Source organism: Ochotona curzoniae, unplaced genomic scaffold (assembly GCF_017591425.1).
Source record: "Ochotona curzoniae isolate NIBS_2020 unplaced genomic scaffold, NIBS_Ocur_1.0 contig_883, whole genome shotgun sequence".
NCBI classification, from domain to species: domain Eukaryota; kingdom Metazoa; phylum Chordata; class Mammalia; order Lagomorpha; family Ochotonidae; genus Ochotona; species Ochotona curzoniae.
In genome coordinates this window covers 52315296-52387183 of record NW_024466599.1, presented here as the reverse complement: position 1 = coordinate 52387183, position 71888 = coordinate 52315296, and the positions used below count along the sequence as shown (strand labels likewise).

Sequence of the window (71888 nt, the reverse complement as noted above, 5' to 3'; positions counted from 1 at the left end):
TCCAGAGCTAATACAGGCAGCACACAAAGGAGACGGCAATGAACATGTGGTCACACTTGAGCAATGAATTGGAGCTCTATTCACACAAGAGGTGGAAAAAGAAAGTAAGGAAAAAGATGTGAATTTGTTATAGGTGAGAAGTGGTTCCATTCAGGAAATAGTTCAGAAATATTCACAATAATAGGCTTTTATGCTGAGTTGGAAGTTGGTGGATCAAAGGGACAAGTACTGGGAAAAACACCTAGGCTCAGGCCACCCAAAGTATTAGGTAAAGAATTAAACAAATAGCTTGAATTTCTAAGCCACAGATCTCCTTACCAAGCCACAACTGTGACAGCTACTATGTTCAAGGACCAATTGCCCAACATGTGAGAAGGGTCAACACCATGAAAAAGACATAAGAAGATCTAATCATCATGGAATTATTCACCAAGGAACAAAGCAAATGGGGCAATCAGAAAATAGCTTCTATATGTTTTACAAATGACGTCAGATATAATATAGAAAGTAGGATATTATATAAAGTTAGATTCAGATTATATAATCACATAGTCTTTATCTCACTAAAAAGCTGTCTTATTTTAACACTATTTTTCTTGGTTACTCACTTTTAGCTGTAACGTGGGTTGTCCTCCAGTGTCCTCACAGAACAGACACATTTTTGGATTCTGGATTCCAAAATAAACGGGAACCCCTTTGTCTTTCTGAAGAGCCTCTGGATACTTGCACGGGATAATATTGATGGTAACTGTTAAGATAAAAGGGGATATGTGTCCTTTTCCATTTGAAATCAGAAAAGACTCCTTGATCTAACAGGGTAACATCTTCTCGGCAATGTTGAGAGAGACGTTAAGATTATAATCCTCATGATTCTTGACCTGTTAAATAGCCAACCATCACATCCATTCAGTCATTGATCCATCCATTCATTCCATGTGCCATTCACCACTCTAGCACATGGAAAAAAAAAAACTGTGATTGATGGGAAGCGCCCAACCCTAGCAGGCCCTTGGATCCTTGTAAACTCTGGCCTCTAGTGAGTTTTACCCTAATTTAATGTCAAAATCTTCTTTCCTGTGATAGTCTTCTTAGTCCTTTAAGGGTAACATGAGGTAACTCAAGCTACTCCTCTTCTGTAGGACAAAGTAGTGGCTCCTTTTGTCCTGGCGATTCCTCTATCATTCTGACTTCTTTACCTCTCCCTGTTTTCCTTTCCCAGGCAGGTATGAAATCCCCCCGTCCATGTGAACCCCATGATAAAATCATAGAATTTAGGACACATAATAAGTGTACATATTTATGGGACACAATGTGATGAGTCAATGTATGTATATATTACATAATGACTACAGCAGGGTAATTAGCATATCCATCAGCCCACACATTTATCATTCCTTTGTGGTAGAAGGCATCGAACATCTTTCTTCTAGTTATTCTGGAATACACAATACATCATTATTATTATTACTACAATCAGTCTACACTAGCACTTAAGCTTTAGCTTTCACAAAAGGCCACACCCACGTAAGGAGCACAGCAGCCAGAGGATGACAACTCACCTGCTGCCACTTTGTCACTTCGTGGAACTGTCACCAGGGTCTGGCCCTGAAGGATCCACACCTGCTGATCCAAATCGGAGACCTCCCCATGGTGAGGCCTACTCATTGCTGTTGGATGAAAAAAAAAAAAAGCCATAAAGAGACATGTCGATCAAGGCTGCCTGGTTAGCCACAAGGAGAAAGAGCATCAGATCCAAGCCCTTCAGGAAGCAAAGTCAGGACTTACACACCAAAACCAGCAGTGCTCACGTGTCCAGGCTCAGGTAAGAAGTGTGAGGGCTCCCAAAAGTGAGAAGTGGCCTAAAAGGCCAAACTGTCAAGATCAAGGTAATAAGCAGTCCCAAACACACTGTGTCAAGGCCCAGCTACTTTGTTGTGTGCGGCTCTGTGCTTGGCCCACATCGGGGACTAAAGGTGGAGCTGTGAATGAGCAACAGTCCCCAGGCCCCAGAAGCTCCCAGCTCAGCAGCAGAACAGCACCAGCTGTGAAGGCCATACACAGAGAAGGACAGAAAATAGCGGGGCTCCAGAGGATCAGGTATGAGCACAGGTGGCCATGGCCTTCATGGTCACATCTCAAAATCACCTTCATGGATCATCTTTCCAGTGTCCATCATACTGCAGTTGTCTCAGTAACCTATGGGGACAGATACAGGACAGATTAACTTTAGGAGAGGTTTCCAGATCTTTCCAGGATGCTGGTGCCTTAGGGCCTCATTCTAGATAGGCAGCCAGAAAGCCTGACCTGACATGAAGCTTTTGGCAGAAGATCTGAGCTACCTTCCAGGGAAAAATCTTCAAGATAGCCTCAAAGAAGGCAGATTAGAAGAATTTTCTTCCACCCAGAGACTCAACCAATAACAGTATCTCCATAGAATTTCCAAGGCCAGGCAGGGATCTGCCTCTAATACCTCCATGGGTCCTGATGCCAATATCACCTCCTCCCCAAAGAATACTTCTTTTCACCAGCCTCAGTTTCTGCTGAGGGAAAGGACCTGCCAAGATTCCAGGGAAATTCCTGGTGAGACCAGCAAGCCCCACCCAGGATAAGACCTAGTGCCCACCTGGTGTGGAACCCAGCCTCTTGTTGGACCCAAGAGTACAGAAGACTTCAGAGACAGATAACTTTCCAGCTGTCAGTGCACCTAGCAAAGAAGGGTTTTCCTCAAAAGTCCACGAGACTGAATCACGGCCAGCTACCACAGCCTCCTGAAGCACTGATGGATTGTGCCAGAACCTGGACCATTTATCTGGAGGATAAATGGCTTGAGGCTCCTTGGAGGGTGTGACGGATACATGACACAGAAGCAATCCAGTTCCTCCTGCCAGGAGATTCCATGAGCCATAAGTGGGGGGAAAAAAAATCAGCACATATATGACCTGCCTAGCCTCCCTGAGAAATCACTGTTGAGTCAAGCCTTACGAGATCCACCACAATGAAAGAGAGTTGATGACTGATCCCAGATTTCTCAAAAAGGGGAGACTAAGGGACTTCCCCAGAGCCCAGCTTTCCCTCTGGGTCACAATGGGGTTAGGACTGGAAAGGTTAGGCACATTTCCATAGACTGCTGGGGCTAAGAGTCCAGTCTTTGACAATCAGGCTAAGCAGATTCTGCAGGAGTAAAAGTACTTGTGTGCTTTAAGCAAGATAAATATGGCATTTCTGGCCAACCAATTTCCTCACATTAGGTCAATATGAATGGGGGGACCAGGCCAAAGAGCCCCCTTACCTAACACTCTTTCAACTTCCCAAAGACACACCCCTCCACTTGGTGAGCCACAGGATGGAGGCGGCGATCTGATTTTAGTTTCCCTCCTCTCCCAAAAAGAGTTCACTCCAGACTTCCTAGACACTACAGAAATAGGCAGTGATCCCTCCTTGAAAACAGCCCCAGAACCCAGCTCATCCCCCACCTCCTTAAACAGTACATGTGGATGTTCCCAGGGAGAAGGAATGCTTCTTTGTCTAGCATGCACAGTCCTGTCCCATCCCAAGCCATGAGTGAAATGAATTTCAGGAGAGAGACTAGAAGCACCTTTGCTTCCATATTTACCTGCCTATCTTAGAGAAAAGATGCCGAGACATAACTTTCTAGATTTGCCTCTGTATCAGCCCCTCTTCCAAATCCTCAAGATTTACCTTATTTAAGCCCAATCTCTTCTCTAACCTTGAGAAGTTTGGTCCTTTTCCATAAAAGCCCCAATCCAATTGCTGTAGATCCAGTTTCTCTATTACCCTAGTAGAGAACCTGATAGTGAATTTGGGGTCAAATGACAATAAAATGCACTTTGAGTCAAACCTGAGCAGTGTTTCCTCTTCTGAGTCCTCACTGTCCGGATGAAAAGCCATCATATATCAGTTAACATACTAGCATCTGAAATGCCCATCATTTCAATGCCAATTCTCTTTGGTTTCTCTTTGGATTCAGTTAGGACCCAGAGAGGAAAGCAGACTCCATACTGGGAACTGGAACCAAAGCAAATCAAATATAAAGTATTAGGTGTGTTTATGTTGCAAAGAACAAAAGGAATTACAAGAAAACAAAAGAGAATCTAAGAACCAAGGAATTCAGAGGAGGTATCATGCAAGACTAATACGCAGAGGGGTAGACTCTACTACCTACACAGCTGGCATCCTTACAGATGTTGATTCAAGTCCCAAGATGCTCCACTTCTAATCCAGCTTCCTGCTGACATGCCTGGGAAGGCAGGAGAGGATGGCCCAACTCCTTGGGCACCTGTACCCACACGGGACATCCAAAAGAAGCTCTTGGCTTGCAGGTTGAGACCACTACAGCTCTGGTCATTGCAACCATTTGAGAGTTAGCCTGTGGATGAAAGCTATCTCTGTCTCTCCTCACTATGTAACTCTGCCTTTCCAGTGAAAATAAATAAAGCCTTTGAGTAAAGCCTGAATATGTCTTGCCACACATGTTGCCCAAACCTCTGTGGTAATATGACACATGTTCTTAATATCAGCTCATTCATTTGGTTCCGACTCCTCACTAGCTTTCCGGTACTCAGAAAATCAGCCCTTTTCCCAGATTTCCAATCTTTAGCATCCATTCTGAAATTCCCTGCTCAAACTTTGGTGTGAATGACTAACAGAAATTAGAGGAAGTGGGAGTTCATGAGTTTGTTTTGCATCACTATAACTAAACACCTGAAGCTACAAGGCAGAGACTTATTGATTTGAGAGACTTATTGTGTTGAAAGCCAAAAGTCTGAAACTAGGTGTTCCCATCAACTTTGCCTCTGGTGAGGGTCACATGGCAGGAACACGACAATGATGTGGGCATGCACAAGAGTGATCACATGGTGAAACAAGAAGCCAGAGAGTGGGAGAGAATCCATCTTGCTCTCTTACAACAGCTCTCCCTCAATAACTGACTAGGATACCATAAATGCTATGATAATCTCTTGTAAGGGCAAAAACCCCAATAACCTAACCTCCTTTCATTAGGCTCCACCTTTTAAGGACCTCATCACCCCTCAAAACTGCTACATTAACTTGTAACACATGACCCCTCGTGAAACATATTAACATCATCCATGATCATAACACAGAGTGGTGGTGATAGAAAGGGAAGCCATGAACAATTAGCATTGGTAACTGAAGCAGAGAGCCCATCTACTGAAGAAATGATGCAGTTTTTATCTGAAAATAGAAGGATTAGGTAGTATGATTATGGGATATCCTAATTGTATTTGAGAAACTATCAATATTGATGGGGATTATGAAAAACTGAACACCTAGTTTTGCTATGCTAATATAACCCAGTTGCCAGATTCTTTCATTCATGTTTTATAACCGTGCAGAATAATGACAATGATACACAACATCAAAGGTGGCGTCAGCCAAAATCCAGTAAGTACTCACAAGGTCAATGTCCTAGATATGGAAATGATTGTAAGGAAAAACAGTCCAGATTCCAGTTTTCAAGTTATAGGATTATGTCCTCCACATTAATTTGGTAATCAGTCCTACTAGTTTGCTTACTTAACGTGCTTGTAACTTTATTAAGTGAAAGAGACATCACAGGAACCAAGTAGGGTAAAAGAATTTGCTCATTCACCACCACACAATCTCCAGAGTCTTTTCATACATGTCCAGTCTGTAACATCTTATTCACATAACCAGACTGACAATCATGAATGATAAAGTTGGTGATATCATTAAGCAACAATACTTGCCAATTCTTCCCAATAGAAGTAAACTTAAGATTTACAACTCCCAACACCAAACCCATGGCTCTTTGCTCAAGTGCTGACCAATTCCCTTGGGGCTCCAAAGAGAACCAGATCAACTGAAACTTAGGCTCAACTACAGGCTGCCTCCTGGCACCGATGGTGTGGCATAATAAAGTTGTACACTTATGTGCAATAACAATGCTAGACAAAAAGTGCCTAACTTTGGACAGCACACCGTTCACTGCTTAAGGAAGTATGAAGGTTAAATGTCTAACATTTTTAATTCTTGGACAATGAACCAAATGACAGAGAATCTCTTTCCCTTACCCAGAAGTCCACGTTATGTTAGCTGCAAACTCCTTGAAAAAAGAGATGACATGTTGAGTGTCAAAATTTAACATTTGGAACAACATTTGGGCTAAATACACCATGAAAAAAAGTTAAAAGATCAAGCCACCAGTGAGAAAATATTTGAAATACACTCAACAAAGGATTATTATCCGAAGTTTTAAAACAATTCCTACTAATCAATACAAAAATACAAAAAAAAAAAACTCTATAGAAAAGATAGTGGATGTAAAAATGTATTCCACGTTGTAAATGGTTGTTGATGTTATGTTGGGGCTTTTAATTGATTGGGATGATACTCTGCCGGCTTTACCTTCAGACCAGAGATGGTCTCACCAAGAAATCGTTGGACCCACTAGGATAATAAGACGCTGGACTTTATGCTTGGTAAATACTTCCAATGAAAGAACCTCAACTGAATTTGAACTGTGGTAATGCAGCAAGGTGGAGAAATCCACCATGGGGAGAGGGTTCGGGGAGGGTTCGGAAAGGGGTGGGGGGAATCCCTTTGCCCATAACACTGTGTCACATAATGCAATGCAATTAATAAAAAAAAATATATTCCACGGAGTAGAAAATAAATGTTAGCAATTACAGTGAACAATTATAATTAACTACACTGGTAATCAAAAAAATGCAAATCAAACTAATAACTGAAATTCGGTTTCCACCCATCAGGAAAGCACAAATTAAAAAGATGGCAAGCAATAGTGTGATGAAATGGATCCTGTCACAATGCAAATGAATATACTAATCAGCATAGCCTTTTCAGAAGGCATCAGCTATCACAATTTTTAAAAATATTCGTTTGTATCTAAAAGGCATATTTACAGAAAGAGAGAGAGAGAAAGAGAGTTCCTTGTGGTTCATTCCCCTAATGGCCACAATGGCCCCAGCTGGGCTGGACCAAAGCCAGAAACATGGAGCTTCTCCCATTTCTCCCATGTGGGTCTACTGTTTTTCAGGCTCACTGCCTGGGAATTGGATCAGAATTGGAGCTGCAGGGACCCAAAGTGGCACCCACATTTAATGCTGTTACTGCAGGTGAAGGCTTAAGCTACTATGCCACGGTGCCGGCCCCTCTAGCATAAATTTAAATGCATGCATCCTCAATCCAATAATTCTACTCACAAGAATATAAGTTACTTACAGCTTTCAATCCTACTCAAAGTAGCTGAAATAATTAAGAAAAAGCTTCTTAGATTTTTACTGAGAAACTTGCTTCTGAGAGCATGTTTATCTCAAATCAGATTTTATGTTTGAAATAGCTACAGACAATTCCTTATCAAAGTCTTTTAAACAAATTCTTGACTGCTACCATCAATGAGAAAATGTTCTCACAAGTGATAGCAAACAGTAAAATGTCTAACACCTTTTACCTGACTAACATATTCTGATGATGACTCAATATGTTTAAGTTGCACCTCAAGGAGCAAGAATCCATCTATACTCGTTTCTCTGCTCTTCTGGACATATGTAAGTCACACCTATTGGTCACTGCAGCCACACCCTCAGTATACAGGCACTCCACAGGGCTTCAACACTGTGTTAGTTTTGAAGTGTTGACTTGCCACTTTGAATATTTTGTGGTCAGATGGAGTGAAAGGCTCTAGTCCAGCCTTGGCTAGTATTGGCCATGTGAGGAACGAACCAGAGTATGGAAAAGATATCCCTTTCCCTGGCTACCCCTCCCTTCCATCTCTGTAAATCAGCCTTGAAAATACACACACACACACACACACACACACACACACACACACACACACACACACACAAAACTTAGAAAAGAAAAAGGAAAATGGCAAGTCAAACCAATGTTGGTCGAGACCAAGTATATTATAGCTTCTTATTACTGATAGCAATGCTGTTAGCTTTGCTCCCTTGCTTCTAACAATCTTGCTCAACTGTCTTACTAGTTACAACTTTTTAACCAATCTTTCTTTATTATCATCATCCACAGACAATGGTCATTTTGGATTTTTCTTTGCGATGTTTCTATTTCTCAATTATTATTTTTACTTCAAATATAGCGCAAGAACTCTACTATAACATTAAGTAGTAATGCACACTTATGTCTTATTATTCATCTCATGGAGAATACGTTTAACATTTCTCAATTAGATTTTATTTGACATACAATTGTGATATATAGATTTTCTTGGAATAAAAAAAATTATAAGGGTTTTTTTTAGCCAGAAATACATCTGTTGAAAAATCACATAAAATTTTTACTGTTAATGTAGTGACCTTGATGGACATTTTCAATGCTTACTGAACCCCTCTTGTATCTGTAGGACACACCCTGCATGATGATAAAAAAAAAGTTTCACACACTGTTATATACAGCTGCTATTTTATTCAGAATAGATTGGCAATTGAGGCTAAATGGTTCTATGGTAGTTATTGGTATTACCATTATCCTTTTTACAGCTTTGAAGAAAAAATTTTATTCTCCTCAAACAGTAAGCTGAGAAAAATTTATGAATAATAATACTTAATTGTTCCTTGATGGTTTGATAGAATTCATTCCTAAATTTATTCTAAAATTATCCTTGTTTTGGACTCTCAGGAAGAGGATATCCTAGCTTGCCATTAATTTTTTTATTGCATATTGGCCTCTTTCATTTGCAAGTTTTTGAGAATAGCTTTTCTGGAGACTTTTTTTTTCTTCTAAATCTTTATTTTTGGTCATGCCAGTACCCTGATACCAAGTATAAAAGTTGAATAAATGACTTTTCACTCTAACAGCAAAAGAGTCTTCACTGGATGATTCCAACAAGAGTTGGTCCAGACATAAAGCTAAGTGAACAAACTCCATTTGTCTGAAATCACTTCTGTTCAGAAACATTGCTACTGAGTTAACTTCCCTAAACCAGTCTGCTTCTCCCTTTTGAAGTACTGCTCTCCTGGAAAAAGGGCATCTAATGCAACCTAGTTTACTTCCACATTTTTGCCCCAAAGTGTCTGAGTCTCAGGTTAGATTTAAATTGAGATCTCCAACATAGAGCATAGAAGTTTCTGTGCCTTGACCAGGAGACCAAAGACAGCATCTCCAGATAAAATCTGAATGATTACCCCAGCCATGTATAGTGAGGAATGGAGAGCAGGTATCTGTATATGGGTCAGGAAGGGAAGTAATAAGAATGTGCAACATTTAAATAATATGCACAGATTACAAGGTAATAAAATGGGAAGCTAACATGCAACTCAGAAATATGAAAGATCATCCCAGGAGGAAATTAAAACATTTTTCTTGGACAATTTTTTAGTTGAAGTGGTTACATTGCAAACTAAAGTGGCAATATTTCTTGAAAACAAATATAATGATAAGTTAAAGTTATGTTTTTGAGAAATTTCAAGCCTTAGGTAATTGAAGAAAAGATATAAAGAAACTAATGTTATCTCCCCAATGTGAAACATAGAAAATCTATCAAAATAACCCAAATGGGGAAAACATGACACCATACTCCCCTCCCCCCAAAAAAGAAAAGTGAAAGTGGCCCAACACATTAGCTTGATTGACTAATCCTCCCCTTGCACACGCTAGGATCCCATATGGGCACTGGTTCATATCTCGGCTGCTCCACTTCCAGTCCCAGCCTGTGGCCTGGGAAAGTAGTGGAACATGGCCCAAAGTCTTGGAACCTTGCAACCACGTGGGAGACCTGTAAGAAACTCTTGACCTTTGACTCCTGGCTTCGGATCGACTCAACTCTGGGCATTGCAGCCATGTGTGGAATGAACCATAGGATGGAAAATCTTACCCTCTCTGTCTCTCCTTCTCTTTATAAATCTGCCTTTCCAATAAAAATAATAAATAAAACTTCCAAAAAAAAGGAAGAAAACAAAGAATCAGAAAATACTATCATTTACATATCTGGGTGAGACATAAATAAAATGAATAATTTTCTATGAGAATATAATTCATCAAAATAACTCAGGAGTTTGTTTGATTGATTGATTGATTTTAATCCTTGTACTCTGTTTCTCAAGAATTGGTAAAGAATTCTGAACTCCCTAGAAAGAACAGACTCAAGGAGATTCACAGCAATTCTCCCAGGATTCAATGAGCAAATTTCAGTTGCTAATTAGTTATTTTGCAGCATAAGGAAAAAAAGTCAACGCTTTCAAATTCTTATTACAAAGTAATAATAAATATTAGTGCTGAAGACAAGCAAAGAGTACACATGCAGAGAAGGCAAAAATAGAACAACTCTCACATTTAAAAAATGCATCATGTCCCAAGGTGAGATTCATTTCACAAATGGTTCAGTACAAGGATACTTAGAATTTATCCCATTACCATAAGGACTTCTTATTGTCAGACTAGATTTTCCTCTCTTTCTAGTCACTGACCCCTCCAACCCAGAAAATGTTCTGAGGAGATGTAAATGAGGCAGCAGGTCCGCACAGAACCTGAAAGATGAACTTCAAGGAGCCACTGCTTGAAGAATTAGAAGTGTTACTAATGATGCAACCACTTCCAAACCCAACTGTCACCTTTTAAATTTATATCTAAAACATCCCAAATGAACAGTCTTGGGACAGTACAAGCATGACATCCTTATTTCAGATGTGATCCACTTCAACTTAATAGTTTTATATCAGATCTTCATTACCTGACCTTGATATGGAATGCCATTGCATTCCATCATTTACATGTTATTCCATTGGAATGTAATATATCGTTAATCAAAATGTGGTCCGTGCATCAAAAATTAGAGGCTGGGGCGATGTCCTGTCTGCCTGCATTAAAATCTGCCTGTATTTTCCCAAGGCCCCTAGATGGTCCACACTTGGAGGTTATACCTTTTCACCCAGTAATCACTGCAAAGGATACTTAGTCTGGTTGCCAGATTGCACTGTGTGCAAAGGGCAAGGTCACCTTTGCTAGTGAGTCACCTGCAGACATCTCCTTGATGATGGAGACAGCCTCAGGGATGGAAACCAGTGTTGACACTGAGCTTGTCACCCTGTTCTCCTTCACCACTGCTGATCTGTCTGCAAGATTTCCCAACATCCCTACTGTAACTGATGAGACTAGAAAAGCTGGAGACGTGAAACTCATTCTTCAGCTCTGCTTTTGCACTAAAGATCAATGAACCTCTCTCACAGTCACTTTCCCTTTCTGTGCCTTGGTTTCTTTACCTGTAACTGAGGAACTAGAGTCACTCATCTGGAGTTCCCAATGCCAGTGATTCTAAGCAGACAGGGTTAAATATTCCACAATGCTTGTTTCTCCGTGACTACTCCTTCGGTTTTAGTCTTCATCAACAGAGATAAGGGTTTTCCACAGGCTTATGGAAAATACATATTATGGAAAAACTATGCATGTAGTTTGACTTTTTTTGAACCAAAACAAACACATTTTTTAAACTTCATTTACCACACACGTTTTAGAAATATTCTAAGTGTCCATCACTGCACCAGTACATCATTTTAGCTCTTCTAAGAGTTTAAAGTTTCTGCTAATACGTTACATAACAATCTTAAGGATTTTTGCATTCCACTTTCAGGTCTGCAAGTCAGCTGATCTCATCGAAGTTCAGCTCCCCTCCTGGCTTTTAATCAAATTCATTACGTTCCACATTTGTCTTTCAGGACTTGAGCTGAAGGTACAAACTGGGGGATTCTCTTGTGATCAAAGGACAGGAGTCTTAAAGGGATTGGCAAAGTTTTGTCATACCTCCTATGACCTTAGCTCAGAACTGTTCAGTCTATTAGCCAAAGAAGTCAAAGGGACATGGAACTAGACCTCATACATAGGGAATGGAAGCCATGACAAGAGCAAGAAGAGGAAGAATCATCACAAGCAAATAATACCATCTACTCATTTGTACACCACTTACATACACACATACACACACCACAGTAATGAAGCTCAGTGAGATTCATCAGGAATCTTTTGGTACCCTTGAGCTCTTGAATAATTTGTGTAGATACAAAATAATTGAGGGATGTAATTGGAGAGCCTAGATAAATCAAACCAAATAACTCAGATAATTCTGGCTATCTGTCCTTTGACATCACTTAAAGCCTACTCTAGAAAAAACTGAGTAGCCTTCTAGAAGAGAAATCAGAAGATAGAACTAGGCTTGATGGTGTCAGCATTGTGGTGTAATTGATGAAACCACCATCTGTGACCCTGACAACCCATATGGGCTGTAGTTTATGACCCAGATGCTCCACTTCTGATCCAGCTCCCTGCTAATGACTGGAGAAAAGCAACAGAAACGTCCCAAGTATTAGGGCTCCTGCACATATGTGGGAGACTCGGCTGGAGCTCTCAGCTCTTGGCTTCAATTTGGCCTACTTCTGGACAGTGTAGCCATTCAAGGAGTGAACCAGTGGATGGAAGAGTCATCTATCTTCTATCTATCTATTCCATCTAGCTAGCTATAATCCATTTATAGCTTGGACAATCAAATGTTTAAAAAAAATTTTTTTTTAACTAGGCTTGATGAGTTTAACCCAGAAGCTGGATCTTACTCACTGAGTTGGAGGAGAGAGTTCAAGGTTAATATGTTTCTAACTCAGATTTGTCTCCTGGAATAATTCCCACAGGGTTCCCATCTGAGTATCCCTCTTTAAATGTCTGCATGTGTCCCTACTACTCAGACTATAGCAGATATCAAAGTTCCAAGGGGTGAGAGGAACTACTCTACTCAATGCCTGTGAAAACTACCAGAGTTTTATGCAGGATTTGTCACTTCAACTTAAACTACAGACAAGAGGGTGATCCCAGGACATCACAAAGCCCAGCAAGGAACAGAAAGAGCTAACCATTCAGAGGTGGTAACATCTTTTGTTTCATTTCTTGAGAAAATGATAAAACTAGAGGGTAACCAGTCAGGAAGTTTCAGCCACCTCCTAGATTAGATTTGAGCTCTTGGGGATGCCACTTAGCCTCTCTGAGGTCTTGGACTAACTTAGACCCACAGCATGGTCCACAAGTGCTGTGCAGGTCAGCTGGTTCTACATTTGTTGGAGAGCCTGATATCAGATTCCCCCATGAACTGTTTATTCCATGTTTTGTACTCATCTATCTCACAAGTTTTTGCCTCTTTTAAAATTGGAGACAATAACAGCTGTCCCACCTCCTCCACTACTGTGTACACCAGTGACATGGTGATGATACATATATCACAGCATTTTAAGAAGCAAAGGGTCCGAAAGCCTGTTTCATTTCTATGACCTCAAATATGTCACCCCAATTAGAGCCATTGCTCATCGTGGTCCCCATTTTTGACATCTGGTAGGCAGGCTGGCCTCCATTGGAAGGGATCAAACTGACCAAGCTGGGGAGGTTACAGACTCACAGAAAGGGGCTCTGCCCACCTCCTTAGTTCTTCATGCTCCCTCTCATAAGTCACTTTCTACACCCAGCTGCTGTTATCTCTTCACATTCAAATCCGAACCTCTATTCCCACATCCTCTGTGTGGTGCCAAAGTAGCATAAAGGCTCTGTAGGAAATGAATACTCAGCAGAATCTCCACACAACCACTGACCTGATGGGCTAAGGAGTCAAGGAAAGAGCTGGGCCTTAGAGGCAAGCATGCCTCTAGATTGGAATTCTGGCCCTGTGACATTGGATGGGAAATGAAACCTGAGTTACACTTTTCCTATCTGTGAAATGGGGACGAGCCTGTCTCAATGCATTATGACTGATGGAACTTGTTGGTATACAGTAAATAGCAGCAGGATCCTTGGCTCACGGCAGGGGCCCAGTCTTCATTTTCACCCTACAAAATGTGCTGGTGAGGAGTGCCTCACCTGGGTGCCTCACCTGTCCCTCCCACTGCCCTCTGGAGGCTCTTGGTGTCATGTAGGGAGGAGGCAAGGTCCCTGCTTGTCTTCACCTAATTGGCACCTGTGTAGACAGAAGCATTGACTGGCCACAGGAGAAGCTTTCAGTCCCTAAAACTCAGGTGGGTGGAGCTGGGGACAGGGAGGTTCCATGCCACACACCACTGGCACGCTTTCTCCTGTTAGCACACGTGCCTGTCTCTTCCCACAGAGCCCAATATATGGTGATTGCGCCCAAAACTCAAAAGATTCCAAGTCAGGCAGAAAATGACCCATCTACTGGCATTGTCACTGTCAGGATCATGCATAATCTCTAAAGAGTTGTTCAGAGAATCCTACAGCCCAAAGCCCTTGAAGTAGATAACCAGAACACAAATAGTCCCTTGATGGCAGATAGAGATGGTCCCTGACAGCTCAACTTAGGAGTGCTTAACTTCACAATGATGCAAAAGTGATATGTATTCAGTAGAAATTGTTCTACAAAGTCTGACTTTGGACCTTTTGCTGAACAAATGGCGTGTGCTCCAATCCTGTATTGTGATGCTGGGAGCTGCAGCAAGCATAACCTCTATTTAGCCCTGTGACTGTGAGGGGAAGCACTTGACACCCTGCAGTGGACTCTGTGGCCAGCATTTATTGGATTCACTACATTTACATGAGATATTTGCCCTTCATTGCTTCATTGTAAAGTGGACTTAGTGTTAAGTGATTTTGCCCAATTATTAGGTGATAGAAGTGAGCACTTTCAAAGGAGGCTGGCCTAAGCTATAGTGCATGATAGATTAGCACTATTTTCTTTCTTCTTTTAATAGTCTTTGTTTAAGATTTATTCATTTTTATTGGAAAGTCAGATATACAGAGAGGAAGAGAGACAGGAAGATCTTCCATCCATTAATTCATTCCCTAAGTGGCCACAATAGCTGCAGCTGAACTGACCCAAAGCCAGGAGCCCAGAACCTCATCCAGGTCTCCCACACCAGTGCAGGTCCCAAGCTTTGGGTCATCCTCAACTGCTTTCCCAGGCCACAAGCAGGGAACTGGATGGGAAGCAAGACTCCCGGAATTAGAACCAGCCCCCATATGGGATTCCAGTGTGTGCAAGGCAAGGACTTTAGCCACTAGACTACTATGCTGGGCCCCAACAATATTTTCTACTTAGAATAATTTTAGCTTACAATGAGTTTATTAAGACATATCCTCATAGTCAATCTAGGAGCATGTGCACCTTTGAATAGATACTATGTGCCAAATATTGCTATGAGTGCCAGAAATAACAGCACACACACAAAAAAAACACTCTTTTTCAGAGATTAAATGACTGTGAGTTTAAGGAGACAAAAATATCAAAAGTAGAAAGCAAAATTTAAGATAACAAATGCTTTTGGAAGAAAGCAGTGGAGAGAGCTAGGAAGGTTAAGGGCAGGTAGTACAGACACTCAAATTTCAAAAGGTATTGTGTAGAGAGAGGCCTCTCCAGAATGGGGATACTTTTTTAAATTTTTGTTTAAAAATTTGAATTTTATGGTATAATTCTGTAGAGTCTTGGATTCCCCCCTCAATTCCCCACCCAGACTGATTTTTCCCATATCATCACAATAGAATAGTTCTTCATAAGGAGTTATAATTCCATAAGTCTGTTATAAGTGTGCCCTGACATTGCTGTTAGAGACAATGTCAGATAGTCCATCATCCAGAAAGGAGATGCTTAAGCAAGAACCAGGAGAAAGGAAGAACAACTATGTGAACCATTGGAGCAGAGCATTTTGGGCAGAGGGAGCAGAGCAGGCACAGAAATCTGGTGGCAGTTGCTTACTTGGATGAACAATATGCGGAAACATCCAGTGTCTAGAGTCTCTTTCCAGGAAGGGCTCCCCACCCAGCCACCAGAGCATTAAGCATCTGTCCCTCACCTGTCAGCTCTAGTTTGCTTCCTGGCACCGCCTCCAACCTGTGCCTCATCAAGGTAGGAGTACCAAAGCTCAACCATTTCAGCCTCAAGTACACCATTCTGATGGACAGTAATCCCCTCATTCTCTAGAGCACCTACAGGGTTTACAGGCTTTTTGAGAATGTGAATGGCAATACAGCTTCTTCCTTCATTTGCTGCAATCATTTATCTGAAGGACTTGACCTTTAATATACACTGGGTGCCTCAACTGCAACATCTGCATTTGACCTAAGAGTGGAGATTGGTTATAAGAGAGAAGTGGAAGATTTCAAGAGCTTTGACCCAAGCAGCTGTGAGGATCAAGCTGCCATCTGAAATGATGGGGGAGACAGCAGGTAGCACAGTTTGGGAGGGGAAGGAAGAGGTGAGGTTTGGGACAGGTATGGTTTGCAGCATCTGTTGGGCATTAAAAAAGAGCCAGTGATAGTGAGAAAATCCTTGGCTGTGCAGATCAGGAATTCGGGATGGAGATTCTTCAGCATCAAAGTGATACCAACTGTTTGTTAGCTTCAGGTCCACACTGACCACTGACCCTCCTCTTCACAGCCTTACCAACACAATGGAAATCTCCAACCTTTTCCCAAGGTAGCCTGCCAGCTGACCCCTCCCAGGACCTGCCAGGAAGCTCAAGCACACGGAGAAAGGGCAACCTTGCAGGAATACCCACCAGATAAGGGAAAAACTATCATTAGACATTCAGCCAGGAGACACTTCAGGCAGCTTCGCCATAGCTTCCATTTAACTTCAGGTAATAGGAGTCCAAGGTGGAGCCAAAAACTAAGCCAAAGGAAAACACAGAACCAAGGAAACTCATCATGAAAGTTGTGTTTGCAGCCACTAAGGTCTGAGATGCTCTGTTGGAACAGAACATGTCTCAGGACATGGATGTGTGGATCAGGGTAGGGATGTTTCCATCTCCAACATCCCATGGTCTCATTCCTTGATGCTCGTTGATGAAACAAAGGAAAACCACTGGAGATTAAAGGTAGTAGTGGAAATTAACAGGAAGACCAGCTGTCAGTTGCATCCTCAGACATATTGCCTGAGAAAAAACTCTGCCACAAGGTGGTGCCAAACACCAAAAGAGCAGACAATTAGGATCAAGAAAGTCACCCCAGCACTGACCAGGGGTCCTAATAACACAACCCTGAACCTTATACAAATGAAGTTTGTGACCCAATTTATTGCCTAATCTTGGATTTTCTTTATGAAGCAATACATGACTAGGAAAGATCTATAACGAAGTAGAACTGGAAAAATAAGACAGAAGGGTTAGGCCATTAACCCAAGGTAATATTTTTGAACAGGGTTCCTTAATGTTGGCAATATTTGCCTATTGATCCAGAGGCTTCTTTTTATGTGGACTTCCTTAAGCATCCAAAGCACCCATAGCCCCATCTATTAGATCCTACTTAGCTACACTCTAACCTCCAACCCAAGTTAGAACAATCAGAAATAGCTGCAGAGATTGCTGAATGTGCCCTAGGTAAGGAGTAAAATTGCACCTGATTCAGAAGCAATGATTTAGAGGATAGAGGGTAAGTCAAAATCTAAGAGGAGATCAAGAAAAGCAGCAAGGTAGGAAGGAAAATCATGAGAATACAGATTGTGGAGCCAAGTGGGGAGCGAGTCCATGGCAGAGATCAAACCACAGTTAAACAGAAGTCATTTCTAGTAGTCCACAATACAGTGGAATGACTGCTGCTTGCAATAAATTTTGTCTTTGAGCAGACAGAGGAACTCAAAACCTGTAAACACAAAGTAATAAGAGAGAGGGAAACATTCATTATCCACACATGTTGTGGTATTAAAATATTTCACTGTCCCCAAAAGCAAGTGCAATTACTGTTTAAAATTTAATCTTCGAGGAAATAGAAATGCTACTTACATTACATGTATATATCAACTTACTATGCTGTACTCCAAAATACATATAATCAAAATAATAATTAAAGCAATGCACAGATTCTCGGTCAATGGACTTCCAACCTGGGAATAATCATTAAATGAAATTGCCTGTCTCGGCATCAAATCTCCTTGGGCCCGTCTTCCTTTCTCTGTTCCTGATGCCCTGGTACCAGAGTGATTCCTTCACCTCTCAGAGGATTGCCCCAGCTGGGGTCAAGTTGGCACTGGATGCCCCACCTGTGCTCCTAGATCAGGGTCCCAACCCCAGATGTTCAAACCAAGACTTCAGCTTGCCTAAATGGGGTTAGTGAGGTATCAGGATAAAGAATAGATGAATCTTAGGCATGAAGCTGACCCAACAGCGGCTGAAGAGGATCTATGTGGGAGCCTACCAGGAATGCTGCAAAAGTGGAGCAGGATCCAACCACAATGGCCAACAGGGAAATCTGGGGAATCTCACAAGCTGAGTTTCAGGGAGGGAGCAGATTTCCACATTCTCTGGTTAACAGAGCTGAGTTCATTAGCTGGAGCCCTGTTCCCTTGGGCTAAGATGTGTCAGCGCATGTTCAGCTGAAGAATTTGGGTAAGTAGCTTCACATGAACCTCTGGCTTTTGCCCTGGAAATTGGGGCTCAATATGGGCTTCCTGCAGGCTTGACTTCAGGATCAATGGAGAAGACTAAGGTGAACTCTGAAATTCTACAGCAGCGATCCTCAGAGTGTGTTCCACCAGCACATCAGTGATCACCAGGAGTTTTCTGACATGCAAATTCTCAAGTCAGATAATTCGGAGAGTTGTATCAGAAAATCTGGGAATGGGATCCTGAAATTTAGTTGAACAAGTCTTTCAAGTGATTGTGTTGCACATTAAAGTTGGAAGACCTACGCTCTGCAGAATAGATGTCACCCCAAGGTGCTCCACAGCACCTGTAGGTAGCACTTGTTTGTCTGAATCCTTGAGGATGAACCTTAATGTAGGTGATTCTAGGTTGGAGAAGGGAGACCAGGAGCTTTTCTCCAGGGGTAAGGCATTGTTAGCAAGCAGGCAAACCTGGCTTCATGAGAGAATCACCTAACATGTTTTAAAGATGCAGATTGAGTAGCGGACAGTTCAGCTTCAGACAACTGAATTACACTCTCCTGGGAGGGGCCAGGCACATGTCCCTGGGTGATTCTGACATGCAGCCTGGGAATTGGGATCCCCAGAAGATAATCTTCCATGGAGTAGATGAACCAAAGCTTTCTTATCCAATCTTCTGCTGATGGGCATTTCGGTTGCTTCCATGTTTTCGCAATTACTGATTGTGCTGCAATGAACATAGGGATGCATGTTGGTTTGTCGTAAAACAGGTGTTTTGGATATATTCCTAGGAGTGCTATTGCTGGGTCATATGGTATGCAGATTTTGAGTTGTTTGAGTGTTCTCCAGACTGATTTCCATAAAGGCTGTACCAATTTGCAGCTCCACCAGCAGTGGAGTAGGGTTCCCTTTTCCCCGCATCCTCGCCAGCAAGCGTCGTTGGTGTTCTTGTTTATGTGGGCCAATCTTACTGGTGTTAGGTGGTACCTCATCGATGTTTTAATTTGGATTTCCCTTATTGCTAGGGAGCTGGAACATTTTTTCATATGTTTGTTTGCCATTTGGACTTGTTCCTTTGTGAAATGTTTGCCCATTTCCCGTGCCCATTTCTTGAGTGGCTTGTTTGTTTTGGTTTTTTGGTTGTTTTGAAGTTCTTTGTATATCCTGGAAATTAGCCCCCTATCGCCTATATCGTGTGCAAAGATCTTCTCCCACTCTGTGGGTTGCTTTTTTACTTTGTTGATTGTTTCCCTTGCTGTACAGAAGCTTCTTAGTTTGATGGGGTCCCATTTGTTTATTCTGTTCTCAACTGCTATTGCTTTTGGTGTCCTTCTTAGAAAGTCGGTACCTACTCCTAGGTCTTGCAGGGTATTTCCTACATTTTCTTGCAAGAGTTTGAAGGTTTCTGGATGTAGGTTTAGGTCTTTTATCCATGTAGATTGGATCTTAGTGTATGGTGATAGATGTGGGTCTATCTTTTTGTTTCTACAGGCTATCAGCCAGTTGTCCCAACAACATTTACTAAAGAGTCCTTCCCACTTGCTTAAGCTGTCATTAGTCTTTTTGTCAAAGATTAATTGGCTGTATCTGTGTGGATTCCCTTTTGGTGCTTCTATTCTATTCCATTGATCTACTCCATGGAATACTACTCAGCTATTAAAAAAAACAAAATGCAGTTCTTTGTGGCTAAATGGGCACAACTGGAAACTATAATGCTAAGGGAAATGAGCGAATCCCAAAAGATTAGATACCACATGTTTGCCTTGATTTAACCTGTAATTTTTTGTTTGGTGGTTTGTTATTTTTTGAACCTGTCATTGATACTGTCTCAACCCAGATGTTTCGAAGAATGGAACTTGCATTATTTTTAACATATTGTTTACCCAATACTATGTCAATTAATTCCATAATGTTGTATAATGATACTGAGGCCTTGTTGGGGCTTTTAACTGACTGGATCTTTACTCTGTTAGACCTATCTTCAGACCAGAGAAGGTCTCCCCAAGAGGCCACTGAACTTATCTGGACAATAAGACGCTGAACTTTATGCTAGGCAGGTGTTTGCAAGCAATGAATCTCAACTGAACTTGAACTATGGTTATGCAACAAGGTGGAGGAATCCACCATGGGGGGAGGGGTATGGGAGGGGTGGGGGGGATCCCCAGCGCCTATAAAACTGTACTACATAATATAATGTAAGCAACAATAAAAAAAAAAAAGAAAAAAAAAAAGAAATAAAGAACATTCATAAGTTAGAAAGAAAAAAAAAAAAAAAAAAAAAAAAGAAGATAATCTTCCAAGAAGCTGCTTGGCTTGATCAACTCACTCTGAGTGTCACATTTCATTTTCCAGTCTTTGTCCTTAGATAAAGCATCTATTTCTTCCACTGCAATCCAGGAGTACAGTCAGGAGGAGCCCTAATCCAGTCCTCCTGCTTGGCACGAAGTACCACATGGAAAAATGGCAAGAGATCTGAGGAGCTTCCTGTCATCTTGCCTGCAGATTTTAAAAGCCCAAAGGTAATAAAAGTCAAAAAACATTAAAATTAGCATTGACCCAGTAATGGCATTTTAGGAATTCAGCCAAATTATTAAGAAACTTTTTGAAAAAAATACCCAGAGGAGTTGGGTAGTAGTGCTTTGTTAAGAGAGCTATGGACCTGGGTCTGGGCTAATCGTGTTTTCAGGTGTTAAATCATATGCTTCTTGTCATAGCCCTATGAAAAGGCATAATTATTAGCTCCATATTACAGATTAAGAAGAGGTCACATAAATAAATAATGGTGATACTAGGATAAGAGCACAGTTTCTGGCTACTAAAACACTGTGCTATTATTATTTGTGAACTCTTAAATAAACCTGATAGCTAAAGTCAGAGCTTAGATTGGCTTCTCTCCACTTTAAACCAAGATAAAGTACAATCATCAGACATGCCCTCCCACATCAAACAACTTAGAAACAAGAGGAAGTATATACAACAACACCTTCATACACTGGCTGACAGGCAGAACAAGACAATAATGCCTGAGGAAGGAGGAAGATGAGGTGACCTCAACAATTGCCCCCAGCCTACTAAATAGGGCATAGTAAATGGCATGAAAAAGGGAACTTAAAGACTGGCAGTTTGAGCTGAAAATTTGGGGACATAAAGACAGTAAGATATGTAGTGCTGAAAAGGGAATTCCTCTGTCAGCCCCAGAAGGGGGTGAGTGCAGCTCAGATCAGGCTGCCCAGTACACCAACGGTTCTAGATGAAGCCCCCAGGCTGCCCAGTGGCACGTCTGTGGAGGCCTAGCGGTGTGTGTTTACAGGGACCTGGGGGTTAACACTCAGGTGAGCAATGACCTCTGAGGGACTTGTTCTTGCAGATCTGAGCCTCCTCCATGGTTTAGGTGGAGCAGTTGATGGCATAGCCAGATGCACATGGAGGATATAGCAGTCCACTGGAGCCTGCAGAGGACATCTGATATCATAGCAGAGGATGGAGGGAAGATTGCCAAGGAACGGGATGAGGGGATGGGACCACGATCCTGCATTTATTTATTTATTTACTTACTTACTTATTTATTTCTCTCTCTCTTTCTCTCTCTCTCTCCCTTTCTTTCTTTCTTTCGTTTCTTTCTTCCTTCCTTCCTTCCTTCCTTCTTCCTTTCTTTCTTTCTTTCTTTCTTTCCTTCTTTCCTTCCTTCCTTCCTTCCTACCTTCCTTCCTTCCTTCCTTCCTTCCTTCCTTCCTTCCTTCCTTCCTTCCTTCCTTCTTTCTTTCTTTCTTTCTTTCTTTCTTTCTTTCTTTCTTTCTTTCTTTCTTTCTTTCCTTCTTTCTTTCTTTCTTTCTTTCTTTCTTTCTTTCTTTCTTTCTTTCTTTCTTTCTTCTGGTATAATTCCATAGCAGAGCCTGCATTTCTAACAAGCTTACCAGTGATGCCAATGCTGATAACCTCCAGACTAAACCTTGAGTGGCAAGGAGCAAGCAGACATGGAAAATACCATTGGCCCAGCAAATACCCTACCATGAGACTTAGACAAGCCTATTGCCAGCAGCCCTTAGTGATGTTACTATCTATAACCCAAGAGGTCATTCTGCACATCCAGTTCCAGCTCCAAGCCTTTTTCTCCCCTCTTACTTAGCCCTCTTTCCCTGGACTTCCATAGTTACTTCTTTGTAGAGCATCTCAGTTCAATCCTCTATTTCCAAGTGTATTTCAGTCTTTTGTCAAAAGGATTTAGTAATTCCACAGCAATATTCTTCCCAAAGAATCTTAACTGCCAGTTCTCAGACTTTCCAGTCCCAGTTAATATCTGGGGAATTTCTTCACAGAGCCTTTCAGCTGAATGAAGTGCTTGGCATTTCTATTGGTTAGGCAGTCTGGTGGTTTTCACAGGTTGGCAGACACCTCTGGTTCCCTCACAGTATTCCTGTGAGTGTGCTGAGGCACCCTAGGGCTCCAACTTGGGGACTATGGCTCTAAACCAATATGGCATCCAAGTCACAGTAAATGAAACTGATGATGGTGTCTGATCCAGATGGGAGACTGAATTGGTTTGGAGAGGACAGGGCTTCAAGACAGTACAGATCTCCCACCCTCAGACACCATCAACACCTCCCAGAACCTGAGGCAGAGAAGCCAACTACCCACTTTATCCTGGCTGAGAGCAATTTACAAGTTCATCTCCCAGTGACTTCCAAAGGGCTATGGGGTTAGAGTAGCACAGGGGAAAAAATATATAAAATGAGAGCAGGAAAGCAGTTCCTTCCTTGGTAAAAACCTTATAAATATGACTCATTAGTATCAGAAAATCTAAGGATGGGATCTCAACAAGTATCAAAAGCTGTGTAATCTGATGATGCAAATGGTTTCCAGTAAGGAGCCCAACCCCACAGCATGGAGATTCTCAACCGTGGCAGCAGACTAAAATTTGCTTAGCCAACTTTCAAAAACACAAGTGGCCAGGCCCCACCCACCTGGAGTCAGTCCCTGGAGATGCAACAAAGAACTCGCTAATTTTTAAAGCTCCTCAGGTGATTGCAAGATAACACCAAGATTAAGTGCTTGGTTCTAGGTCCACTGCCTCTACCTCATCTAGAGCCTTCTAGAAATACATCCTTGATATGGTGAATCAGTTCTCCATATTTTTACAGAGATCCTAAGTCATCTGTGTGCACTTTAAAATTTGGGATGTCCATCTAGCCCACACAGAATCAGAAAATATCAGTTCCTTCTGAGCCATCACCAAGCTCCTCCTGTGTCTTTGGGAGCCCTGGACATGTGTGGCCTGGCCTTGGCACCCTATGGGTTGGCCGTGGGCTATGGTGAGCCTTTTGAGTCTTGCACCCTCTGCCAAAGGGACTGAATATGATACGTAGAGCTTGGGAAAGTCTGGATTGAAACACCAGGAACACTGCTGTTTGTTCCTAGCTCAGTTCCCTTCATCCACTTCAGTTTCTTCCTAGGTGAAAAGGAAATAAAAATGCTCACATGCAATGCTTCAAAGTTGCATGGTGAACATCAACTGTCCTGTGTATGTGAAGAGCTCTTATTCTGAAAGTGCTGCTGTATGGCTCCGGAGGAGGATTGAAATAGAGGTTGTGCCCTCCTTTCTGCCCACCCTCCCTGCTCCCTACACAAGCAGAGGAAGCATGATGGTGAGCTCACCCTGCTCCCAGGCTTTGCTGTTCAGTGTAGTCAGTTTGCTAGCACAATTACTGCCTGAGACCTGGGTAGTCAGGTAGATCCTCAGGCCCCACAAGGCCTACAGAGTCAGAACCTGCCTTTCAGAAAGATCTCCAAGTGGCTCTTGCAGGGGAAACAATTCACACAGGAAATAAAATATGGCAAGTGTCAAAAACAAATGTTTATTTGATAAGCAAACCATCAAATCGCCTTGGTGGGTAACATCAAAATAAAATTGCATTACAAACTGCAATAAACAAACCCTGTGATGTTAAGACAGTGTCATCAGTTATATTGAATCTAGTCTCTTTAACATGACAAAAACAAAGAACAAAAAAGACGACAATGCTGAGTAGAAATCATTTAATGGCCTGCAGGTAGTAGGGGCATAGATGACGTTTCTCTAATGGACCCTATGCTATCTTGTAAGTCTTACCTTCCCTTTCCTCTCCAACTCACTCTCAGCCTGGATGATGTCCTCCTTGGGTAGCAGCTCAGACATGCAAACGAGAATACATCTTAGCTAGAGTTAGAGTGTAAGAAACCTCTACAAATCCATCTTCAGTTTCAAAAAGTGGTTCCAAAACAGGACAACTATTCTAAATACCACCTAAAGAAATCAGCTGTTCTTGTCCAACTGTCCAAGCATCTCAGCTCCAGGAACTTCTCCACAATGCTAAGTTGACAGGCACAGCTGGGGAGAATGCTGGTGATGGAGACAGTAGCACTATGGGAGCCCAGTGGCATCATGGGAGGACATACCTTTTCTTTTAAGATATATTTATTTTTATTTGCTTGGAAAGGCAGATTTTTCAGAGAGAAGGAGAGACAGAGAATAAGATCTTCCATCTGCTGGTTCACTCCCCAAATGGTTGCAACAGCCAGACCTGAACCAATCTGAAGCCAGAAATTTCCAGGTCTCCCATGTGGATACAGAAATTTCCAGGTCTCCAAAGGCTTTGAGCTATCCTCTACTGCTCTCTCAGACCATAAGCAAGGAGCTGGCTGGGAGGTGGAACAGTGGAATCGTGGTTGCTTGCAAGGGGTGGTTTAGCTGCAAGGTTGCTTGCAACTGAGCCATTACACCAGCCCAAGGACATAGCTTTGATGCATGCCTTGGATGAATGGTTTTAAAGCACTGCTTCCTCAATGACTGTTTGCAGCTTCTCAGACTCCCCTTCCTCCAAGAGAAAAGCACAAGTGAAATTTTCTGTGATTTCCTGAGATGAACAGAAAGGATGTGAACAGCTCAGCTTCCCCAAGAAAAAGGGGACTCTCTCCTGAGGACTCTCAAGGGAGTTGTAGGAGGAAGTGACACCTGGCCCTTGCCCTGTCAGCTTTGGGGGAAGCAGCCATCCAGGAAGTCAACACAAGACATGGCACTCTGGTGACAGAACAGAGCAAGTTCACAGCAGATGTAAGGTTGAGCACGTTCCACAAGGGCTGCGGTGTGGTTCTCATGACAATCTACCAGCAAGTATTGCATACCCGCTTTTTGTTTTTTTTCCAACGAAGATTGAGAATTATAGGGTGATTCTCACAGGCGAGTTAGTGGTCTGAAATCTTCAACTGGCAAAGTAGCAGAAGAGGGGGCCTCTCAAAGGGTCTGCCTGACTCAAGGGTTAAGGGTCTTCAGCCATTGAAAGACCACAATTTGTGTCTCAGTGATTCTTCATCTGTAGAAATGCTGGGAAGATATATAATGGAAACACCTCAGGGATGCAAAATAAACTGTTGGCCCACTCCCATTTAGGAGAGCAGCCACTCCCATTTCTGTGGTTTGACTGGTGTTGATGGAGTAAATTTCTAGGCAGGACAATGACTGGCCCCAGTACAACTGGGCTCTGTTCACTCTTACTGTTTCACATCCCATCACAGGTGGCTAGTGTCAGAGGAGTCATCAGAGAACAAGCAGGTCACTTCCTCCTGACCCAGAGAGGTCATTTCAGTGAACACTGACCTAACACCGGCTACAGTAAACCCCATAGAAAACACAGAATAAGTCATAGGTTAATCCTACACAAAGACACAAAAATTGTACTACAAGGAACTGCACTACAGCTGCCTTCACCCAAGCACAGGCCAAGGATGGGGACCACTCAGAGAGGAAAATGTCACTCTTGGCAAGGCTTTGAGGAAGGACTACTGGGTGGGAGGAGAACATAAGCCAGAATTAAGAATGAGGAAGGCTTGAACAGCAGGTGACAGAGAGTGCAAGTTAGTCCCAGCTAAAGGTATCACTTGTGAAGAGTGAGGATGACACTATATATGTGTTTATATTTATGTCTATATAATTATTTAACATAGCCACTAATCTGTAAGATAATTAACTACATCATAACATTTAAAGACTCTAAATAGATTGATCAGTCCCATATGGGGGCTCTTAACCTTCCCCACGCAAAATCTGAGCCTAGTCATTGATGAACGAGCTGTCTGCTGTATCAGACATGGTGGTAGAGGCAAGTTCCAGTTTAGGATTTCTCCTTCTAACCACAGCTGCATCACCTGCATGCCTAAGCCCCCCCTGACCAGTGTGGCAGTTGATCTCCCTCACTCAGGGAAGCTCCACTTGAGCAAACGGGGCCCCTCTGGCTTGTCCTCCACACCTCCTGCCATCTCCATCCTGTTCCTGAAACAAAGCTGTTACTCCTGAATGCTTCCTGCCTTACCTGTCATCCCTATCCCCCCACTGTCTTCAGCACCACCACAGCCAGGGCCTGAAGTGACTGAGATCCGTGTCACCTTATTTTTCATGGCAATGTGGCCCACTGGGAGAAGTTCATAAAAAAGGCTTATCCATATAATTATAACCAGTGATGATGGGGACAGTGCTGTGGCAGAGCAAGTTGGCATGCATCCCATATTGGAGAGCCATTTTGAATCCCAGCTACTCTGCTATCAATCCAGCTCCCTACTAATGCACCTGGAAAGGCATTGAAAGACTGCTCAAGTACTTGGGCCACTGGAACCTGTGTGGGAGACCTGGATGGAGTTCAGGCTCCTGGCTTCAACCTGGCCCAGACCTGGTTGCTGCAGTCATTTGGGGAAACGAACCAGTAGGTGAAAGATCTCTCCCACTCTCACTCTTTCCCTCTTTCTCTTTGTCTTTCAAATAGGTAAATATCTTTTTCAAATGTCACTGGTCATCATTAAGTGATTTTTTTTAAGATTTATTTTTATTAGAAAGTCAGATATACAGAGAGGAGGAAAGACAGAGAGGAAGATCTTCTGTCCGATGATTCACTCTCCAAGTGACCGCCAACGGCTAGTGCTATGCCAATCTGAAGTCAGGAGCCAGGAACTTCCTCCAGGTCCCCAACACGGGTTCAGGGTCCCAAGGCTTCAGGCTGTCCTCGATTGCTTTCCCAGGCCATGAGCAGGGAGCTGGATGGAAAGTGGGGCTGTCGGGATTAGAACTGGCACCCATATGGGATTCCAGCACGTCCAAGGCAAGGACTCGAGTTACTAAGCCACTGTGCCAGACCCCAAATAAGTAAATATTTTGATGGGTATGAATAAATAAATGATGGGTATGAATTTTCACTACTACACACAAATAGTGAACATTCATGCAATCTCTTCTTACTTGTCCTATCAATCTTACCTATATAAGATAGGTCTCACCCAGATGTTACTAGTGCACAAAATGAGATTTGGAGAAGTGCAGAAACTTGTTCAGCTTGTAAAGAACTGATCATAAGATTTAACTCCAAGTCAGGGTGACCCCATAGTACAAGTGGTTTATCACTAGAGAGACGAAGGATCTCCATTAGTGGAGTGAACATCTGACAAGAGGGAGACAACTTGCTCAAACCCATGGCTCCAAAAGGAATCTATTTGAGTCTGGGGAACTGAAACAATAAGTATTCACAGACTTTGGTGCTGTTTTCCATATCCAAAATGCAAACCAATAACTGGACACAAACTGACAGGTTCTGAAGCTGGAAGATGGAGTTCTCCAAGCGCTTCTTCCAAACAATGACCACTCAAACCAGTGATGACCCTCAAGCTTGCTTGATACAGTGGAAGTAGTCTCTCCCTATTCCCTAGCCTCTGAAGAAAGGCCCTTCCCACCGGGGCTAAGCGGAGCCACTCTGCTCCCATGAAGGGTCAAGCCCCACTGTCCAGGGAGCAGTGCAAAGGCCAGCCAGTGGCAGGGAGGGTAGAGACAGGGGGCCCAGGGGTTACCCCATTGCGAAAGGAATCTCCCTGAACAGTTGGGTGGAAATCAGAGATAGAGTTCAAGGGAGAGGAAGAACCCAGGGTGAGGGTGTTCCTGACTCCTGGACTGGGATGGGGTGAAGATTTGATTGCTTGGCAAAGGGATTGTTGAACCTGGAACTTCTACAGAAAAAAAAAAAAAAAAAACATTAAAGAAAGGGTTTGTTTTGCTTGTTTGTTTTCCTGCTCTAGAACTAATCCCACTTAAATAAAGCTAATACCACAAAATCAAATCCTGTATTTTGGCTGTCACTAAAGAGGAGCTATGTCTGCATAGCGATGGAGTCACAGAACCAACGCAGCCTTCACTGCAGTGAAAGGCATGAGAGCCTGGAAAGACATTTCACAGGTCTACCCAGTCCAGAGAGGAAGTCCAGGGATAAACAAGTCATAAATTTTAAATAGTGCGCTATTCCAAGCAATACAAGATGAAATTTCACACTGCCCCTCTCTGGCCTGCCCAGTGTGTTCCTCTAACCCAAACATCCATGCTATAAACACTGCCTATCCATTAGTCTGCTCCATCTCTGATATTAGAATAACCATAAGGGCACAGTGCTTGTGTTCAAATAACCCTTATCTACTCAACTGTGGCCCCAAGGCACAAGAGTAGTGAGATAGGCAAGTTAGCTATGCACAATAAAAACCATAAAGGGCTTCCCTTCATTATAAATATGTTCTTCACCTAATAAAAAAAATCATATATAATGGTGCTAAGATCCACCTCCAATCCACCTCCAGTTAAGATTGTTCATCTGTTATTTATTGTGCCTGATTTACCATTGGTACGTTACAGATGGTAAACACAACAGGAAAAGGCATACTAGCTTGCACCATAGGCTTCTGTACTTTCTATTTTTTCAGGCATCCACTTGGGAGGGGTCAGTCTTGGAAGGTATCGTTACTGTTTTTTTAAGTGAATATACTCACTTACTTATTTCTAGGGGACCATCCTTGATAATGTTATGGGTTTGCCACTCTGCCAAATCTGAGTCCTGTACAGAAGAATTGGGTTTTCTCAGTCCTGCAGAACCCCAAATAAAACACTTGTACTGGGCTTACAGTGCAAGCTACAGACCAGACCCTTCCATTGGGTTTTCATTACCCTCTCCCACCCCTGTCAACCCTGTGTGAGGGCTGGTCTAAGTCTGTCCCCTGCTTTTAGTTCCTTGCTGATTGAAGTGAGATGTGACTAGCACACACCCACATTTTACCTGTGCCTAAAACAGTCCTTCCCTCTTCCTTGTTCTACAACCTTGGGTAATATGTGGTCTGTGTCCCCAGCTACATCTGGCTTTAACCTGATAATCTACTGCCTCAGAAAAACAGGTCTATATATTTTCAGGTAGCACTGAGCAGTAACCACGTCTTTGCTGCATGCATCCATGCCAAAGCACAGGTTGTGTGATTTCCAGCCACCTACTGCTGGAAAGCAGCCTGGTCAGGGAGGATTGGGTAGGCACCACAACTATGGTGGCTTCAACATATAATCAATGTACGCGGTTTATATGATGTAAAGGACTGGTAGGCAGCTTTGTGCTGTCATCAGTAATCCAAAATTGTCCTGACCACTCTACTGAATTCCAGATGCAATTTGTCTTGTGGCTCCTGAGCAAAGTCTGGCTTGAAGTGGGTTCAATGAGGGTGTGTGGTTATGCAGAACTAATAAATCATGCAGAAAGGAAGTTATTTGCAACCTTCCTAGACAAGAGTCTCTGAAAATAATAAATTTGTGTTAATGTGATTAGTAAGCTAGGTGGGACTATCACTTCCTATTCAACATTCTATCTTCAGCCAATTTAACACAAACAGGACAGGCCTAAGGGATTTTCTGCCATGTAGTTTCATCTAGAAGATAGGTGCAGTCCTTGGTCATGTCTCTGCCTTCTTCACTGGGAAGTTGGACAAACAGACCACTCTCCCCACAGCTCACCCCTGGGCTACACACAGTGACATCCACTCAGGCAGCCTTGGCCAGGACTGATTCAGGATATCCTATCCCCCTATCCTTTCACTGACCGCAGGTAGCCAGTCCTCCTTTGCCCTTGGGTTTCCAAGGAGCAATTAGAGGCCAGTCCAGCAGGCCCTGACTACAGACACAAGTATCCATTCACCTGAGGACCCCTTTCACTGACCTTGTTCTGAGGAATGAGTCCCCATGGTCTTTCTTGGGAAGATGGTGGTGTTGATGGGCAAGACACCCAGAGCTTCAACAGCTCCCTCTCAAACTCTCTTCTTGGGGCTTCTCAACCCACTCTGGAGCCCTCTGGTCCCTCACTGTGGGCAGAAATTAAAGGCTCCAAAAGCTACTTCTTAGACCTTCAAGATGGCAAATCCTCCCGGGTCTCTCTCTCTCTCTCTTTTTTTTTTTAAGATTTATTTTTATTGCAAAGTCAGATGTGCAGAGAGAAGGAGAGGCAGAAAGATTTTCCATCCATTGGTTCATTCCCTCAGTAGCAGCAACAACAGGAGCTGAGCCAAGCTAATATGAAGCTGGAAGCCAGGAGTTTCTTCTGGATCTCCCACGCAGGTGCAAGGACCCGAAACCTTGAGCATCCTTTACCACCTTCCCAGGCCACAAACAATGAGCTGGATGGGCAATGGAACAGCTGGGACATGAACCAGTGCCCATTTGGGATCCCATTGCATGCAAGGCAAGGATTTAGCCACTAGGCTACTGTGCCAGGCTTATCGTATCTTAAATCTCATTTGAATATACACATTCATAGAGTTATCTCTACAAGATGTCACAGAAATTTAACCTAGACCTCACTCCAGGTTCAACAAATGCATGTCCTTGTTGTGCTACCTTTTCTACAGCTGAAGTGAAGCTTCATGAAGGATGATAAAGGAAAGATGACTCTAAACCAGTAAATCATGTGACCACTTTCTAATGGGATGCATAAGAAGGCAGAGTTTCCCAGCATTGATCAGGCATTTGGGAGTTCTTTTTCTCTGTCTCTCTCTGTCGCTGTCTGTCTGTCTGTCTCTCTTTTTTTAAGGAAGCCAAACTTCTGAACATCTCAATCAGAATCTCAAGATACACAGCCCTGAGGGTCTGCATTTTTAAGAAATTTTGGGGGTTATTCTTAAATCACACTGCAGTTTCAGGACTCAGGGATCAGGAAAAGAACTCTGTACTAGAAGTCCAAATGTCTGCAAATTTGCCACTGACTGTCTGCATCTGTGCAGTAAAGTCATTTGATAGTTTTGAGTCTCTTAGCTATAAAATCTGTAACAGTCCCCATCCTGCCTTCTGGGCTATGCCAATCGTCTTTGTCCCTTCTCTGATAATAATGACACAATACTACAGCCGAGTTAAGTTATAAAGAAGAGATTTGGGGCCCACAGTTCTAATCTCCAGAGCCAATGACCTGTATCTAGTGACACCTTCTTGTTGGCAGGGTCCGAGGGATACAGGACAGCACAGGATAAGACAGGGAGAGAGTCCATGAATGTGTCTTCTTCTTTCTTTCCTCATACCTTCTACACCCAGTCATGGGGCTCCCCCCTGATCACCACGGCTAATTTTAATCACCTAGCAAAGGACACACCTCTAAACACCTTAACTGGATGAAGTTTCCACACTGTTAATATCCCACAATGAGGATTAAAGTTCAACTTGTGAGTTTTGGAGGGGCCAAACCATAGCATTGGTGCAGCAATCATCCAATACATAGGGAAATTTGCCTTGCAAAACAGACACCACCATGACCACAACCATCTGACAAAGAGTTTCCTCTGTGTTTTTTTGGTAGTTATGTGTGTATGTATGTATTTGAAAGGCAGGTGGTCATAGACAGAGAGAGAGGTTCTATCTGCTGCTCAAATTTCTACAACTGGGCTGGGCCAAAGCCAGGATACAAGAACTTAGGCCAGGTTTCCTATATGAGTGACAGGGCCCAAGTACTTGAACCATCACCTGCTGCTTTCCAGGGTACACATTAGCAAGAGGCTGGAATTGAGAACATGGCCAGGATCCGGACCCAAAAACTCTGATGCAGCCTATGGACATCCTAAACAGCCCCTGAATCACTAGTCCAAACACCCACTCTTGAAAGGCATTTCCTTACTGAAAATCGTTAAAGCAAGCTGGGCTAACAACAATAACAACAACATTACTTTTGCCATAAATAATCAAGTAGTCTTTGGCAGAGCTGCCAGTCCTCTGCTGGGAACTGCTTCAAGTTCCAGACTGCTTCTTGAATAAGTATTTGGAAGTGGCAGACAAACCACAGCCTCCCGCGTTCTGGAACAGGAGTCAGCAAATTCTATAAAGTTCAGAGCTATATATCTCTCACCATATGCTCTATTATTACAACACAGACAGACAATCAGAAAGTGTAACTGCACCACCCAGACACACAGTCGGCTACCTATGGGCTGCAATTTGCCCAGCCCTGTGCTAAAACAAGGACCTTCCAGCTCGTTGCAGCTAGCACAGGAGCCAGCTTACCTACGCAACCTTGGCAGTGGCCCACGCTGCCTTCTCTTTCCAACTCTGGGTTGAGTGACTTCATGTCAGCAGTTCAATAACAACCATGCTGGGAGCAGGTTTGCCATGGCAACTAGCAACACTGCTGAGTTCTGTGCACCCCACCACCCCAAGAGCAACACACTTGCCAGGGTAACATGGGGGTGTGTCCACCGGGAGTAGGGTGGAGAGTGAGACTGGGATGTGGGAAGAATCTAGGAGAGGTCAGTTCCTGTTTTATTTGGTTCAGACAAGTTGTCCAATTTTGTGTACATTTCATAGTACCCACATTTCAAGATGTGTCCTCAATTTTGTTTAATTGATTGGGGTAACTAAGATTTTTAAAAATTTTGGAAGGGCAGGCTTTTGGCTAAGTACTTAAGCCCCCACTTCGGATGCCCACATGCCACATCAGAATGCCTGGATTCGAGGCATTTGAACACCCAGCACCACTCCCAATTCCAAAGTCCTGCTAATGTGGACCCTGGGAGGCAGCAGTGATGGTTTAAGTTTGTGGGTCCCTGCCACTCACATGGGAGACCCAGACTGAGTCATGAGCTCGGGGTTGGGTCTTGGGCATTTGAGGAATGAACCAGCAACTGCAAGTTCTCTTTGTATCTCTCTCTCTCCTATTTTTTTTCCCTCTGCCTCTCTACTTCTGAAACAAGTAAGTTCTCTCCTGTAGTAAATCTTTCTTAGGCACAAACATTTTATCCTGTGTCTACATGTGCCTCTGTGGTTGCTTCTTCATATACATCAGAGCGAAGTATACATGAAACTGACATTCAAGCAGAAGACAGAGACACCAAGTAAGCACATTGTAAAGCATTCTATGACAAACCGTATGGCTAGGTAAAAGAGAAGTGGATGATGCTGGGGGTAGGGCATGGGCTACAGCATTAATGGGAAGTCATACTTGTGTGACCTGAGGCCATTCTAACTTTTCCAACATAAATTCAACCACAACACACTTGTGTTTTTTGCAAGGAACTGGGACATCTGAGATCTTGGTGGAGCCTCATTGGAAGGAGGAACGTCTAGCACTCTGCCCTCTTGTGGTATATTACCAGATTAGAAGGAAGTGAGGCAGGATGCAGCCTGTCCCCTTCAGCCTACAGGATCAGCTATGAAAGGCCATACTCAGTAGCAAGCTCCAGTTCATTTTGGTTGATCTCTCATGGAGTCCGGGTCCTTCCTGCAGTTTAACATCCCTGACTCAGAGGCTAATTTGAATAGTTGTTTCTTAGTTGGGAGAGAAATTTCATGATGCTATAAAGGCATGATTTCTTTCCAATGCATATTTAAGGTTTATTTTATTTGCTTGACAGAGTGATCAAGAGGGGAAAAAACAGAAAGAAAGAGATCTTTCATCAGATGGTTCACTGCCACACCCCCCCCCCAAATGGCCACAACAACTGGGGCAAGAGCCAGATGAAAGCCAAGAGTTCGCAGCTCCATGCAGGTCTCCCACATAGATGTCATGGACTTTTCCTAGGTACATTAGCAAGGAGCTGGATTAGAAACAGAGCAGCTGGGCCAGGCACAGTAGCCTAGCATGCACCAGGGTCCCATCTGGGCACCCGTTCAAATCCTGGCTGCTCCACTTCCCTTCTAGATCCCTGCTTGTAGCCTGGGAAAGCAGTAGAGGACAGCCCAAGGATTTGGGACCCTGCACCTATGTGGAAGACCTGGAAAAATCTCCTGGCTCCTGGCTTTGGCTCAGCTAAGCTCCAGCCATTGCAACCACTTGGGGAGTGAACCAACAGATGGAAGATCTTTCTCTCTGTCTTTTCTTCTCTCTGTAGATCTGAATTTCCAATTTTAAAAAATTAATAAACCTATGCTTCATTTATATATATATATATATTATGCATATGTATATATGCTTCATTTATATATATATATATATATGAAGCAGAGCAGTCAGGGCTCCAGTTGGCACTCTGATATGGGGTGTAGGTATCACAAGCAGAGGTTTAACTTGTTATGCAACAATGCCCACCCCATGGGGACACATTTTAAAATGCTAAAAAATACCACATACTTTTTCTACCACTGAACTTGTGGATCTGGCCTTGGCAGAGCTCCTTCTGAGGCAATGTGTGACTGGGACACTGGCATCACTCCTAGTTGACAGCTGAAGTTTATTTGCTTCTCTGGCATCCATATACCTTGCTCCTGTGACTCGCTTTGCAATTCTACTTTGAGGAATCTCACTGACCTCAGTGAACACCTTGTAGAAGGAGTGTAGGCCAAGGAGCATTATTTTTAACTGATCAAGAAGTGGACCCAGGAGCCAAACTAAGGCATCCCTGGCTTATCACTTCTCCACCTGAGGGGTGGGACCCAAACCTCCTGGATCCTGTCATTGACAGTCCAACAGGCATTTCTGACACTGCGACTACAGCATATTCATCAACTTGGGAGGTCATCTACACTGTGGGCCCAACAACGGTCCCTCCCCTGACACTGGAGCTAGGTTATCCTACATGTCAGGGAGGACTTTGCAGCCTAAAGTTGGGCATCATGTAACAGGAATAACCCTGGATGGGCCAAGCAGATTAGGTATGAATGACAAGAGCACTGGTAAACCCAAGGGGAAGGCAGGAAGATCACAGTGCAACAAAAGCCAGAAAATGCAAGGAGATGGCTGAGATGCTCCCCAGGAATCTCCAAAAGGAATACAACCATGCTGACCCTGTAGCCCTGCGATACGGACCCTGGAGTCCCATGTCAGAAGGACCTCCAGGGCTATTAGATAATATGGTGCATTGGGACTCCATTTCAACAGTGTCAGACATGAGTTAGCTGCCTTCCCTGCTGCCCCCGTCCTTTAAAAAATTTATTTATTTTTAATGGAAAGAGTCAGATGTACAGAAACAAGGAGAGAAAAAGATTTTCTACCTGCTGGTTCACTCCCCAAGTGGCTGCAATGGCTGGAGCTGAGCTGACCCAAAGCCAGGATCCAGGAGCTTCTTCCAGGTCTCACACATGGGTCCCAAGGCTTTGGACCATAGTTTGCTCCTTTCCCAGACCGTAGGCAGGGAGTTGAATGGGAAGTGGAGCAACCAGGACAGGAACCACTGCCCATGTGGGATCCCAGAATATGCAAGGAGAGGATTTAGCACTAACCCATTGCACTAGACCCTCCCTTCAGTTTTAGTACACTTCCTTCTATGCAAGCCAAAAGTTATTGCTACTACTTGTAGCTGAAGAGATAAAACTGATGGATGATTCATTCCAAGCTTTATTCTCCAGCCCTCACTCTGCTTCAAGGCTCTGCATTCTTGGGCTGCCAGTCTGCCTAACCCCTTTTCAAGGCCCTGATCTTGTTCAGGAAGGGATTTTGCCCTGTGGACAGCTCCTCCCACTGCTGTCTGCTCATTCTTCTGATCTCCCAGCTGTCACTTGACCCAGATTGCTTATCTCTGTGTCTCTCCGACTTGTCAGGTCACCTGCTGTCTGTCTGGGACCCACCCACTGGGCTGCCTGGAGACTCTGCTACTTTTTGGTTACATGCCACACGCTCAACACACACTCAGCCACTTAGCACTTCTGCCTTAGGATCCACTCCCCCAGCACCCACCCTAGAAAGAGGTAATATTTTTGAGTTTTTAAAAAAGATTTGCTTACTTTTATTGGAAAGACAGAGTTACACAGAGAGAAGGAGAGACAGAACAATTTTTCTATCCACTGTCCCACTCCCCAAATAATTGTGATGGCCAGAGCTGGGCCAGCCAAAAGCCAGGAGTTAGGACATTCTTCTGGGTCTCCTTCATGGGTGCAGAGGCTCAAGGTTCAGGCTCTCCTCCATTGGAATGGCTAATTCTTATACAGAGCATGCACGGAACTGCTCCTTTCTGCTGCAAGTTTGCAGGTCAGCCTGGTTGAGTCATGAGATATGATGCACTTTGTGAGTGTCTGATGATTCCAGACAGCACTACCCAGGCACGGTCAAGCTCATTCCAACACAGAACTGCATAATGACACAGTTCTTGCCATAACCTAAAAATACCAATCCTTCAAGGTTGAGTAAGAAATGAAACCTACCAACCCAGGGTTTCAGGAAAAGGTTCTGTGTTCTTCTCTGGCGGATACTATTGGGAAGGAAAGCAGAGGAAGGCTTTAGTCAGGAAAGACTCACAGAACAGAGAGGGGGAGCAGATTCAGAGACAAGTTGAATTTATTATAAAGAAATAAACGCAAAGAAGTAACCAACTACCAATTTGTGGACAAAAGAAGCATGGGGCAGAAGGCTCAGTTGTTCAGAAGGCTGGCCTTTGAGTAATTTTAGGGTCTCAGTGTGTTTTGAGGGGTGGAGGAGATAAGAGACATGGAAAAGTGGGCCAGGGGAATCCAATAGCTTTTCACTGGCATTTTCAAACTTGATAGATTTGGTCCTCTGGGAAGATGGAAGGAAATGCAGGCAGGTTAGAACGGCTCTTCTCAAATAGCTGACAGTTGTGAAAGTTCTATTAAAACATAGTGCAAAGGTCATGGGGAAGACTGCATTTGGGATTTTTAAGATTCATTTATTTTTAAGGTAAAGGCAGATTTATAGAGAGAAGGATCTTCCATCTGCTGACTCACTCCCCAGATGGCCACAACAGCTGGAGCTGAGCTGATTTGAAGGCAGCAGCCAGGAATTTCTTCCAGATCTCCCATGCAGGTGCAGGGTCCCAAGATGTTGGGTCATCCTCTACTACTTTTCCAGGACACAGACAAGGAGCTAGGTGGGAAATGGAGCAGCTGGGACACAAACTGGTGGCCATATGGGACCTTAGCACATGCAACTTGAGAACTTTTAGCCACTAGGCTACCACACCTGGCCCTGCAGTGAATTTTTGTTTGTTTTGTGCCAAAACCCTTCAGTGAACTTTTAAAGGGGAACAAAAAACCCACACCATGTTTGCAAGCAAACAGGCAATGGTACATCATGGGTTTTCAATGCGTAAATTACTTAAATGGCTGAATTTGCTGGAGTTCTCACTCTTGTAAAATAAAACTCAATGTGTTTCCTTCTTCCAACTTTGTTTGTCATTGCCACAGGTTCACCAGAATTGCAGGAGGTGCACATGAACCACCCGGGGTAAGCAGCTGACTCCAGTGTGTCACGGGAGCCCACCTTAGCCCTGTAGAAGATAAAGGGCCGGCGTGCTGGCTCCTTCTGCTCAGCCAGCTCCATGAGCTTCTTCTTCTGCAAGATGAAAGAGATTCATTCACTAGTACAGGCTTAGATAGGGAGAACAATGCAACACATGTGCTCTTGATCTAGACCTGGGCCCCAGAGAAGAAAAAAAAGATAGAGGACAGGTAGCCCCCATGGGGAAGCTTGGGTTTGGGCATTGAAGCCTTGGCACTGGCGTTTAAGGAATGATAAACAGTCATGCCCCCTCTGCCAGAATTAAAAAACAAACTGACAGAGAGGAGCTGCAGGAATCCGATGCACACTGCAATATCAGCTCTATAGTTTTTTAAAAAAATATGTTAAAGAACATGGCTTTAATCCAAAGCCAAAACAGAGCTTCCTAGAGCTCCCATCGAGGACCCTCTGCCCCCACATCTGTCCCAGAATCCAGCAGTGAAAGGTTCGGGCCCTCCGCCATATATGCTGTCTGCTTCAGGGAAGGTCAGTGTAGGAGACACAGCCCATCCCAGGATGGCCATCCGGAGAGCACATAAGGCTGCTTGTGCCTACGGGGCTCCTCTCTGGAGCCTCCCCACTGTGAGCTGCTTCCTTGCTCACATGACAGGAATCAGTTGAGAGGGTGCTCCTGTACTCTGGGCCAAGATAAGAATGTGCAAGGAGAGTCAGAGGCATGGAAGAGCCTGGCTTTCCACTTTAACATTAAGGTCAATGAGGGCACAAGAAATTGGCTGACAGATCACCTTCAGACAAAGGGATGGTCTCCTTTTCCCACAGTCCTTCTCACAGCAGAGGCAGAACTCTTCATTGTTAACTGCCAAGAGAACCGGGCTCCCTCTGTCAGCTTTTGCTGAGCGCAAACGTGAGGGTAAAATGAAGAAGATCTCTAGAAAAATGCAGTCAGGAAAAAAGTCAGTACTCTGAGCAAGGAAAAAGTCCCTCATTGGTGTTGGGGTCCCAGGCTTTGTGGTCCCCTTCTGTTCTCCTGCCCTAAACCCCCTCTCCCTAACACCCAACCATCTGGCTCCTTCTTCCTTCCAGAACAACTCCCCTCTGATCTAGTCATTATAACAGACCGGCCCTCTGACTCCCCAGGTTCCTGGAATCCTCCCTGCCATTGCTATCACCTACAGTGGTTCATGATAGAGCTGAGCCCATGTACAAGGAGGTCTGACCCTGCTGTGGGTATAGGAGGGCAAGCAGAAAACACAACCAGACTAAGAGTCACCTGGGCGTGTGTACTGCTTATTTGGAACTGCTTTCAGGATCTCACAGTCCAGAACCAACACTTTGTGATCTTCATCTTGGATGTTGAATTTCTGGGCCTCTCTGGGCTTCACCATTGACCCTAGACCAACAGAATCGACATTGATACTGCATCACGGAAACCAAAATCTCAGCCCTTTTCCCATCAGCCCCAGCTCTCCACCCTACCTCAATATTTAGAACCACAGCTGCTAACTATTTCTTCCATGTCAAGGCCTTCTGACATGATTGGAACAAGCAATGCAGCATTGTGCATAAGCATATTGGTTCCATATTTTGACAAATGAATTCAACATCAAACTTTGCCTCTTGTTGTTTTAGGCTCTAGGACAAGTTACTAAGTACTCAAAGGTTGATCCCCTCATCTAGGAAACAAGAGTAACAAATTACCTGCCTGAGAGAGGTAGTGAGCATTTAAGCACTCCTTCCAAGGAGTCTGACCTTAAACGGCGTCTGACCTATAAGAAGGCCCAGGAGGTGTCAATTATTCTTCTTCCAAACCCTCTGGGTAGGGCTCTCCTGCCACCAGCTGTGCCCAGGGGGAACAGAAACCTGTACTTTCTGGGTTGAAAAAAGTGATCATGGAAGAATGAGGGCGAGAAACTAAGACAGGAGACACACAGAAGCCCAACACTGGACAAAATTGAGCTGAGATGCTGCCACAGTGGCACAGCGGGTTGAGCTACCATTTTTAGTGCCAGCATCTCTTATGGGCACCAGTTGCAGTTCCAGCAGCACCACTTCCAATCCACCTCTTTGCTAAAGCACCTAGGAAAGCAGTGGAGGATAGCTCAAATGCTTGGGTTCCTGCACCCACATAGGAGACCTGGAAAAAGCTCTGGCTTCAGATCAGCTCAGCCCTAGTCATTGTAGCAATTTGGGTAGTTAACCAGTAAAAGGTAGATTCTCATTCTCTCTCTGTCTCTCTCTCTTTCCAGCTCCTTCTTTCTGTTACTCTCTTAATTATATGTATTTAGGGAAACAAAATGAAAGTCTTTAAAAAAATAAGTGAGCTATAGAGGCTATTTAAAAAAAAAAAACCCAGGGCTGGCCATGGAGGAGCCTTCAGAAGAGGAAAGACCATCCATCCACTACAGTGGCCAGAGCTTTCCTGGAGCAGGGGCTCCTGGGAGCTCCTTCAGGTTGTTGTTATCTGAAGTGAATCCTGCACAGGGAGCCTGCACTCCTGGCCTCTGATGAGGCAGGTGACCTGTCACGCAGCAAGGAGCTCAGGCATTTGTTTGCTGAAAGGCAGGAGTCTCCATGCCAGGCCAAAACTGCTTGGTATGGGTGGGTGTAAGATATCAAATATGCTACCGCCCTGTATGATACCTCAACGCAAGTGTCTATGAGATGGCTGTAATGTAGAAGCCATTCCTAGGGCTCCTTCTCCTCCCACACATATCCGCCGCTCTCTACCAGGTGGGCTGTGCTCCTGGGTTCTCAGGCCGGAGAACAGGGAGGAGTCTCCTGCAGCATCGGCTCTCCTGCCACCTCATCACTGCAACCCTCCTTGGCCCCTCTGTCTGTATCCCTCATCTCATCACCCTTGTAGACTCATAAGAAAGTCATCTTTCTAAATTAGGGGTGACCCTCTTCAGTCTCTCTAATGCCCCAAGCGTCACGATACTCAGTAGCATTGCACTAGATGACTGGGCCCCTGCAAATCCTCAGTAACGTACTTTGACATGGAGTCAAATGTGAGGTGAGCCACTCAGCCCTGGCTTGCATCAGAATCTCCTCAGAAGCTTTTCTGGGCCCCAGCCGCTGACACACTGACTCATGGCGCAGGAGCCACTGAACCAACTGAACCCTGAGCCTTTCCATTTCTCACACATCTTGGGCAATGAATCCCCTGCAGATGGAGGTTCAGTGGGTTCTGCTGGTGCCAAGACCCCATTTTTCAAAGCAGTTCTAGGAGCTGTTGCTGCTACTGATTTGAGAACAAGGCCAAGGGCATGTCCAAGGCTCCAGTGTTTTTTCTGCCTTGCTACCCACTGTGCACCACCCAGCTGGTGACATTTTGAGACCACGGTGTCTGGGCTGCTTATCCTGATACTAAAACTCAGTTGGCCTAGACTGTGAACAGACATGCTATTTCTATGAAGCCCAATTCTGGCATTGCCCCTTTATTTTGCTACCTCTTAACTCCTTATTCCACCTGCTCCCTCCATATTTCCCTTTCCTCCTGTCACAGCCTGCTCCAGGCCCTCATCATGTCACACACAGGCCAGCACAGGATCTTCTTCACTGGTATCCTTGCTCTTCCTCCTGGAACCCCAAGCTTCTCAAGGCCACTGACAGGGCTGCTGACAGGGCTTGTGGCACTGGCATTTGTATTCTACAGGGGGAAGCAGTTCTTAAACCACAGCAGCAGCAGCAACAACAGCAGCAATAACAGCAGCAGAAGGAAGAGCAGTAATGGCAACAGCAGCAGCCACAGCAACAACAAGCAGCAACAGGCAACGGGAAATGACACGGTCAGCATTGTGGTGGCTGCCATAGCAGCACAGGAACAAACAGCAGCAGCAGCAGCAGGAGTGACAGTGCTGAAGCAGGCTCTGCTCACATAGACTTGAGAGCCACCATGACCCTCAGCCACCTGGTCTCCTTGGGTCCTCCCTGCCATTTGTGCATGGGAACAGTGAGTCTCAGGGTTGACACACTGACATGAGGTAGTGTTGTACGTGAGACTAAGGGCTTCCTGGCTCTGTCCTGAGCTAACAGAGGTGATGGAGCCTTAACCCTGAGTTGGACAAGCAGGTGTTAGAACACTTTCAATGTTGCTCACTCCCTGTGTCATTTGGGGCAGCTCACTGCTCTTCTCTACTTCTTTGCACATCTGAACAGGGATGATGGTGGCCTCTTCTTCCTGTGTTGTTGCATAATACAGATAGCAGTGGGTAAGGAAGTTTCTGGCTCCATCAGAGAGGTGGTTGGGAACCCTTCCTGCTGTGTGTATTGCCAGAGTCACTCTTTGCTTATCACAATGTTACATTCATCTGTGTAATGACGAAGTCAGTGGCCAGCCTTCTGGGAGTGGCCAGACAGCACTGAGCTGCTCCCTGGGCTCCAAACATTCCTCCCCTATGCCACTCAGCATCTGAGCATTACCTGTCTTCCCTGCAAAGGCCAAGTTCCACCCAAGACTCAACTTTCCTATAGAATCTGCTGAAGATTTGCCTCTTACCTAGGAAATGCCTCCACCCCCTTCAACACCCTTTGGGGTTCCCCAGTCTGGGATTCTCCCTTCCTCTGAGAGGACCCAGCAACACCATCTTTCAAGCCCTCCCCCACAACATAGCTATCCCAATACTTCACCAGGGCCTTACTTGTACAGACAGAATTCACAGAGGGCAGGGGAGGCACTGGCTCATGGGGGCTTCCAAGTGGGCCTGCAATCAGAATCAGAAGTTAGCCAATGCTGTTGGAGCTTTCCAGGGACTTAGGAGTTCCAGGGACTACTTGATTCCTTGGTTCCTTGTATGTATGCTGAGAGATACTACAGCGGACAGATAATGGTCATGACAATCATATGGCCTCCCTGATCTCAAATGGTGGGAAATGGACTTGAAGTTTACAAGGGGCATTGTAGTCCCTCCCCTTACACTGAACGTGTTAGGCTTTCAGGTGGATTGGAGCTTCCTCTCATCTTTCACAAGTGAACATCCATGTACTTTCCCCCACTGAAACATTCAGAATTGACTCTTTTTCCCCATCTACCCTCTGACTCCCTCCCATCACAGGGCTTTTCCTCTGTCTGGGGAGGACGGCAAGGAAGACATACATTCAGAAGCTATGAAGCTTTCCAGTTGATTGGGGGTGAAGGGAACAGTGGGGAGTCAGGAAGGAATGACCTGAAACATTAGTGGGCATTGATCCATTGTCTATTACATGGCGTGCTAGCACCTGCAGCAATACTTCTTTTCCCTCATAAGATTCCTCTGGTCTAATCAAGGTCAGCAAGTAGAAACTGGATTCGTGAACAGCACCTAGCAAAATTCTGCTTCAGGACTTATACCTTGGTCAATGTGAATTTTTCCAAGATTCTCACCTCCTGAGCAGCACTGGGGCTCAGCCTTTTCCTGGTCTTCTGAGTCCATTTTCACTCCTGAATTCTCCTCCAGAAAGGACATTTTTACACATAAAGTAAATAACTAGAAGATGATGAGACGGAGCAAAGGACCTGAGCAGAGAGGGAGGGAATTAGTTATAAGCCTCCTGACCCCAGGACGCTTTGTTGGGTGTGATGAACAGTCCTGAGTGATGAACAGGCCTCTAGCTTTCCTTGCAGCTCAGAAAGACTCACTACTTCCCACAAGGCTTCCTGGGGCCAGACCATGCCCTTCTGTCCACTACCCCACTGGCCCAGTGCTTCACCAGGCCAGTGCCCGCTCACAAGTCACAATATCATTTTTAGAGATCTTAGCAACAGCTTATAAAAATTAAATAAAATAGACAAGTTCAAAGCACATATTTCTCTAGTCATAGAGCTGGCAAATTATAGTTGCTGGGCCAAATCTAGCTTACTGCCTGTGTTGTGTAAAGATTCATTGTAACACAGCAATACCTGTGTACTGTCCGTGGCTGCTTAGGGCTACAAGAACAGAGTTGCATAGCTGAGAAATCACATAGCCAGCAAAGCCTGAAATACGATCTTAGCCTTTCCATAAGACGTTTTCCGACCCTCTGCAGGAACTAACTTTTGTCTGAACAAAGGAAATATCTTTACACCTTTATCATGAATACTGACATTCCAAAGATCCCAGGAGGCACAGCTGGGGGAATAAATCTGGTGGATCCTTAAGCGCAGGTACAAATACTACTAGATCTCAGGTTGTCCATCATTTAAGCTGCATTAAATCAATAAAGTACAACTGCCCTTTGACACTTGAGAAGGAAGAGAATTTGGTGACATAGGACATCAGCTCAAGAGACAGTCTACAAGGCTGTCAAGATTCCAATAGTACCACTAGAGAATAGAATAATGCCCACAGGCTGAAGGACACCAGACTAACCCTGCGAATTCGCCACCTATGTCAAGACAGATTCAAGTGGCTTCCACAGAACACCCTCAAGAAGCAGTGCATCTGGTCATCTGAGGTTCCTCTCTTTCCACTTAATACATTTAAAGTACTGAGTTCCAAAACTCCTTTCCAAAAGCTAGTACATTTTAGACCAGGAGATAAGCCTTTTCATCCATACAAGAAAGTGCTAACATTATCAGAGATTACAGGTTTAGAAGCCTTATGGTCTGAGCGGGTCTCAGAGATAATAATTAAAGACACGTTTCTAACAGAGAAAAGTAAAGCAAGCTGCTGTGGACTTCTGCGCTTTTCCCTCCTTGTCAGTTGGCCTTCTGCATCCACAGGTAAAAACCACTTACCTGAACCAGGAATCCCAGAGGTCTGTGGCTCTGCCGTGGACCACCACTCTTTATCTCCTTAGTGTTAAAACTCTTTGGTTATTCCTCCCTTTATATAATCATTTTGGGAGTGACTATGCAAATGTGACGGCAACATTTCTTTAGTCAATAATAAGCAGCATCATAGATTATCACATACCGCTGATTCCAAGAGTACAGATTCCATGGGCCAGTATCACAAGGGCTGTGTCACAAGTGTCCAGTCTAGTCTGACAGAGAAGGTGTAGGTCACAGACACAAGCAAAGAAAGGAAAAGAAGACACAAGGTTCTGGCCAGCCAGTGAATATGGCTGAGAAGTTGGAAAATTCTTTGCTCTCCTGAAGGTTCTTTGCCCCACCACAGAATTCAAGCAAGTGGAGCCTCCATGTCCCAGAGGGAAAAAAAATATGCTCCTTTCACGTCTTTTCCCAAATGTCCTCTAGCACATGACTGACCCTGCCCTGCACCTGTCCTCTGCACCATCTTCCCCAAAAGTGACATGCCAGGTCCCCTCAATGGGTTATCCTTCATCAAGCCCATCAGGTACCAGCCTCTGTCTACAGCCTATTTGCTATTCACTGTCATATTCTTCCATTTTGCTTTGCCTGTGCTCTTGCCTGGCCAATTCTAAGGAAAATCCATTTAGCCAATGAAGATAAAGTTATTGGCCTACCACCTTAGCACATCAACAACACAAGAACAGCAGTAGGCAACCACAGAATCCTCAGTGTGTGGGTGTGGGCTCGGTCCATTTCTGTTTTTATCTCCAACTGAACACTTTGAGGATCCTATGATGAGGTACAGTCCTTCCAGCTTTACAAACAAAACACAGTATACTTCAGAGGTTAAAAAACTTACCTGGAGTCATATTTCTGGTCACATAGCTATCTTTCAAGTATGATTCTAGATGAAGGTTTCATCTTCTAGCCTTTTACCACGGACATATTTATATGCAAACACAGACATACGTTTGGCAAGGTGTGTTGTAATGTACTCTTCCTACTTAACTCTTGCCTTTTCTGCCCAGTGTGATATCACCCAAATCATTTCATTGTATCAATATTTTTCTATAAGATCATTTTTAATTTTAGATATTTAGTATTTGTTTAAAGACCTAGAAAATGCAGCTCCCTAAATTGCCAAACTAGAAATAAGAATTTGTCCATTGAATTTCTAATAAAGAGAAATATATCTTTGGAGAACATCTTGATCAGCCCCTTGGGGCAGGCAAAAAGACAGAGTTAAAGTCAAAACAGCCACTAGATTATTGTCTTGGAAGGCAGTGGTTTGACCAGAGGCAGTTTTCCTGTGCTGATTCTAGAAAGAATGAGGATATGGGAACTGGGGAGTGGGGTAGCCTGGTTCCACTCTCAGTATGAGCAAGTTGGAGATGCATAGGGAGATGCCAGGTTGGGATGTCTACAAAGTAGCTTTTCAGAGATTACACCCAAGTGGTCAGTATTGTGAAGTATTCAGTATAAATGCCCACCCTGGTGGCCCTAACGAAACCTTCACATCAATACTGATTATGCTCAAGAACACTGTTGACTTGTGGGAGGTTGAAGAATGAGGGACAACTAATGTGTGTCAAATATAGATAAATCCTAACTTAACAAATTCCCCAATTTTGATCATTTAAGCTATTTTCACTTTTATACCATCATGAGTACACTGTGTGTGCTAAATCTTATATTTTATGTATAACTTATATGCATATATAAATGCAAAAATATTTATAGATTATTAATATGATTGAAATTAAATGTTCGCATCTATGACAGCGTAGTAGTTTAGGTTAAACCTCTGCCTACAATGCCAGCATCCCATATGGGTATTGACTGAAGTCCCTGCTGCTTCCCTTCTGGGCCAGCTCCAACCAAAACACCTGAGAAATCACCAGATCATGGGCCAAATGCTTGGGTTCCTGCACCCAAATGTGACACCCCGGAGACGCTTTGGGTTCCTGACTTCAGTCTGGCACCTACCCGGCCATTATGACCATTTAAGGAAAAAACCAAGAGATGGAAAATCTCTTTCCCTCCCATTTTCTCTGTAACTTCCACTATTCAATTAAAATTTTTAAAGTCTTTGCACCTGTCATTGATTATGAATTAGTATAATTCTTAGATCCATGATTGATTTCTGGGTCACATTCTGTTTGTATACTTTTGGCATTTTGTTTTGCAGTCATCTGTAAGAAAGCTAACTTACTGGATAACATTCTTTTTCCAATAACTGAGGCTATCACTATTGAGACTTTTTGACTTTTGTGTATTTGTGTATGTAAACTTCATGTGTACTAATTGAGGGAACATGTCATTTGGTGTGTGGGGGGTTTTAGTGTGGATGATTTTGTGCATTTTGTCTGCATTATGAGTATATATTTCATGTGAATTGGGGGTATTGTGTGTTGTGTATGTTGTGTGTGTTGTGGTATTCTGAGTTTAGATGTGTTATGTGTGTGCTGTGGGAAGACAAAGATGTACCCTGGATTTACAGGTAGGACGTCCCTTTCTTTGAGACAAAACAGAACAGAACCTGCAGCAGCTCTCCATTCTCCACTCCAACCCAGCTTCCCAAGCCCAGGGTGCAGAAGCACCAAGAGATATCAGTCCTTTTAGGAGAATTCCAAGAAGATTCCGCTGTGTAGCTGCTCTCCCCAAGGAGTCTGGCCATTTTCACAGCCACTCCAGTAATGTTTCTGAAAAGATGAGTGATGCCAACTTTAAATGGCACTGAGTCAGAGAAGCACAGGGAACTTACATGAGCAAACCCTGGAAACTCTTTTTGCAGGTTCCTGCCTCCTGCAGCCTCCTCTAGCTTCTTCACCAGATGGGGTGGGACTGCTGTCCTTCCAGGACTGTGGTGGCCTGTGTCTCCCAATCCACTGACCAGCCTTTCTGAGGCCGAGCACTTGCCAGCCAACTTCCACCCCCGCACATACATATACCTTTAGCTTCTGGAAGCTCTAGGTCTTCTGTCACACACAGATTGGTTTCAGAAACCAATTTCCATGTAGTTGTTGTTGATGACTATCTGCCACAGGATCTGAGTGTTTACCAGCTTGGGTTGAGCCATGCTGAAGTCAGGAGGCCAGAATTCGATTCAAGTTTTCCATGTAGGTGGCAGAGAATCAAGTACTTGGGCCATCACCTGCTGCCTGGCAAGGTGTGCATTAGCAGGAAACAGAGCTTGGACTCAAACCCAAGCACTCCAACATGGAATGTGGGCATCTCAAGCAGCATCTTAACCACTGCACCAGATGCCCATCCCTACTTGCATTTTAAGTCATTGTTTTGTGCAAAGACATCTGTGCTCTAAAATCACCCCACAGTGACTCCAGCAGTTTCAGTCACAACTTCCAGTCTCTGTGACATGACAGGGTTAAAGCAAAGCCTATGATTATTCCAAAGCAACCTGAGCACGATGGCAGAGCAGAATTCAAAAGCTTCCCCTGCCCCAACCCTCTGGCATGCATCACCAGCCCACCTGCAAATTGTAGGGTCCAGGTGTTATCCCCTCTGCAGGCTTTTTTTTTTTTAATCCACCCAGAGATTCTCCTGTTCTCATGGTGAATTCCTGGAATCCATACTGTTCTCTGCTTCTCTAATTGGTTTTGGAGATCTGTAGCCTGTTCTAGTATGCCATCACAGCCAACAGCTGTGTATCACTGAGAGCATTAGAACAGTTAGGCGCAGGCCTTTCTGATGTAAAGAATAGATGTGGGTCCTGAGTCTGTTGAGATATCCAGAGCAACAACACAAGAACAGGGTAAGAAGAAGGAAGGATTTGGGTGGACATGTGAGTCCCGGGGGCTTAGGGGCCGATGCCCTGGCAGCTTCTTGGGCTTTCAGGAATCCAGATGAGAGAGGGTGACAGGTGGGAGAGTAGATGTGGAGGTGACACAGCCTGACAACATAGCAAGAGGGGACCCCTGAGTAAGGAAGAATCGTCAGAAAAAAACTAAAATATCAGAGATCTCTAGTTTCCATTTGTGAAAAAGAACTTGTAAAGGCATAATTGTAACATGTATCCAACTCCCACGTTTTACATCTTTTATGGTTCCAGTGTCATTCTGCTACATTACAACATTATTTTTTTCTTTGCATGGGGAATTATTCTCGGGGGCTACAGTTGCTGCTTCTTTGGACCACCTCTAAAACTCCACTAGCTCTTCTACTCTTCCTGCCTGATTTTTTTTTTCACCTGCAGGAGCTTGGGGCAAAGCAGGGACAAGGAGAAAGGCATCATAATTCATGGGTTGAGATTCAGCACTCCTTATGAAACTCAGAAAGGTCAGATGACTGAGTTTTCATGAAGGATTATGAAAAGCATTAGCTTTAATTTAAAGGAGCCTAAACCCAGAGCTACTGCCAATAATAAAAATAACACAGAGTGGGGCAAAAAGACAAAGGAGAAACACAGTAGAACACAAAAAGTATTGGATTCAACAAAACCATTAAACTCCAAGGAATGAAATCTAGTTGCATTTCTGATTATACTCAATATAATCTTACTACCCAAAGACTTGATCAACAAAGTATGTTTTATCCACTTGATGGAATGAGACTCAGTAATCATAAAAGTTAACAAAATACTAATGTAGGCTATACCATGGGTGAACCACAAAAACAGGCTGAATGAAAAATAAAAAATTATGCAACATTCAAATGTGTTTATATGAAAACTGAAAACTAATCTATGCTGAGGTAATCAGATCAGTGTTTGGATAAAGGAAAGCCTGCAACAGGCAGGGCAGAGCATCCCAGGAAAGTAGAAATTTCCTAGACCAGCTGGAGAACATGGGCTTAAATGACTTGTATGTGTCAAAACTGCTGAAACCATACAGGCATGTATATAAATATTCATCCAAAATGAGGACAATGATGTATGTAAATTAAAACTCAAAGATGATTTTTTAAAGTACTATAACCAAAAAATAAACCTGCTTTAGGATTTTGTCTCATGAACCATATTTGTTTCCTCAAGTATGCCTTAATCTATTAGTTCATGAACTATTTCTAAGACATTATGTTCCTAGTGTTAGCAGGGCCAGAGGGAAAAAAAGGAAGAAACATTTTAATTATTATTAATCCCCAGGAATTCACTAAATTCCTATAGCACTTGTCAATTGCATTGTCTCTGAATCCATTACTGGCCACATTCCCTGAGATCATCTTCAGTCCCATACCTGTGGCTTCTGCTGGCTCAGCTAAGCTCCTGAAAGGGTACACTGGCTGGGGTGACTCAGCAACGGGGTGAAGGGTGGCATACGGGTTCAACAAAACTCCACAGAGGGCAAGGCCACGTATACCTGCAGAGTGGCACAGTGGAGAAATGTTTTGTGCCTGGGAACCTTACAGGTGTCAAGAGGCTGGAAACCCTTAGAAAGTCCAAGAGCATAGCTAGAGGGGAGCAAGGACATGTACATCACTGAGTGTATTCAGCAGCTACCCCTGGAGCCAGAAATATCCTCACACATTGCTATCTGCACTATGCAACAACACAGGAAGAAGAGGCCACCATCATCCCTGTTCAGATGTGCAAAGAAGTAGAGAAGAGCAGTGAGCTGCCCCAAATGACACAGGGAGTGAGCAACATTGAAAGTGTTCTAACACCTGCTTGTCCAACTCAGGGTTAAGGCTCCATCACCTCTGTTAGCTCAGGACAGAGCCAGGAAGCCCTTAGTCTCACGTACAACACTACCTCATGTCAGTGTGTCAACCCTGAGACTCACTGTCCCCATGCACAAATGGCAGGGAGGACCCAAGGAGACCAGGTGGCTGAGGGTCATGGTGGCTCTCAAGTCTATGTGAGCAGAGCCTGCTTCAGCACTGTCACTCCTGCTGCTGCTGCTGCTGTTTGTTCCTGTGCTGCTATGGCAGCCACCACAATGCTGACCGTGTCATTTCCCCGTTGCCTGTTGCTGCTTGTTGTTGCTGTGGCTGCTGCTGTTGCCATTACTGCTCTTCCTTCTGCTGCTGTTATTGCTGCTGTTGTTGCTGCTGCTGCTGTGGTTTAAGAACTGCTTCCCCCTGTAGAATACAAATGCCAGTGCCACAAGCCCTGTCAGCAGCCCTGTCAGTGGCCTTGAGAAGCTTGGGGTTCCAGGAGGAAGAGCAAGGATACCAGTGAAGAAGATCCTGTGCTGGCCTGTGTGTGACATGATGAGGGCCTGGAGCAGGCTGTGACAGGAGGAAAGGGAAATATGGAGGGAGCAGGTGGAATAAGGAGTTAAGAGGTAGCAAAATAAAGGGGCAATGCCAGAATTGGGCTTCATAGAAATAGCATGCCTGTTCGCAGTCTGGACCAAATGAATTAGAATCTCAGAGGTACCTGAGTCAAACCCCCTTCCCTAAGTCAGACAATGGATTTGCTCCCAAGAGCTTACAAGGATGTTGAGACAAGTACATTGACACCTGTGTGTAGCCAAAGAGGAGTCCATCCCATGCAGAGGGGCTGATAAGAGCTGCAGAGAGGAGGCGGCAGGACAGCCAATGCTGCAAGAGGCTCCTCTCTGTTTTCTGATCTGAGGAACCCAGGGGCACAGCCCACAGACAGAGAGCGGCAGATATGTGTGGGAGGAGAATGAGCCCCTGGGATGGCTTCTACATTAAAGTCATCTGTCACAGATACTTTTCTCAGGGCATCATGTAGGGCAGTGGCTGGTGTTCTCTCACATGATCTTATTTGATATCTTACAACAATGCATACCAGGCAGTCTTGGCCTGAACTGAGAGTTCCTCCATCAAACAACTGAGCTCCTTGCTGCATGACAAGTCACCTGCTTCGTCAGAGGTCAGGAGGGTGGGCTTCCTGTGCAGGACTCACTTCAGGGAAGAGATGTCTGAAGGAGTTCACAGGAGCCTTTGTCCCAGGAAACCCCCAGTCACTGTTATAGACGGTCTTTCTCTCCTGAAAGCTCCTGTGTGGCCCGGGGCCAGAGAAAACTACTATTTCTATATGCAGATCACATGATTATGTGCATTAAAAAAATCTCAGGGAATCCTGAGGAACAACAAATCACAACATAAAGGTCATCCAAGAACCGATAAGAGAGTTTAGTGAGGTTTCACGATTCAAGAACAAAGATCAACACAGAAAAAAAAATTGCATAACTAGTCGCCTAAAATGAACTAGTAGGACAAAAAACAGATATCATCTGTAAGGATGATGAAGTGTTTAAGTAAATTAAGTGTCTAAGTAGAAAACAAAATGTATGTAAGATGGAAACTAAAAAACATTGATGACAGAAACCAAAAAGACGTCTTATATATTTGGAGTGATAATGTTGTGTTCACAGATTAGAGGATACTCCCTCTAAAGTTATATAGGCATAATTTTTTAAATCTATTGAAATAGAAAGTTCATTCTAAAATTTATATTCCAATATTTGAAATCACCAAAAGATTTTTGAAAAAGAAGAAAACAGAAGGAAACACTCTTCCCAAGTCTGAGACTCACTATCCAGCCATGAAAAGACAATGTGGTATTGGTGGGAGGACTAATCACGCCAAAATAGGCCAGCACAGACAACTGAGAAGTAGATCCACACAAAGAAGCCCAATTTGTTTTCAATAAAAGATCAAAAGCAATTTAATGGGAGAGAAATAGCCTTAAAAACTGGTACTATAGCAATTGAAAACAGGCAAAGAAAGAAACTCAAGATACCAAAAGCTGTTCATCCAAACTGGATCCTGGACTTAGAGGTAGCACATGAAACTCTAAAACTTTCAGGAAGAAAATTGCTGAAAATTTTTGGTACCCAGGAAAAAAAACATTTAGAATTCACAATAAGGGTCTGGCACAAGAACCAAGGCTGGGAGCAGCCCAAACCAAGGCCAAGTTACAGTATATGTGGCTCAGATCTGGGGGCAGGCCAGGTTGGGCCAGTTTATAAAACGGGTGCAGGACAGGCCAGTTCAAGCTGAAACACCAGCCAGTTCACATTAAGGCTGGGACTGGGAACTGCCTGGCCAGCGCTAGACTGTAACACCCACCAGCATGAGCTAGGACTAGGAGCAGACTAAGCCAGGCCAGGCCAATAGCACCCACCAGCAAATGCCAAGGTGAAGCAGGTCATGCCAGAGTGGGCCGCAGCACCCATCAGCACACGCTAGACCCAGGCAGGATATGGGGATTGCAAGCCTGATAGGAAGGCTACGAGGAGGCTCCCATGCTGGGCCACTGCTCTCACTGGCAAGCATGAGAACAAACTGGGATGTGAACAAACTAGGCTGAGCAGGGCTACAACACCTGATGGACTGCATGTGAACTGGGTTAGGGGGAGATCAAGGCTGCAATAAGCAACTGTATCCACTGGTGCATGCATGAGCCAGAGTAAGTGCAGGCTGGTTAGGCTTTGCCACTGCATCAGCTAACAAGTGCTGGGACTGGGGGCAAGTTCTGTCAAGCTAGACTGCATAACCACCTGGAACGTGGAAGATCTGGGGCTGGGGCTAGCGAAACTAAGCACTTCTCTTGGTGGGCTGCAACTCTCACCAGTGAGCATGAGAACCAGGGCTGGGGGTGGGACTGGCTGGACAGGCAGTAGCACTTGCCAGCATGTGGACTGGATAGTGGGGTCAGTTGGGCTGAGCTAGGATGCAGCACCCATTGAGGTGCACCAGAGCTGAATGAAATGTGGGACAGACTTCTCTGTTGCACATTTTGGCAAGCACAGGGACCAGGGCTGGGGGCAGGCCTGGTGGGGGTTATTGGCTGTTGCGTCAACTAGGCAGCAGCTCCTGCTGGTATACAGTGAGGGCTGAGTGTGTGGTGGGCAGGGTTAGGCTGGGTCACAGCATTCATTGGTTTATATAACAGATGGGGCTGGAGACAGAACTGAGCCAGCAACTGCAACTACCAGCGTGTGTAGACTAATGTGGGTGACAGACAGGGCTGCTTTCTGTGCTGGCTGGCACACAAAGAAATCAAATCTTGGATCACCTCAGATGAGGTTTCTTTGCAGATCCCCACAATTGAACTCTTGGACTCAGAAGTCTAACCATAGGGAGAATCACAGGATCTGTGGTCTGACCATGGAGTACTTGTGTCAGAACTGGGCCTCCTCGGTTGCTAAGACAGAGCAGTGGACAGCATGCCCAGATGCACATGGAGATACGGCAGTCCACTGGGGCTTATAGAGGACATCCAGTACCACAGCAGAGAATGGAGGGCAGAACAGATAAAACAACTCTCCCAGCCAAGTTTTGGCAGCAAGCATCCGGGTGAATGGAGACTCTAAAATGAACTATGTCAGTCAATAGACCTTGGAAGGATTTCCTCATCCTTGGAGCAATGAAATCAGCACTATTTCAGAACTATCAAAACCACTACAGCAGTACTCTCAGAGCATGCTTCACATGATGACATCAGGTGGCAGACCCCTGTTCCTCAACCCTTCCCACCCTCATCAGTGGTCCACATGGGTATGCATGCATCCTCCTCAGCTATACAAACGTCATCAAAAATGAAACTTAAAAAAAAGAAAAATACTCATATATTTCTGGTGTGAATTTAACAAGTCTCAGGTACTCTGCAAAATGCTTTGGCAACTCCCTTTAAAACTAAAAACGAACCATATGACCTGGCAACCATATTCTGGCAGTATCACTGCAGAAACATAAAGACTTAGGCTCACACAAAAGCCTCTCCACACGTCTTGTGCTCATGTTATTCATGATAACCCAAACTGGAAACAAAACAGAGTCCTCCAATGGGTGGGTGAAGGAGTAAATAAACTGACACATACTTATCAGGAAATAATACTCAGCAATAATAAAGGAAAGAATGATATATGTTTCATGATTTTATTGGCATAGCATTCATTAAATAATGCAATTGCAGAGTTGGAGAAGGGATTCATGGTTGCTGTGGCTGGAAACAGTGGGGATAAGGGGTTGATGTGATGTGATCCCCTTGCAAATGCCAGGATTCCATATGGGCACCTGTTTGTGAACTGGCTGCTCCATTTCCCATCCAGCCCTCTGCCTGTGGCCTGGGAAAGCAGTATAGGACAGCCCAAACCCTGGGACCCTACATCCACATGAGACACCCAGAAGAGGTTCCTGGCTCCTGGCTTCATATTGGCTCAGCTCCAACCATCCCAGCTATTTGGGGAGCAAACCAGTGCATGGAAGAGCTTTCTCTCTGTCTCTCCTTCTCTATATAAATCTACTTTTCCAATGAAAATTAATAAATCTCTTTTTTAAAAAAGAAAAAAAAACAAATGTGGGGATGGTAGGTTGATGGGTGGGGAATGGGTATGACTTAAAGCATACTGAGAAGTCATGTGGTGATGACACAAGTAAATATTTTGATTGTGCTCAGTACAGGATGCTACTCATGTCATAAACTGCATAGGGCAACACGTATGTGCAAAATGGGAGAAGTGTCAACTTCCTGGCCTTGATATTATACTATAATTGCAAAATATTCACATAGGGAGAGGCTGGGAGAAGGGAAGTCAAGAACTCCTAGAATATTTCTTTGCCTCGTCCTATGAACCTACAATTATCCCAAATTTTAAAAGATTAAGACTATATTATTTTAACTTTAAAGGCCCTTTGACTGCTGGAACTCACATCTCTGCATAAAGATCAAGAATATTTGATGGACCCTGGCCTTCAAGAAATCACTTCAAGAAATTCCTACTCATCTATCTGGTGACCTGAAGTCATTTCTCTGATCAATTTTTCTGGTCAAAATCTCAATTTTCCATCTTGAATGTGAAGTTTGGCTCTTATAATTCTTGAGATGAAAGGTTCCAAATGAACTAGAAATGATGGCATCTAAGGTTAAAGGTATTCTCTACCCAGCCAACCATACAAGCCAGGAGGCCAGCACTAAGACATGGCCTCCAAGGAGGCAATATGTAAACCAAGACCATTAGACATACACTCAGAGCTTTACAGCCCAACTGGTGTGGCCAGCTGATGAAGTATGAAGTAAATGAGTGGAGTTAAGGAAGAAGGAAGCAATGCAGACCAGTCCCATGCAGCTTATTAGTAGCTGACTTCCAGCCCCTAAGTCTCTGACAAGTAACTAAGCTCCAGCTTCCACTTAGAGGGTTTATATGGAGAGCTCAATATCCAGCATTGTGCTCAGCATCACCCCACTGCCCCACTGAGCAGCCCTCATCCTTCCCTACCTCACCCTTCAGGTTCCAGGTTCTACAACAGTTTTAGAAAGAAGGTTGTCCTCATGCGACCCCTTAACACCCATCATGGGACCTTCATCCCTTCATGGTCCACAACTGCCCCTTGGGGACCACAACTGCCTCTTGGGGGCTTATCTGCTATATTGATAAGCCTTGGGTAAGGTGCACACAGCACCAATGCCCCATGTCAGGACCCAGCGCCCAAGCAAAGGGGCTCTGTCGCTCTTGTTACAACACTTTGAGGACGGAGTATTTCCTAAAACACCTCTGGACAAATTCTCCCTGTGAGAAGGGCCCAACCATCCTTCCATCTTCTTTCTGCTTCCCTATCCTAGATGGAAAGTGCACCTGGGCAGAGATTTCTGAAAGGAAACCCAGACCTTAGCACACTTCCCCAGTTCCGATTATCATGCACATGGCTGGCTCTGTCAGCAAATACCAACTCTATCTCACACACATGGACAGAGTCAGGCAGGGGGCAGACTGAAAGAATGCCTTGCTCCAGTCCTGACCCCAGCTGTGGATCCCTAGGCAACGCAGATATCAGAGAAGCTATGTAGATGCTATGGGATGCTTTTTTCAGTCATTTTTGCAAAGTTCGTCTTTTGTTCCCTAGTGCGACGCTATAATTTGCACATGTAGCTTTCTCTGTAGGGAATCCAAAAGTGCAGAAGATATCCATAGAGGATTATACCCACCAAACCCTGTGCTGAATACCACACACCAAACATGATGAAGACATGACTGAATGAATACAACCTGAGATCCCAAGGGTAATAGAAACACATTTTTGGCTAGGGAGACACAATGTGGCTGAAAAAGTGGCTGCGGGAAGTCAAGAAGTTTCAACTAAGCAGCACAAAGACTTGTCTTTTCTACTCCATCTACCACCAGGAAGAACTCTCTCCCACTGTTGGGTGAGTGAGAGCCACCTGCTGCAACCAGCCCAAAATGCTTAACTCCTTGACCTCTACCCAGGAGTCCAGGTGTGGAAAGCAGCTGCAGGTGGTTTGGCAGCTAATTCACACTTTGGTTTCACTTGGGAGATCTAATTCATTTGACCTTTTTCCAAGCACCAGCTTCCTCATTTCCTCAACTCCTTGTATGTTCCCTCCCCTTTGCACAGTAGCTTGCCACAAGCTTCAGGGTCCTGGCTTGGGATTGGCCCAACTCCAGCCACTGTGGCCATTTTGAGAGCAATCCAGCAGATGAAAGATCTCTCTCACGTGCTCTCTCTCTGTAGCTCTATTCTCTCCAAGAAAAATCTCATAAAGATAGAACCAAATAAAGATACAACTGTTGTCTGGGGATTACTCTTTAAAAGATAAGTAAGAAGAAGTCATAAAATAGATAAAAATACATTAATAGTGATTGCTCTTTAAAATGGAATATTAACTCTTTTGTTATTATTAGCATTTGAGGGAGAGACACACATACACACAGACAGATATGGACAGACAAGAGAGCTTCTATTCAGTGATTCATTTTCAAATGTCCACAATGATTGTTTCGGGCTTGGCTGAAGCTTGGACATGGCAACACAATCTAGGTTAACCACATGAGTTGCAGGAACCCATCTACCGATGTCATCGCTTTTGCTTCCAGGCTCTCCACTGGCAGGGAGCTGGAGTCAGGAGCCAGAGCTTGGAATCAAACTCAAATATTCCTCAGGTTTCTTTATGGCTAGGCCAAATGCCCACGCAGTGGTTGCTTTTAAAAGGTGGGGTTAATAATTATTCTCGGCAACTTTTCTGCACTCTGCCAAGGCTGTGTACCACTTTGATAACCATGGCCTCTGCTAAACTACCCCTGCCAAGTAGAGTGCAATTAGTGGAAGAAGTCGACTCAATAAGTGGTGAGAGGAATCAGGAAAGATACAGGCCCACTGCCAACTGTAAGGGGGTGAGGGCTGGGCTTCCCTAAGTGGCAAAAAAAAAAAAAAGAGAAAGGAAAAACAACTCCAGGACCCAAGATTTGCCACAAAAAGACTGGAGTCTGAGAGCCCATAAAGCAATGAGTACAGGCACCCTAGGGTCCTTTGACAACTGGTCAAAGACCTGTAGGAAACCATCGTTGAACCTTACTCCTGGAAAGCAGAGCATTTGCAATTACTTACGGTGTAGGTCCCAGGGCTAGGGTTGGCACCACGCAGTTCATTCATTCAGTATCTTGATTTAGTACATGCCAGGTGCTCAGCTGCATGCTGAAGACACAACCAGCCCACCATGGCACCACTCTCACAGTGCTCACAGTCCGGGAATAGAAAGGTAGAGGGTATTTTAGGTAGAGGGAATGGCAAAAGTGCGGCACAGAGGTGGGAGAGCAGTCAACTGGTCTTCAGTAGGGTCAGTGGCTCATCTAAGAGGTCCTCAGTACTGGGGTGGACAGAAGATAATGCTGAGGGGTCAGCACACAGCATTCTGGACACAGATGCCACATCATCTCCCAAGGTCAGGGTTCTTCATTCAAGAAATCTTTGCTTCAAGTTTTCCTTGAATAATACTTAAAAGATGGGTCTGGGCAGGGAAGGATGATGAGCTGGGAGATCAGTTAGAAGGCTGAGTCATAACCAAGGAAAACAAAGATTCCCTGAACCCTGGAGTACACACAGTGCTTAGGGAGAAGCAGGTGGTTTCCCAAGGTCCTTAGTAGGTAAGATAGAGGTGGTTGATGCAGATGTTTCTTTCTCCAAGGACAAAATGGGTCACTAGTTCCAAGGAACAAGATGTAGAAGGAATACAGCAAGATCAGGATAGGTTCAAGCTGAATGAATTCTGGAGTGTGGAGTTGGGACTAGAGTATGACACTGCTGAGATAGTTCAGACTATGACACAACACCTCTAGGTGTGCTTGCTTAGGGGAAAATAACATAACCAGCATCTTAAATGCACTAGATTTTAGCTTTTGATCAGATCCTTAAAATACAAAACCAAACCAAATGAATGAGCATGAGCCCAAAATACCCCAGCATGGGACATGCTAAAACTTGCTATTCTCCCAGCATAAGGTATATGTTTAAGGTAAGGGTTCTCCAGCACAAATACAAATACTGGCCCTGCTGAGCCTAATGCAAGAACACTTTAAAAAAAAATACTCATGAAAAATGGAATCACAAGATAAAAGTTCAGGGGTCTGCGCTATGGTGTGGCAGGTAAAGCAACCATCTACAGTACTGGCATCCCATGTGGGTGCCAGTTCCAATCACAGTTGCTCTACTTCCAATCTAGCTACCTGCTAATGTTCCTGGGAAAGCAGCAGAAGACAGCCTCAGTGTTTGGGCTCCTATCGCCCGTATGGGAGAACTGGAAGAAACGTCCAGCTCCTCACTTCTGCCTGGCCCAGTCCCGTTATTGTAGCCATTTGCAGAGTAAACAAGAAGATGGAAAATCTCCCTCCATATCTCTCCTCCCTCTACAATTCTGCCTTTCAAACAGATAAATAAATATGTTTAAATAATAATAATAAGGGCCCAAAGTGGTAGCCTAGCAGCTAAAATCCTAGCCTTGCACGCACCAGAATCCCATGTGGGCACCGGTTTGTGACCTGGTGGCCATTTCCCATACAGTTCCCTGCCTGTGGCCTGGGAAAGCAGTCGAGAATGGCCCACAGCCTTGGGATCCTGTACCTGCATGGGAGACCCAGAAGAAGTTTCTGGCTGCTGGCTTCAGGTTAACTCAGCTCCACTTGGGAAGTGAATCAGCAGACAGAAGATGTTCCTATTCCTCTCTGTCTCTCCTCCTCTCTGTATATCTGATTTTCCAATAAAAATAAAAATAAATCTTTAAAAAACAATAATCATCATCATAAGTTTATTCTGGTGCAAAAAGTTTTAAAACCCATGCATACGAGGGATCTCTAAAAAGTTCCTGGACCATACCCACTATGGAAACACTATGCATTGGACTTCAAATATCTTTTTGCTTCAAAATTAATTTGTCTTTTAATTTCATTTTTCAGCAACTTTCTGAAGTGCTCTCATACACCCTGAAAGGCTCTTCCGTGGTCTTCACTCTGAGGATTTGAAAATCAAATCCAAACGTTTTTAAGTATTTTGAATACTGATGCAAATAAGCGCATAAAAGGAAGGTGTTAAAGGCCCCAGTGATGACACGTTTAATGAGAGAAGACAATGGGGACAGTAGGGAAATGCTGGTCATCTACGCTTACACATCTCAGAATTCTCTTCATGAGTCTTAATTCCTTTTAAAATATAAGAACAAGAAAACATTCACTGATAAGAAAACAGTTTATGAAAGAGAAGAAGTCTCAAGGTGGTTTTCTGGATGTTTTACTTCCATGAACTTGAGCTAATAAAAGCTGCAATCAGTCCTGCGAAACACAGTTCTTACAACATCAAGGACATCCGCTTTCGACACCCCTTGACTTCCCAGGCCAGCGTCACAACTGAAAACACATGTTGAGGTTCCTATGCGTCACAAACTAGAATGACATGGAGAAAAAAGGCAAAAACACTCTCACGACATCTGGCAGGCAGCATGGACCATGGGAGAGCTTGCAGGTACCAGTGTTAGGAAGAGGCAGTTTCTGTGCAAGAGCAGAGAAGATCTGAAGTCTTCCCATCAACAAAGCATTTTCCCCTTATTACCTCATTTGACCAGTTCTATGAGAAATCCAAGAACTTAAATACAAAATACTTAAGGGAAAAAATAAACATGGAGCTCTTCCAAAACAATGAAACAAACCATTAAATTTTTTTTTCAAATGGACAAAAGATGGAAGCGAGCAAACATATATAAACAGTCATCAGGGAAAACAAAACTGGAATGACAATGAGATGCTTCTGCCCACTTCAAAGTATAAACTCAGAAAAGCAAGAAGTGTCAATAAAGCTGTGGAGCAGTTACAAGTCTCACAGAAGGCTGGTGCAGACACAAAATGGCATAACCAGGGTAGAGAACTGTTTCGAAGTTTCTTATAAAGTTAAGCATATCCAGGGGACTTCAAAGAGTCCATGAAAATGGAATCATAAGATGAATTTATTTTGGTGCAAAAAACCTTAAAACCATCTGTGGTTTTTCATCATATGCATGCTCCATGAACTTTTTGATGACCCTTTCTACTTACAATATGACCCAACAATTTTGTTCCTAGCCACTCAGCAAAGAGAAATGTAAACAGAAGCGTAAAGACTTACATGTGAATGTTCACAAAACTGAAAGCAAGGACCCAGCATGGTAGCCTAGCAGCTAAAGTCCTCTCCTTGCATGCACCAGGATCCCAACTGGGTGCCAGTTGGTATCTCAGCTGCTCCACTTCCCCTCCAACTTCCTGTTTGTGGCCTGGGAAAGTAGTGAAGGACAACCCAAAGCCTTGATACCCTGCACCCATGTGGGGGACCCAGAAGAAGCTCTTGGCTTCTGGTTTCTGATCAGCGCAGCTTCAGCTGTTGCAGCCACTTGAGGAGTAAATCAGTGGACAGAAGATCTTTCTCTCTGTATCTCCTTTTCTGTAAATCTGCCTTCCCAATAAAAATAAATAAATCTAAAAAAAAAACTGAAAGCAAATCAAATGTCCACCAGTAGTTAATGGATATACAAATCATGGCATACCTACAGAATAGAAAAGCACTGAACAACACAATGAAATCAATTACTGTCGAGCACTGAAGCAAACATGTCTCAGAAAAGGAAGCCGGACACCAACAGCCATTCAGTGGATGGTTCCATCTGTATGACATTACAGAAGGGAGCAACTGAAGCTCTAGTGACAAGAGGTAAACCACTGCTTACCCAGGGATGGGAGAGAGGTCGACTGTCCAGAGGCATAAGGAAGTTTTGAGCGTGCGCTGCTGTTGGGAATATTCTATGACGTGGTTGGAGTATTTGGTTTTACAAGTTGTACATCTGCCAAAAGTTATCAAGTTCCACACCTAAATCCAGCTCCCTGCTTGTGGCCTGGGAAAGCAGGTGAGGACGGTCCAAAGCCTTGGAACTCTGCACTCGTGTGGGAGACCTGTATGAAGCTCCTGGCTCTTGGCTTCAGATCAGCTTAGCTCCGGCAGTTGCAAGCACTTGGGGAGTGAACCAGCTGACAAAAACTGACAGAAGATCTTCCTCTCTGTATCTCCTTCTCTCTGTATATCTGCCTTTCCAATAAAACTGAATAAATCTTTTTAAAAATTAATCAAAATGCATTTTAGTACTTAGAATAGTGCTTGGTGCATGGAAACACTTGTAGAAACACTAAACAACACTAAATGTATTTTAAAACACTCTTCTTCATTCAGTTTAGTTTTGTTTTGCTGAAGTTTATCACAAACTACAATCTCCCTTGACATGTTAGCAGATGGCCACTAGGTGGCAGAACTCTCCTGCCCACTGCCAGGTGGTGTCCTGGCCAAGACTGCCTGCAACCTGCGTGTGCAGGTCTCTGAACCACAGCTTTCAGGTAACTGTAACATCTTCTTAAAGCTCCAGATGACAAAAGGCTACATACTTTTGAAGAAAACTTTCATGGCATGCATTAATAAGAACTTTACATCTGGGAGTTCCAAACACAAAGTGGTTGTGCATCGGCCTCAGGGAGCCTTGCTCAGCTTTGATTGCATACTTAGCCCTCTTCAACTCAGCCTGGTAGGAAGACTGGGTCTCTCTTGCTACATCCTATTGGCTTGTCTATTTTAGGAGAGATATGTGTGTGGTCTTCAAAAAGTTCACACACACACACACACACACACACACACACACACACAAAGATCCAGTAACAGCATGGATGTGACAGATAGCAAAGCTTTTCTGCTCAAACTTCAGTCAGGCTCTAGGCCCAACTATGCACATTCTCACATTACATAACAAACAGTTTTAGGAAAAACTCTCCTTTGTCAGTTTACCACAAAATCCCACTCTGCGTATCAGTCAGCTGGTTTTTCATGTCTAACCAGGATCCTCACCACCACCAGCGCCCCGTTGCAGGTCATGCATGGTCACCTTGATCAGACATCAGCAAAGAACCTGTTAGGTCCCCTGATGCTCACTCTTAGAAATTTACACCCACTGATCTCCACCCTTGATCCTTGGCTATAAATCCCACTTGGAATTGAGTTCCATTCTGCACTGAGCTTTCTTTTCCCCAAGTACAACAGCCCTAAATAAAACCTGTCTTTACCACTTGATCAATTGTTCAGGTTGTTCTTTGACACATGGTCATGTTTACATCAGGGGCAATTTTTCCCAAGGGCAATTTTTATTCCATGTGCTATTTGCCTCACCTCCACCCATTCCCCTCCCAAGTTGTGATTCTATGTTCAAGAGACAAACAATCCTTCCCAAGCAACAGGAACAGGCTGTCCTGGATGAATCAAAGAGGTTCACGGGGAGAGAAAGGTCAAGGAGAGCCATAGTGGCTGCCACCCTCTCCTCAAGGCTGAGCTCCAGGATGAGGAGATGACAAACACCCAGTCAGCTGAGGATGGAGAAGAGGTGTTTTGCTTTCCGAGGGCACCCAAGGAAGCTATGAGCCTCACAGTGCCCAGAAATTGTGCAGCAAGAAAGGCCTGGACAGAGGCATACCGTGTTTCCTGTGGCCCTGGGAATCTCAGCCTCTGGAAGTTACTCCAAATCTCAACAGGGAAGAAAGCCCACAGGTCTGGAAGCCAATGTCCCCACAAGGAGGAGGACACAGGTTGTCTGTGCTGTAGTGGAAACCATTAGGGGCAAGGTCAACGACCAGAGACCAGATGGCCAGAAGCAGGGTCACCCCAAACTCATTGCTCTCTCTCCAGCAATGGCTATGCAGTCTCTTTCATAGGTTGTTTTGTTTTGTTTTGTCCAGAAAAAAAGGTGTGATGGGACCTGGCTGAGTTTCAACCTAAAAGAATTAGGAAATCATGAATTGCCTGAGTTGACCTGAAACAGACAGGATTAAGCTTTCTGTCACAGACAAACGCAGGCATTCCTCCAGATGAAGATGAGTTAAGGGAAGTAAGGTCAGTTAAGTGTGTGCTCCCATCAGCGTGTGGTCTGTGAAATGCTGTTACTACACAGGAAATGACCAGAACCCAAGTCCTTAGCTGAGGGACGCCAGCTGACTCCTGCTGGTGGAGTGGGTACAAAGGGCTGGGAGGGGCTGCCACGGTTAAAAGGAGGGGTGAGCCCTGGAAACAAGCTCCAAGACCATGCCCATGTTTTACAGGCTTACATGTTTATGCGACAGGTGGGCTAAGCCTTGCCTCTCAGAGACTCAGAGTTGTCGAATCACCTCTCTGATGCTGTTCAGCCATCAGAACAGCATGGGGAATGGAACTCAAATGTGAATCAGTATTTCTCATCTCGTATTTATTTTTTTAATGCATAAGAATAGCAAGTGCTTATTGCTGGAATATCACTATTTTCTGAAAAAAAAAACCTGTGACTCTAGGTTTATTGCAGAGATGATTAAAGATAGTCTATTGACTTTAAAATCTAACACGAGCATCTGTTGTTTAAATAATGGAAAATTTATTTTCAACAGACATCTGTTTGTCAACAAGGACATGGAACTGCTATGAAATCTACTGTGGGATTTAGACTTAACATAATTATTCAGTTACGTAAAGCTCTTTTTGATTTCGATTTTCTTCCAAGTAAGGCCTAAGTCAGGACATACTATCTGTAAAAAGGATCCTTAAGTCCAGGAAGTATTTTTGTTGTTGTTATTTTGATTTGGATTTTTGCAAGGCAGAGACACAGACAGGAATCTTTTATCTGCTGGGTCACCACCTCAATTCTTGCAACAGCCAGGCTAAGCCAGACCAAAGTCGGAAGGGTGCAACTCAGTGTGGGTCTCGCATTGAGTAGTGGGCACAGAGCTGCTTAAGTCATCACAGTATGCCAAACACCTTCCTGCATCCAGCAAGTCTATACGTATCATTGACTCTTTCATTATATCTTATTACTAATTTGATGTTTGAAGCATTTCACTTTCTTTAAGAATAATTAGGCATGAGAGCTACTGTCTCATCGCTTGCTCTTACTTTCAGTGCTCAAATCCATGATTAATTTCGGCTCTCTGAGCGTTAGCCAAGGCACTGACACCTACCAAACATCCTTCCAGAAATACTTCACAGTTTCTTTATTTGTGGTTCTGCACTGTTCATTGCAGTGATCTCTCACCACATGACTCATTAGAATTGAAATGTAAGGATAATTGTACATCATCTCAAAGAAGGTGTATGCTATAAAGAATGTAAAATATCCCACTGTGGGGAGTGATTTAATGGACAGAAGATCTTCCTCTCCGTCTCTCCTCCTCTCTGTATATCTGACTTTCCAATAAAAATAAATAAATCTTTAAAAAATAGATCCCACTGATTCACAGTGTAAATTACAACATTTTGGATTGCTTGGGTTCAATAAAATATATTGAAATTGATTTGGACTAGTCCTTTTTGCTTTTCCATTTGAAATTTTTTAATTATGTATAGGACTTATGTTGATGTTTTCCAATTAAGTTTCCATCAGCACTGTTCTACACAATTAATTTCATGTCTGCTTTTATATGAGCCTTCATGGTTCATTTTCCACAAGCTTTTTGAAGACCTCTCCTCCTTCCCACTTACAGGAATGTGGACAAGATATTTAACTCTGCCAAGCCTGATTATATCCCTTCAAAGAGGCAAGGAAAAATAATAGCCTAGCACTTAATGATGTCTCAAGGATAAAAAAATAAAAAAAGAGAAGAAGAAGACATAACTACGTGCTTCTCCCAGTGAGGATCCTCGGGGTGCTCCTGCATCAAACAGCGAGGTGATGCGTTCCCACATGTTAGACATCGGCCAAGTGAGCAGCCAGCTTATCCAAAGAGAATAGAACATTCCCAGTATTTTTCAGGAGGGTTCAATGGCAAGGGATCCACTGCTATCATACACCTGCATCAAGTGAGGTCAGTGTAGTCACTGGGAAGTTGCCCTAAAGAAGGGAGGAGTGGCTGTCCCGAGAGGAGTCATCCCTGCTCCCCACTGGCTGAGTGATTCCTGGCAAATTGCTCCATCTTTCCCAGAGGCCCCTCGGGAGTGGATGCACTTCCGATACTACTGAAGTCCTTTATTTCTGCTACTTTAGAAATAGCTACTTTTGGTGCACAAAAATAAGTGCTTCTATTTCCTGCTGCACAAAACTAGCCATAAAATAGCTCCAGAAATAGCTAAATCAATCACACCCGTAAAATATTTATTATGTGTGTTTTGATTGTTGAAACGTCTACCTTAGCAATAGCAACTACAAAAAATAACTCACCACCTCTCATCTTTCTCGGAATAGGAAAACCCTCCCCTCTGGCCATTGAGATTATGACATAACTGACATCCAGTTGGCCAGCTGTGACAGCTAGGATGGGTCCCTCTTACATTTATATCACTCCAGGTTTGCAATCTTTTGTGTGTCTAGCACATTCCCAAGTGAAACCCAAACAGTTTCTGACCCTGAGAAACCAGTGGAAGCACAAAGCTTTAGGTCCACAAACCTCACACAGAGGGCACTGCAGAACAGGCCCCAGCCTGAGGGTCTCAGTTACCAAGTTTCTCCAGTAACTCAACAAGAGACAACAAGAGTTCACTTTGTGATGGACATAAAGGATAGTAGTCTTCCTTAAACCTTCATACAGCCAGTCGCTCGTGGCCCAATTGGTCCTTACTTAAGTCCCTGCTTGTGCATTTTCACAATTCTGACTTGGAGATGTCACTGAGGCCCACTAAGAAGGCTGGCGGGTTGTGGGGGAGTGCAATACTTGGTGGGCAAGATGTATGTGCACGTCCTCTCTCTCAACAGAACACCAACTCTCCATTTTCTTGCGATGCCTCCCCAACAGCACCCAGCATGGCAAGAAGAAACAGCACACTGTCCAGAAATGTGTGATTCCCTCCCCCCTCCTGAGCCTATGGGAATACCCCTCAGCCCCTACTCCTAGGCCCCCCACTGGGGCTCCTCATCACTCTTGCACAAACTGAAAGTTATAAGCCCCAGGCTTCTACTGACATAGCAAAGAGTTTCTGTGAGATTAAACACTGATGATTCAGCACTGCAAGGATAGTAAATGGGGAAGAAGGCAAGGCCAGGCAGGCTGTCTGGGTCCTCATGGCAGGTGTCATCCTAATTCTGCCACTCAGAGTCCCCACCGTGACAGGGTGCCCAGGTTTGGGTACAAGGATAGTAAATAAGGATGGGAGTTAGCCAACATGAAGTCCCCTCCCATGCCAAGGAAATGTCAAATGGTACTCTTCCATTGGGTTCCTCAGATAGCTAGAGTATCTTTCTAGGACTGGGAACTTTAAATTTCTAATAGCAGAGAAAGGATGGAGACTCTATTCATTACCTGGATGGTGTCTCAAATAGGGAAGAGATCGCAAGACTGTACGAGGCCTGGCATGACCAGGCAGGCACTGTAAAAACCTGAAACCTGGGAGAGGCCACAACAGAGATGGGCTCCTCATGCTCTTTATCTACATACAAACTACAACACGTTTTCCCACCTGAGACAAATCCCCTTCCATGAGGCCCTGGTGGGAACAGGGGAAGTGACCACCTACTTGCTTGCATGTGCTTACAACCTGCATTCCTGGGTGAGCACATGCTAGACACTTGTGTTCTGGGGAGAGTGTGTGGTTAGTATTGCAACAGGCCTTACTGATCGCCCCACCCTTTACATGCAGGTCTCATACCCTGCTACAAAGATGAGCCAAGCACTGGATGGGACACTGCCCAGGACATAACACAGGAACTTTCAGCCATCAGCATCTTAGTGGCCTGACTCCATCAGATTCTTCTCTCACCTGAACTGAGACTCTGGATCACTGCCTGGCAGTCTTCCTGTTTTTTTCTTTTTTAAAATCTTGGTTGAATGGCCACCTGCCTGCATGTCTGACCATCAGCTCATCAGTCTTTCTGTTACTATAGGCTCCAAAATAAGCCAAGAAAGCTAAGGAGACTCTTCAGTTCATCAGCATCTCTCAGAGTTCATAAATTCGTAATTTTCCACCACACCTGCCCCCATCATCATCACCATCGCGACACTCACCACTAGTTAGCAGTCCCTCTAGTAGGACTTTCTGCCACCCCAGGGATTTCCAGACTCTGGCTCGTGTCCTCGGTCTTCCCCAGGAGCCAGCTCCAGGACTCATGGCCATGCCACCTCCAATCACGACCAAGCTACACATGGTCCAGAGCCAATGGGACTCAAAAGCCCCAAGGCCTCTGGAGAAGTCATTTCCTGGGAGGACCCTCCCAAGCAAGCTAGGATAGCGTCAGATGCACTCCTGCTAACCTTCTCCCCACAGCAGATCTTGACTTTCAGGTCTTCTAAGCTCAACTGGCATAGGGAAAGAGAAAGAAGCAATCAGTGAGCCTCAGAGGCAATTTGCCCACTCTATGCATGTCAATTTGTGTGAAATGCCCATACCTAACAATTACAACATTGATAAATTTTGGTATCAAGTTTCCAGAGCTGTAAATTTCCATAAGGCATTGAAACACGTTCTAAAAAATACAAATCAATTGACAGCAGTAGTTTTGGGCTGCAATGTCTATCGCTAAACAGAAATGCAGCATTTCACTTTTGACAGCAAAAAAAATATACATAATTTTTTGCACTTGCAGAATTTTTTTTGTTGCTGTTGGGAAATTTTATTTATTTTTTTTAATTTGCTTTTGAATTTGAAAGGCAAAGAAATATTTTACATCTGCAGGTTTGTTTCCCAAATGTTTGCAACTGAGGTTCTACCAGGCTAAAATCAGGAACCTGATCTTCATTGGGGTCTCCCACATGGATGGGTGGATGGCAGAGACCCAAGTTCTTGAGCCATTATCTATTGTCTCCTAGGATATACATTGGTAGGAAACTAGTTTAGAAGCAAGGTTAGAATTTTGCCTCAGAAACTCCGATATAGGATAAATACATCTTAACTACTGTGACAAATACCTGCCCCAAACTGTTGGATTTCTAATTCTAAGTTGCATAGCTTTAAAAAAAAATAAATAGAAAGTTTTAGGAGTTTCAATAATACAGCAGCTGAATCATACAGTCTGAAATTCTAGTAGCAGCACAAAACCCCTATATGGAAAGCTATAAGCTCTATATACACAAATTGCAGCCACCATTCTTATAGGTGATGAGGTGCAAATGAGATGAAGACATTTTCTCACTCATCCCCTTGCAGTCAGCTCTGTGCTGTGGGAATACTGAGGCAGCATAGGGCACAAGTCCCTATTCTTAGAGTGCTGAATAGGAGACTTAGCTTTCAGGAGGCCTGTTCAGAAGTTGGCCATTGTCTAACTTTCAGGGACAGGCAAGAAAACAAAGAAGTGGTAGAACAACTATGGAACAGGTTTATTACCCTAGTCCAGAAAAACCCCTAGACCTACAAATTACATACAGCAGCCCTATCCTTCAAAGACCTTTACTACCTGGGTTTAATTGATTCAAAACAGCGTGAATGGATGTGTAAGTTTGATTTAATCATGTCATTATGTGATCATAGATCAAAACAAATATTGCACACAATAAACATACAATTTGGGGCCAGTGATGTGGCATAGTAATCTAATCCTCCACCTGAAGGGCCATCATCCAATATGAGTGCCAATTCAAGTCCTGGATGCTCCCCTTCTGATCCAGCTCCCTGCCAATGGCATGGAAGGCAGTAGAGGATGGCCCGAGGCTTGGGGGCTCTACATCCATGTGGGAGACCCAGAAAACACTCCCGACTCCCAGCTTTAGATCAGCCCAGCTCTAGCCATTACAACCATTTGGGGAGTGAACCATCTGATAGAAGATCTCTTTGCCTCTCTCTGCCACTCTGGCTTTCAAGTTAAAGAAATAAATCTAAATATATATGTGTGTGTGTGTGTGTGTGTGTGTGTATGCATTTGACTGTTCTAATATTATGATGCCAAGGTTTCCTGGAGAGCTATAGGTTTAAAGATGTGGGTGTTTTTTTCAGAGAAAATATTCCCAGCACACATCTCTGAGAAAAATGATTGCCTGTATGTTCAATTTCCCATCTTTCAACCCAAATCCACCTGGGAAACTCTGTGAGCTGCTAAGCCTGATTCTGCAAGATCTTTAGGCACAGCTGGTCAAGGAAAGTAAGCTCTGAAGATTTTTTTTTAGATTTATTTATTTTTTATTGCAAAGGCAGATATACAGAGAAAAGGAGAGACAGAAAGGAAGATCTTCCGTCCGATGAATCACTCCCCAAGTAAGCTGCAACAGCCAGTGCTGTGCCGATCCAAAGCTGGGAATCAGGAACTTCCTCCAGGTCTCCCACATGGGTGCAGGGTCCCAAAGCATTGGGCCATCCTTGACTGCTTTCCCAGGCTACAGGCAGGGAGCTGGATGGGAAGTGAAACTCCCCGGATTAGAACCGGCACCCATATGGTATCCCGGCGTGTTCAGGGGGAGGACTTTAGCCGCTAGGCCATGCCGCTGGGCTCCTGAAGATATTTTTGAAAGCCACACCGCAGCCTCCACCTGCTTTCAACTGGATGTTAATGCTGAGAAGTGACCAGGAGAGGGTCTAGGGAATCACCCATCACTTCCACCAGATCCCAAGCCAATCCTCAGTATATCACCCAAGAGTCTGGAGCCATTTCCCCTAGATCTATGTGCAAAACCAAGACTCGCTCATCTTCTTGAGTCATCTGGATTGGGCAAGAATAAGAAACCCATCTCTAATGTGAGTCACTCCGCAACTCATAAACGTCATTTTTACATCAGTCTGGAGTGATGAAAATGACAGCTTTTTCCTGGAATTTCTCCAGCTGGGAAGGCTTCAGATATGCTCTCCAAGGGTCAGTGACTTTTAGGGGAGATAGAGGTTGCTGTATTGTATGCTTTTTATTTGGATTGCAAATATTCCCCCCAGTGGCATCTTACTTAGGGAACACATTACAGCGATAATATTGATCAAGTGCTTACTAAAAGCTTACTGTATTTGAGGCCCTATGCAATGTATCACAAGTAGTTTATCACAGCTACTCTTAATCACGTATCCCCTTTACACAAGGCCAAAGTTCTTCTTATTCTTCACTGTGCAAAGACTTGCTCTGGCTGTAGAATGTCATATTCCAGGTATATCCACCCAAGTAAGCTTTGCTCCCTCCTTACTGCTGTGGGTTTGTGTTCTTTCTCAGTCACTTAGAAATGCACATACTTAACCCTCATTGTCTACGTATGAATCCCAAAGGCACATCAAATCTATATTTTCAAACTTCAATTTGTTAACTCCTTATCTAATTTCTCCCTGGAAAGCAGATAAGGCTGATCTTCCCCCTGGTTGACAGGTGGTGTCAGGAGGTCAACCTAGAAGTCTCAGAATTATCCTTGGCTTTGCATCTCCAAACCCCAGCCACATCCCATTGATTACTAAGGCCACCCTAATTCTACCTGGAACTATCATGATTCTATCCCTTCCCTTCTACCCCAGCCACTGCTGTCTTACTTGAGGTCTCCATCCTCTCCCATCTCAACTACTTATCTCCTTGCTTTGAACCTGAACAGGTCTACTATGCTGTGAAAAAAAAAAGTAAGATGCTAAAGTACAAATCTGACTGTATCGGTCCTTCCTAATCTCGGCCCTGCCTTCCTTCTCAATTTCATATTTCATAACTCCTCTGCAGTGTTTCTGCCTGGAGTCCTTTTACCCAACACCCCATGACCCCTCTAGTGCCCCACACCTCCTTCAAGACTCAGCACAAGTGGCAGCTGCTCACCAATGTGTTTGCTAGTACTCCACTGATCAACACACATGTTCATCACAGCATTTGTAGCACTCTATCATAACTACTCAGTATTGTGTCTGTCTTCTCCCTACCTTCTAATACAAAAAAAGAGAAAGAAATAAAAAGAAAAGGAAGGGAAGGGAAGGGAAGGGAAGGGAAGGGAAGGGAAGGGAAGGGAAGGGAAGGGAAGGGAAGGGAAGGGAAGGGGAGGGAAGGGAAGGGGAGGGGAGGGAAGAGTAGAGAAGAGAAGAGAAGAGAAGAGAAGAGAAGAGAAGAGAGGAGAGGAGAGGAGAGGAGAGGAGAGGAGAGGAGAGGAGAGGAGAAGAGAGGAGAGGAGAGGAGAGGAGAGGAGAGGAGAGGAGAGGAGAGGAGAGGAGAGGAGAGGAGAGGAGAGGAGAGGAGAAGAGAAGAGAAGAGAAGAGAAGAGAAGAGAAGAGAAGAGAAGAGAAGAGAAGAGAAGAGAAGAGAAGAGAAGAGAAGAGAAGAGAAGAG

At 44.1% G+C, this 71888-nt stretch overlaps 2 protein-coding genes and 1 long non-coding RNA gene across 4 annotated transcripts in view; all 3 read right to left on the bottom strand.

Annotated features, from left to right (window-relative positions):
• Positions 1-1665, bottom strand: part of IL36G (interleukin 36 gamma) — a 2035-nt gene extending 370 nt beyond the window's left edge. Inside the window, exons 1-2 of the mRNA XM_040993359.1 lie at positions 1560-1665; positions 609-748 (exon numbers count right to left, since the gene is read on the bottom strand). Coding sequence (XP_040849293.1) covers positions 609-748; positions 1560-1665 — 246 coding nt within the window. The remainder of the gene's footprint in view (positions 1-608; positions 749-1559) is intronic.
• Positions 1666-27283: 25618 nt separating this feature from the next.
• LOC121165376 lies at positions 27284-31572 on the bottom strand. Its single transcript, XR_005885220.1, has 3 exons — positions 31335-31572; positions 30366-30369; positions 27284-27294 (listed from the first exon to the last, which is right to left on the bottom strand). It is a non-coding gene; the product is annotated as an uncharacterized LOC121165376 (long non-coding RNA).
• Positions 31573-37528: 5956 nt separating this feature from the next.
• Positions 37529-43291, bottom strand: IL37 (interleukin 37). 2 transcript variants are annotated; one of them, XM_040994085.1, is made up of 5 exons: positions 43175-43291; positions 42453-42515; positions 39083-39202; positions 38598-38740; positions 37529-37905 (listed from the first exon to the last, which is right to left on the bottom strand). In XM_040994085.1, exons 1-5 carry the CDS (start codon positions 43254-43256, stop codon positions 37669-37671), a joined length of 645 nt encoding a protein of 214 aa, XP_040850019.1. In that variant the 5' UTR covers positions 43257-43291; the 3' UTR covers positions 37529-37668. The 2 variants fall into 2 exon arrangements, with proteins under 2 accessions (XP_040850019.1, XP_040850020.1); XM_040994086.1 differs by lacking the exon at positions 42453-42515.
• Between the last annotated feature and the right edge of the window lie 28597 nt (positions 43292-71888).

What these genes read in the sequence shown, in the direction of transcription:
- IL37 (XM_040994085.1), bottom strand. Translation starts at nt 43,256, where the DNA reads ATGTCCTTTCTGGAGGAGAATTCAGGAGTGAAAATGGACTCAGAAGAC. An exon ending in GCCCCAGTGCTGCTCAGGAG is followed by an intron (nt 42,516 to 43,174) that starts GTGAGAATCTTG and finishes TTCTGATTGCAG; the next exon opens with GCCCACTTGGAAGCCCCCAT. An exon ending in GACCATCCCTTTGTCTGAAG is followed by an intron (nt 37,906 to 38,597) that starts GTGATCTGTCAG and finishes TTCATCTTGCAG; the next exon opens with AAGAAGAAGCTCATGGAGCT.